The sequence below is a fragment of the Aquarana catesbeiana genome, linkage group LG06, assembly GCF_042186555.1.
Source record: "Aquarana catesbeiana isolate 2022-GZ linkage group LG06, ASM4218655v1, whole genome shotgun sequence".
Taxonomy (NCBI): Eukaryota; Metazoa; Chordata; class Amphibia; order Anura; family Ranidae; genus Aquarana; species Aquarana catesbeiana.
Window position 1 is genome coordinate 29,063,651 of NC_133329.1, and position 72,089 is coordinate 29,135,739.

The 72,089-nt window shown below is 41.7% G+C and overlaps 1 protein-coding gene across 1 annotated transcript; it reads left to right on the top strand.

The window, feature by feature from the left end:
• The first annotated feature begins 966 nt into the window (after positions 1 to 966).
• On the top strand, positions 967 to 33,808 carry LOC141147923 (uncharacterized). Its single transcript, XM_073635081.1, has 11 exons — positions 967 to 1,273; positions 4,673 to 4,864; positions 8,740 to 8,786; positions 13,643 to 13,913; positions 17,187 to 17,375; positions 19,113 to 19,162; positions 24,652 to 24,940; positions 27,632 to 27,820; positions 28,077 to 28,126; positions 28,216 to 28,495; positions 32,322 to 33,808. Exons 1-11 carry the CDS (start codon positions 967 to 969, stop codon positions 32,597 to 32,599), a joined length of 2,142 nt encoding a protein of 713 aa, XP_073491182.1. The 3' UTR covers positions 32,600 to 33,808.
• Positions 33,809 to 72,089: the final 38,281 nt, after the last annotated feature.

Genomic DNA, 72,089 nt, shown 5'->3' on the forward strand with positions numbered 1-72,089 from the left:
AGGGGGCGATCAAGGGGTTAATTGTGTTCCCTAGGTGTGTGTTCTAACTGTGCGGGGGATGGGACTGACTTGGGGAGGAGACAGATCGGTGTTCCTATACACAAGGAACACACGAGCTGTCTCCTCTTCCCTGACAGGACGTAGATCTGTGTGTTTACACACACAGATCCACGTTCCTGCTCTGTCATGAGCAATCACGGAGAGCTACCTTGTGGAGGTCGTTTGACTATGGGCGGGATGGGAAGTGGTTAATAGAAGTCTACAAATCAGTCATAAGCCAACATTGAATTGCTATCATCCTGCACATTTTTGTAATTAATTACAGCAGTGCTCAGAATGTTTGATTATACCAGTGGTCTCCAAACTGTAGCCTGGGGACTACAAGTGGCCCCTTGCTTGCTTTTACCTGGCCATTGGGGCACTATTCCACTGATACCAACAGTGGGGCACTATTCCCCCCCACTGACACCAATGAAGGGGACACAATTCCTCCCAATGACACAAACGTTGGGGCACAATACTTCGCAACGACACCAACGATTGGGCACGATTCCTCCTAACGACACCAACAATGAGGCCCAATGACATCAATGATGGGGTGCAATTCCTCTCAAAGATGCCAACAATGGGGCCAAATAACATCAACGATGGGGCTCAATTCCTCTTACACCAATAATGGGGCACAATTACTCTCACTGGAATAAACAACGGGACATTATTTTTTCCTACTGGACACAGTCCGGCCCTACTAAAGTCTGAAGGACAGTAAACTGGCCCTTTGTTTAGATAGTTCTGAGACCTCTGGATTAAACTATGAAAAGGGATATACCGTATAATATTCTAGGTAAGTCTAACTTCACTGGATGGTGGGAACAGCTGATAATGTTCATTTATGTTCACATACGCAATAATGAATATTTCATACAGTATGTATAAGACTTCCTCCAAAATAATCTTCCTTTTTTTATGTCCTATCTTATCATCTGTCCAATTAAGCCATCTCAGAGGCACATTGTTGGGATCTTCTCCAGATCTTCTAGTGATGATTACTCCTGGCTGGTGGAACTCTTGACATCAAACTATTTCACAAAGACGATCCGGGAAGTTAGACCTTGTTACATCTCCAACAGTGGATTCCAACAGTTTGTGAATGATTTGTCTCAGTGCACATTTGGAATTCTGTATCACACCAAGAACAGAGGAAGAATCAACATCACCAATGTCAATGACTCCCTGTATGATGAAGAGTTGAAGTGTCTCAAGAGCATGCTTGGTACAGAATACAGAACAGAGCAAAAGTGAACTGCTTGTTGGCTAGGAGTGAATATGGAAATATTTGGAATTAAATAGGTCGAACATGGTCAGAGTAATCGGACACTCCTCCTTCTTGGAGGAGAGCTGCTAATATTCAACAATACACACACAATATGCAACGAGCATCACTTCTATGACCACATAAGTAACAATATACCTAAGGCCAGAAATCATGGCATTTCCTACAGATGAGACATTTATCATTAGTGAAGGACTTTCTAGACCTGTAACTAGTTGAAGTATAGGGAGACTAAAAGAGACCCTACCACCAAAATAAAAAAAATTGCAGTTAAAAGCACAAAAAAGGGATTTAAAATTCTTACTTTTTTTTTTCTTTACCTAAACATTTTTTTTCATTTTTAATTAGCTTTTGAACTTGCTAGAGCATTTTACTAGTCAGTATTTAAGTACCTTCCTACTAACATATCATAGCCAAGCCATCTTCAATTTGACTTAAAATATTATATATTATATTATTATTTTAAGTTTAAACTTTTTTTTTTTTTAACCACCTGCCACAGTAAATATTTAACCACTCACAGTAAATATACTTGGACATACCACAAGTTTGGCAGCAGATTTCAGCCAATGATTTCTGCTGAAACCTGCTGTTTGGCTGTGTTCAATCACAGAGTTCTGTGTTTACAAACACACAGAGCTCTGGGTACATACAGTAAGAACAGCAATCTGGCGCTTTGATTTTTCTCCCTGCTTTTCAGGGAGAAGAAACAAACTGATTGCTCAGTAAAAGCAGCACATATTACACTTGTTAGGCACACAGTTAACCCCTTGATTGCCCCTAGATATTAACCCCTTCTCAGCCAGTGTCATTAGTACAGTGTCAATGTATATTATTATCACTAATCACTGTATTAGTGTCAATACAACAGTATCAACGTCAGTGTCAGTTAGTGACCCTCCCAGAATGTCTGTTAGTACCAGATTGACCACCACCCTATCACAGTTACACTATAATTCGCTGATCACCGCCATTACAGTATAGCCTCTATACAGTAGCTGCCTAAATTAAAGTAAATATTCTATAGTTTGTAGACACTTTAACTTTCACACAAACCAATTAATATACATGTATTGGGACACGTAGCAGAATACATTTTGGCCTAAATTTATTAAAAAAAAATAGATTTTTTTTTTTAATTACTGGATGTTTTGTAACAGAAAGTAGAAAATATTGGGGTCTTTTTTCCAAATTTTTTGTATTTTTTCATTTTATATAATTAAAAAAAAAAAAACAGTGGTGATCAAATATCATCAAAAGAAAGTGCTATTTGTGTGAAATAAAAATGATATGCATTTAATTTGGGTACAGTGTTGCATGACCGAGTAATTGCCAGTTAACATAGAGCAGTGCTGAATATCAAAAAATGCCTTGGTCATGAAGGGGGTAAAACCTTCCGGAGGTCGGGTGGTAAAAGTGGTTGTAAACCCCATTCGTGAAAGTGGAACTAAGCACATATATCTGTAGTGTTTGCTTATCTCTCGCCAAAGCTCGAAGCGTTCTTTCTTTCTGGTGCTTTGTTCCTCTGTTATCAGCATGAGTCACTTCTGACAAGTTCTCCGACGCATGAGATAACATGAGCTGAAAATTAGTGTTGGGGTGGGAGCTTAGAGGGAGATAAGCAGGGAGCTTGTCTATTCACAGCACAGCTCTACATGTTCCTTCATTTATCTGCCTATATAGAGGGGAGGTGTCCATTTCCTCCAATCAGCTCTCAAAGATTGTCCGATCTCCCCACCCACCCCTATGTACTGAAAGAGGAAGAAAGATTTCTAACACAATCTGCACATTCCAAAGAGTGTAGAAAGGGGAAGACAGAACATATACATGTAAAACTTATGTAGGAAGATTTGTTTAATCTCTGTGTTTTATCTGAGGCTGTTCACTTCACTGGGTATATGTGAGGCTTTACAACCACTTTAAGCATATTTTATACTGTTTATTAGACATGTGCACAGCCAAAAAATGTGTTCATTTTCGTTTTCATTTCATTAGTTTATTTTTTTTTTTGTTTTCCAGGTCATTCGTTATGATCGCAATTCGTAAATTCGTACATTCGTAAATTCGTACATTCGTAAATTTGTTAATTCGTACATTCGTACATTCGTGAATTCGTGAATTCGTACATTCGTACATTCGTACATTCTTACATTCGTAAATTCGTAAAATCGTACATTTGTAAATTAGATAATTCAGAAATTTGTAAATTCGTAATTTGAAAATCCAAAAACTCAAAAATTCGAAAATCTGAAATAGTAACTGTTAAATAATAGGTATTCTAATTTCCTTACAAATTTGACCGTCAGTGAACGTAACAAATATGAATTTATCCAAAGTTACGAATTATCCAAAACGAATGCTGCATCTAAACAAATGGAACGGAACAAATGAATAATAAATAATAATAATAATAATAAAACGTTTTTATTATTATTATTGTTATTTATTATTATTAATTCATTACGTTCAATCCGTTTGGATAGGGCATTCGTTATTTCGGATCATTCATAACTTCGGATAAATTTGTACGTGTTACGTTCACTAACAGCAAAATTTGAAAGAAAATTACAATACCTATAATTTAATAGTTACTAGTAATAGTTAAGTTATTATTAGTCAATTATTATTTCAGATTTCTGAATTTCCGAATTTACAAATTTACGCATTCACTAATTTACTAATGTACGAATGTACAAATTTTTCGAATTTACGAATATTTGGAAAAATTCGTTAAACGGGTTTTTGTTAATTTGGATATTTCCAAATTAACGAATTTTTCGAAATTCGTTAAAAAACTTATTTGGAACAAAACGAATTGCACATGCCTACTGTTTATAAAACTCTATGTTACAAATTAACACTTACAAATAATATCCATAACACTGGACTCATTATATTATTTTAAGTTTACAAATTGTAAATGTGATTTATAGCTAGTTTTGTACTGTTTATGTTTTTTTATTAATATTTAAACATAAAATCCATAAATCCATATATACTGTATATTTTTTTTTTGCAAAATATTCAAAATATAGATTTAAATCTATCAATTTTTTGAAAAAATATTTAAACATAATATTTTGTATTTACTTAACAAATACATTTTTATTTGCTTTTTAGGCCTCATCATAATAAAGAAAAAACATGTATGCCAAACTTCCATATATATTCCCTTTAGGATACATGACATTAGATTAGACTTTTGCATTCACATTATACCTCTTACATAAAGAGAGGGACATTGAAAGGACATCAACACTGACAGATATTTCTAACATTACAGGTAACAGACGATTAAAATGTATCTATATTGACAGATAACTTCCTCTATGTCCCCAGGGAAGGACAATGTAGTGGTTCTGGTCGATGATCTGCAAGACAGCGGGGATCAGAAGACTCGGATCCTGCAGAATCAGCCCAGTATTAGACAGTTGGCCAGTGACCTCCTCATTATAACATGCACAGAGAAAGCTGATAAAATGCAACTTGTAAGGAAACTGAAGAGTATAAAACAATTCAGTCACCCTTCAGGTAAGTTTCCTTTAATTCTGTAAACTTTCTGTCCACTGGTGATATAACTGGGACATTTCACAATGCTGGTGTGTTTAGTAACAAAACAAAGTTTTAGGGTTTTTTAAATGACAAAACACGTTATACTTACCCGCTCTGTGTAATGGTTTTGCACAGAGCAGCCCAGATCCTCCTCTTCCCAGGTTCCCTGTCGGAGCTCCAGGCCCCTCCCTCCTGCCTAATGCCCAGCTTGCTATGGGGGCACCTAAACAAGCTTGCTCCAGAGTCACTGCTCTGTGTGTCCCCACTCTCTCCTCATTGACTGTGATTGACCGTAGTGGGAGTCAATGGCTCCAGCTTCTGTCTAAGCCAATGAGGAGGGAGGGACCCATGAGAGTCGAGGCTCTCGTGCACATGGCTGGATCGGGATCAGGATCAGGCTCGGGTAAGTAGAATGCATGAAGGTAAAAAACCTTGAGCTTTTAGAACCACTTTAAGTACCATCAGTTTAGTAGTGTATTTTTTAAAGTTGCAATTGTACTTCCATTCATCCCCAGCAGCATACAATTAAAGTGGGCCTTGACGCATTCTGTCAAGGTCCTCTGTCCTGCTTCCTCCCCCTTCCATAGGTGTGCGCAGCCTATTACATTAGGGTGTGCTCCCCAAAGTTCAAACACACACACGCCTTTCTCTTCAGCCTTTAGCTGCACTGGACAGTGAATGGATGGGAAGTGCTCTGTGCTGAGCATCTTCCTGTTCATTCACAAACGGAAGCATAGTAAACACAGTTTACCATGTTTCAATTATGATTGAACACAGTGAGTGAGTGTGTGCTCTGTGTTTATCTAGAAAAGTCAGGGGCCAGTAAATGACACATTGATTAGCCCCTGTAACGACACCCCGAATATGAAAGGGGTTAAAGTCGTTTAGGACATTCCATACTCAAACACAAAGGCAGCTACCCAACACTTCCATCAGCCGAACCAGAAACCCATACAAATAATTCTCCCCCCAAGTACGAGACAAGATGCTCTGTCTTGAGGTTCAGGCAGGAATGATTCTTTATTCAAACACATGTTATACAGATCCCACTTCGAAACACTTACCCTCCACCCTTGAAAAACAGGGCGGGTTAAACTGTCCATTGACAACGGACACACAGGTCAGATGTGTTACACACAGTTACACAGTTACACACACGTAACTTCTGATCAGTAAACAGTCTTAGCAGGGGGGGCTGCTGGAGGAATCCCCCCTCCCTCCATAAAGATAAACATCCCATAATATCCAGAGCAGACAGACACAAAAGAACATTGGAATTCAGCCCCACCCCAAACTAGCACAGCAAATAGTACACAACATAATGAGACAACACACAATATATACACACAACATTGTGAAGCAGTCACTATTTATAATATGGCACATAAGGGGTTCCCAACGTTTTGTGTTTTGGGGGGACATGAACTTGAATCCAAAGTAACATTACTTCCAGGGTCCCAAGGCATACAACTCACAACGAGCACCGTTCCCCCAAATGCCAGGGCCCATACTCGGTAAGCAAGAGGCTGGCATTCAGTCCCCTCCAAAAGCCTCTGTCCCGGCTAGGTCTGTCACAGCCCCTTCTCCCACTCTCATTCCTGAAACATCCCCTTCAGCAGGCGGGGGGGAGCTATTAGAACTGCGGTGGGGGGCACACGGGGGAGAAAGCCCAGGCAGAGGGGGGAACTGGCACCACACAGAGTGATTATGGTTTGCTCAGGCATACCTGGCACACTCTTTGCGCATGCCTATGCCCCCTTCCCTCTTACACTTTTGCACAAAAACATTTTCTTTTTTGGAAAAATTTTAACTTATTTTCAAATTCTTTTGCTAAACTTTCACTTATGAAGGAATTATGTTGCGTGCCCCGGCCACTCTGATAGAGAGCTGGTAGGGAACCTAAGGCAAGACTGCACACATGTGGTAGATGCGGCGCATGCAAAGACATGCCATTGGAGTGTCTACCAAGTCCTGTAGATCTGACATAGACTTGCAGTATTCCTGCATGTGCACTGGATCTCCATTACAGATGGTGACAAGGGAGAACGTTGGCTTCATGCAAAAGAATGCAGAACTCCATGGTCTAGCAAATATACTTATTAAGTACAATGTTGCCAAACTGTTTCATGCCTGGAGAACAACCTTATGCACCCCTCTGTCTCCCAAGCCCTCCTTCCTTGTGATATGATGATGTTTTTAGATTACTGGACACCATTTTCCAACCTAGCCACCTCAGACCAGAACAGATCTGTGTATCCTCCTATCAATTAAGCGAAACACGATCCTTACAATTGATCTATAAACTGTAGTATAGTGTCTACTGTACAGTAGAATGTTACTGCCATGTATTTCCAGCGTCTCTCTTCTTCCTCAGTTTTTCTCCCTCATTCAGCTAATGTGACTCCAGTGCTGATGAAGAGGGGAAACAAGAATGTCCTCAGGTGCCCAATGTCCTCCTTATCATCCTACGACACCATTGGTTGTTAAAATACCAGCAGCTGGCCCGCACGGTGCCCAAGGTTGTAATGCTGCAATTAAAACCTGTGGCTATGAGTAAAAAAGAGGCAGACTTGATCCACCTGCTGGCTGACAGTTTGACAATTTTAGTTTAATTTGAGGAAATTGTTAGGCTATTTTCTAAGTGTTAGAACAGCGAATATGTATTCGCTGTTCTAACACACCTGGGAGAACTGTGAGAGCCAAACATGGCGCTCGCAGGTCACCTTTTTTTACACCTATTAGAGCCTATGGCCCTGAAAAGGGGCCGGGCGCCTGAATAGGGGGTGTCAAAGGCGACCATGGATAGATTCATGCCTATAATGGAGGCTGTCCAATGCTGTGCAGGCAGCTGGATCCTGTAGACATCTTCTGTGCAGGAATGCCCCGTCCTCTTCCTATCTCTTAACTTCTGGAGCTCTGGGGGTTAATAGCTTCAGTCTTCTGTGATGTTGCTGTGGAAAATTTACCAATGAGGGCCTGTCCCTCCTCTCTTCTCCTCCATTGAGAACAGTTCTTTCATAGCTTTCAAGCAATGAAAGAATGAAGTAGGAGGGAGGAGGAGGCAGTTCTCTTTCAGAAACCTTTTCACGGTAGCTTCATAGAAGACCTGATGCTATTAATCCCTGCAGTGCTGGAAGTTCAGAGACAGGAAGAGGAGGGGGCATCCTGGCATTGAAGATTTCTCTAAGATCCATCTATGCATACTACATACTTCATTACAGGTACATTAGATCAATAAACCTATAGAGAATATTTTATGGCTAAACTTCAGGTTTAATATTAAAGGTAAATGGAAACTTACTCCCGTAACTATTGTTATTAATCTAAATGATCCCAAATGCAAAAATAAAATTCTCTCCCATGCTGCATGCCACAAAGAAAGATCATTGTCCTCAGTGTAGAAGCAGTGGTCTCTCTGTGTTGGTCTGACAAGCCCCCTGCTAAATCAGAGTTAGAGCTCTCCAATCAACAGGGAGCATAAGCATTGCTGATTGGAGAGTTCAGACTCAGCAGGATGTGGGCTGGACTGCTGCAGAAATTTCTGCTTATATACACGCAGATCAGCAATTCCTTTTATATTTTAAAATGCTGTATATATTCAGCTGCCTATGTATCTGGATCTACCAACTGTGTCAAGCTACAATTTATACTTACAGCTGATAAAGAACAAATTTCACCATTAGCATAATTAGCCCCATTTTCTGACCATGTGTCTCCATTAATTCAGAGTAGAGGTGTCCAACTCTAGTCCTGGAGGGCCAGGATCTGCACATATATATTTTGTTTATTTGGGTACCAATGACTTCAATGATACAGACAGCTATTTATATTTCTGCAACTTTTGTATTTTTCAGAAAATGTTTCAAAACAGACGCTACAAAAACAAGAGTCATTACATGATGTGAGTGATAAAGTCAAATGATCTTCTGTTTAAATACATGTATATAGACAGACTTATTTGGGTCTATAATGACTAGTTTTATTTTGTTGCATTGTAAAGGTTATGGACTATACTATTGTGACCTTCTTGAAAAAAGTACAGAAAATAAATATATATTATATATAAAGATTATATATATTATCAGTTGCTAAACAAAAAAGGACTTCGGCCCTAAAATGTGGCTTCAGGTTTTATTGCCAAAGCTTAACCACATTCCGACCGGGCCATAGCCAAAAGACGGCTACAGCGCGGTTGGCTTATTCTGGGTGGGCGTCCATGGACGTCCTCACAGAATCGCGCTCCCGCGCGCCCCCTGGGGCACTCACCCAGGAACATCCATGACCGCCGGGTCCGCCGCATCCCGGATCACAGTGAACAGCTGCTGATAGCGGCCGTTTACCATTTGATCGCTCCGTCAAATGATAGAGTGATCACTTGTAAACAAACCGGCGTCATGTCATGACGCCCGTTCCTCCCTCCCCTCTCTGTACTGATCTGTACAGTGTGAGAGGGAGAGGGGGAGATATCGTTTGCAGCACTGTGGGCACTACAGATCCAGCCCACAGTGCTGCTCAGTGCCCATATGCCAGTACTGCCATACTATGCAATACTCTGCAATACTATGCAATACTCTGCCAATACTCTACCAATACTCGCCAATACTCTGCCAATACTCACCAATACTCTGCCAATACTCGCCAATACTCTGCAATAAATTTTAACAGGAACAAAGATTTTTTTTTTTTTACCAAAGTATTTTGATTTATAGCGCAAAAAATAGAAAAAACCCAGCGGTGATTAAATACCACCAAAAGAAAGCTCTATTTGTGTAAAAAAAAAGGACAAACATTTCACTGCATGACTGAGTAATTGTCATTTAACGTGCGAGAGCACCAAAAGCTGAAAATCGGTCTGGTTAGGAAGGGGGTTTAAGTACCCAGCGCGTAAGTGGTTAAAGGGGTTGTAAAGGTTCATTTTTATTTTTTAAAAATAACAAACATGTCATACTTACCTCCACTGTGCAGCTCATTTTGCACAGAGTGGCCCCGAACATCCTCTTCTGGGGTCCCACGGCGGCTCTCTCGGCTCCTCCCCACAATAGATAACCCCCTAGGGAAGCGCTCTCCCGAGGGGGTTACCTTGTGGGCATGCTCCTGTCTCATACACTCTGCATCCATAGACACAGAGTGTATGTCTCGGTCCCGCCCCCCGGCGGCTGCAGCCTTTGGATTTGATTGACAGCAGCGCGAGCCAATGGCTGCGCTGCTATCAATCTATCCAATGAAGAGCCGAGAAGACCGTGCCGAGAAGAGCCGAGAAGCCAGTGTGTTCTCGAAGCGGTTCTTTCGAGGGCTCAGGTAAGTAAACCGGGGGGGGTTGCTAGTAAATGTTTTTTCACCTTAATGCATAGGATGCATTAAGGTGAAAAAAACAGAAGGTTTACAACCCCTTTAATTGAGCTGAAGTTAGAAGTTGATTGGTTTCCATGCAAAGTGAGCCTGATTTTGCTCCCAGCTTTAGTAAATTAACCTCACTGTGTCCTTCACTGCACAGCTATACTATGCTGAGGAGTAGGAGTGACCATGCTTAGGTCTTAACATTTTAATTTCTTCCTTATGAGTGGTGCATGGGTACCTAAAAAAAAACGTTTTTTTTTTTCGTTACACTTCAGTCTAACTAGGTATGAGCCTAAATTAGTTTTAGGCAGGGTACCCATATGTGCAAATTGGATATGGATTTCCCCGCATCCAATTCGCATGACATGCGAGTGTGCCCAATGGAGACGGTTTACTCGGGTAAGGGACAACAGCGTTCCGCATTCCAAGAGGATCCTGTGCGTCTTTGGGTCAGTTCATGCTGGGAACTGCGGCCGAACATATGTGAACCCGGCCTTAAAGGATACTTATACTTTTGTGCTAAACTAAACTAACTACAGGCATACCCCACTTATAAGTACACAATGAGGTTTATTTACTATCGCTGGAGAGTGCAAAATCAGAGTCACTTCTGCATAGAAACCAATGCGCTTCTAACCCCAGCTTGTTTAACCACTTCAGCCCCGGACCATTTGGCTGGCCAAAGACCAGAACTGACAATTGCGCGGTCGTGCGACGTGGCTCCCAAACAAAATTGACGTCCTTATTTCCCCACAAATAGAGCTTTCTTTTGATGGTATTTGATCGCCTCTTCGTTTTTTATTTTTTGCGCTATAAACAAAAAAAATGCGTCAATTTTGAAAAAAACGTAATTTTTTTAACTTTTTGCTATAAAAAATATCCCCCAAAAACATATAAAAAAAACATTTTTTTTTCCTCAGTTTAGGCCGATATGTATTCTTCTACATATTTTTGGTAAAAAAAATCGCAATAACCGTATATTAATTTGTTTTTGCGCAAAAGTTATAGCATCTACCAAATAGGGGATACATTTATAGCATTTTTATTATTATTATTTTTTTTACTAGTAACGGCGGCGATCTGCGATTTTTATCGACATTATGGTGGACACGTCGGACAATTTTGACACATTTTTGGGACCATTGGCATTTTTACAGCGATCAGTGCTGTAAAATTGCATTGATTACTGCAAAAAATTTCACTGGCAGTGAAGGGGTTAACCACTAGGGGGCAGTGAAGGAATTAAGTGTGTCCTATTGTGGGTTCTAACTGCAGAGGGGAGGGGACTGTGCAGGGGAGATGACAACTGCTGTATGAACAGAGGATCTGTTCATTCTCCCCTCAGAGAACCGGAAACTGTGTGTTTACACACACAGATCCCGGTCCTCGGTGTGCCCTGAGCGATCGCGGGAGCCCTCCGTGGGATTGGCTCCGTGGGCGAGTAGGGGGCGCGCACGCGCCCCCTAGTGGCCGTCTATGTTACCGACGTAACATGACGCCGATTCACGCAGCTGAGCCATGTTGCCCCAGTACAACTGCGGCGGCTGGTCGGCATGCGGTTAATTAAGCCTGGTAATAAAACCTGGAAGCTCATTGGTTTCTATGCAGAAGTGAGCCTGATTTTGAACTCTCCAGCAATAGTAAATAAACCCCATTGTGTACTTAAAAGTGGGGTATGCCTGTAGTGCCCACCTCCCAGATGTATACTTCTCTGGATCTGGAAATAAAAAAATATAGTCATGTGATGTCAGGTGTCACTGGTTGGGTACAGTGTTTAGTTAAAACTAATATATCATTTATGGGTGGACTGAAACTTTAGCTATTGTTGTTTGATTGCAAGTGTTCTCCCCACCAACAGTGCAGTCTGCAGCAGAGTGGTGTCTGGTAGTACAGTGAATGTATTTATCATATGGATACAATCCTGAAATGTTTATTAATAATATTAGTAGTAGTAGTAGCATTTGGGATTGCCATAGTGCCAACAGTTTGCTCAGCATTTTACAAAATAGGGGTTAACAGTATAGTTACAACACAATTCAAGACACAAGGGTTAGGAGGACCCTGCTCATGAGAACTTACAATCTAAAATAGAGAGGTTGGGAAGGAGCATATTTTGGAAATGTTACGTAGGTTAAGGCAGCAGGATTTGGACAGTGACTGGATGTGGGGCCTTACACCTAGCACCCTGGCTTGAAGAGAAGGATGATAGTTTTATGTATTTAATAGGGCTCTGTTTACAGCATGAACACATATTGTCCGAGTTCAGGGCCTTGTACCTACACAAATGTAAAATCGGGAGCAGCATCTGTGTTTATCCCAATTGACATCAACGGGACTGCCTGCACGGAGATGCACGGAACACCTGTGCATCTCTGTGTAGGTAGACATGGACCTCATGCAAGCGTACGTTTTAGAACACCCTTTGTGAATGAGACCTTGTTCTTCTGTGTTCAGGTATTTACAGTATCTCACACAAGTGAGTACACCCCTCACAGTTTTGTAAATATTTTCTTCTATCTTTTCATGTGACAACACTGAAGAAATGACACTTTGCTACAATGTAAAGTAGTGAGTGTACAGCTTGTATAACAGTGTAAATTTTCTGTCCCCTCAAAATAACTCAACACACAGCCATTAATGTCTAACCCACTGGCAACAAAAGTGAGTACACCCCTAAGTGAAAATGTCTAAATTGGGCCCTAAGTGTCAATATTTTGTGTGGGGAGCTACAGTTCATTGAGGGAACCATGAATGCCAACATGTACTGTGACATACTGAAGCAGAGCATGATCCCCTCCCTTCAGAGACTGGACCGCAGGGCAGTATTCCAACATGATAAGGACCCCCAAACACATCTCCAAGACAACTACTGCCTTGCTAAAGAAGCTGAGGGTAAAGGGGATGGACTGGCCAAGCATGTCTCCAGACCTAAACCCTATTGAGCATCTGTGGGGCATCCTCAAATGGAAGGTGGAGGAGCGCAAGGTCTCTAACATCCACCAGCTCCTTGATGTCATCATTGAGGAGTGGAAGAGGACTCCAGTGGCAACCTATGAAGCTCTGGTGAACTCCATGCCCAAGAGGGTTAAGGCAGTGCATGAAAATAATGGTGGCCACACAAAATATTGACACTTTGGGCCCAATTTGGACATTTTCACTTAGGGGTGTACTCACTTTTTTACCAGTGGTTTAGACATTAATGGCTGTGTGTTGAGTTATTTTGAGGGGACAGCAAATTTACACTGTTATACAAGCTGTACACTCACTACTTTACATTGTAGCAAAGTGTCATTTCTTCAGTGTTGTCACATGAAAAGATAGAATAAAATATTTACAAAAATGTGAGGGGTGTACTCACTTCTGTGAGATACTGTATATCACACAGTATTTTTACATGCTGTTTAATCAACTTGTTTTTAGGTACCCTCTATGCCTCCTCCAGGATATGACATTGTCATTTTCTCTATACTGGAAGATTCCAACACTGACTGGCTACAGAAACTGCTGTCATCTGAGATATTTGGACACAGACAAGTCACACTGCAAAAAATTTCCTTTTATGAGAATGGAAGACTCAGAGAAAGAGCATTACAATGTAACTTTGGGATCATCTATCACAGTATGAAGAATGGGTGGCCCGTTACGAGTGAGGAGAGATTTCTATATGATGGAGTGCTACAGCAAATGTCTGGTAGGAGACTTGTTGGTGCAAACCAACCTGTGCCAAGCAAAGAGCACACAGATATGTAGATGTGCACTAATTAGACAAAATGGCATTTTTCTTCTTTCATAATATAAACTTCATCTTGACTTCCATGCCATACCACCAACACAGTACTGTCCACATCAGTCCTTGACGGAGCTCATACATCTTTTGTCCATACTACCATTAACTTTTTAGGATTTTTTTATTTGCTGACAGCGGGTGGCTCAAGCTTCCTGTACATACTTTTAGATAAAAAAAAAGTTTTGGAACCCATAGACATGAGAAAAGCTAGACATGGTGTAATCAGGCAATGATTTTATGTTTATGAGTGGATGTTGAAGACATCATCATTGTCAGGAGAAGAATGAATTAATTTAAATGTATTTTTATTGGAAAATTATCACAATTTAAAAAAAAAAAAGTATGGCATGGAACACTACATTCATAAAGAACATGACATTGCAAGTTCACCTTAAAAGAAATCGTGTCGTCTGTGATATTATCATTAAAAATAGAGTATAGGAAGTTAGAACCTTTTCTCCAGAAAAGTAATTTGGTCAAGTAAAGAGCATGTCCATAGAAGTTTCATTGTTAGTTTCAAGTTTAGTTCCTGGCAACGTATTAGAGGGGCAGTTACCATAATTTGGGGCCTACCTCTTGTTTTTTTTTATCACAATATCAGTAAATCACATTTTTCTGGATCTACTTTGGCCCTTTTCTGCATGTTCCAGTCAGTTACTCTATTTTGGGTAAAATTGTAGCTTGGATAAATTGCTCTCCAGAAATGTCTTCACAAGATCTCTCCTTCTTGTCCTTTGTGCTTGACTGACACTGACTATTCATCTCCCTGATGCTTATAAAAACTAGTCTGGTATCTGAACTAGTTGGAGATCTTAGGATCTTCCCTTTTTGATGGTCTCCAGGAGACCTTCACTTGCGAATCTTGTGGATTCAATCCTAAGTCCTCATGCAGTTATAACACACTGCCTTGATGTTGCCACGTTTTCTACCAGCTTCTGCTCATTTCTCAGTCCAGGTCTGCATCTTTGCCTAAAGCTTGCCATTGTTAAGTCCATTTTTTCTTTTCTTTTAGCCAGCACATTGAATGAAAAAAAAGAAACTGACCCGATTCGATGAAATATTTGATGTGGAAGCCAGAATCCTCCCTCTGTGTCATTGTATTCTGACATTGGGGAGACTTCCTTGCTTTTAGAATACACTGATGAGCACTGAAGGCTATAGCCTGCAGCGCTGATCAAGCAGAAATTTTCCAGCAAGAGGGTTGTACAGAAGTTGATCGGTAGACACCCAGTGTCCACGCATGGATTGAAATTTGGCTGGACCCTGCTGAACCAGATACATTTTGATCCATCTATGGGCAGCTTAACTATTATTTACTCCTTATAACCCACTCCTGCATTGTAGGGAAATATTCCCCTACAGGCATATTGTGGAAATTTGTATTAATGTGTGTTGTCAGATGCCCCCCAGTGTCAGTTTTGCTGTAATATGCTCATGCGAGGGTATTCGCACATACAGACATTGGTGGAAGACCATTGGATGCGGAAACCTTCCCGTGGACACGGCGGATCTGTTTGCTCTCTTAAGGATGTCTGTTTATGTCTCTCCAAGGAACTGGCCACTCCATGGTGACCGCATTTCAACTCCTAATAAGCAAGTCTGCGTACTTTGGGAACCATAGCATAACCATACAAAATTATGGCCCACTGGGCCATGGTATAGTATGGCTCGCATCACTGGTAACAGTGGGAGTGTGCACATGTTTGTGTTCAAAGCCATGTGCTTGCCGCTTGGTTTTACAAACCAACGTCTGCACACGTCACTACTGTATATCTATTTGAATGTATACATGTCTGTGATTGGTTCTGTATTTAACCCAGTTGGAAGGGTTTCTGTATTGTCATATCCTGTGTTAAATCCTTATCTGGTCATATCCTGTGAGGTCACTTCCCATGTAAGAAGTGATTGGCTGCTGGAACCATCACTTCCTGTTTGTGAAAGCTTTTGTGTGAATAAAAGGGCTTGCTGGCTAGTGTGAGGGGGCCATGCAGAGATGAGGACGTAAGAATGTGGTAATGTCTGTTTACTAGGGAATGGGGAACCAGGGGGGAGACATATGATCAAAAGGTACATTATATCATTAAGACGGAAATGGGTGCTTATTAGCACAAGAGATATGGCTGTGTGCATAGCATACAGTCATCTTTCTACCACAATATCTTGTTCAATATGTGAATGAGATAATTGAAAGAATAGACTGCTCATTTTGCAAGGGGATGAGAAATGTCCCCAAAGCTTAGTGAATGAGGTGAAGCTCTGCTGACTTCCATCATCCAATCATGTTCAAGCAAAAATTATGTTTATTCTATTCTCCTTGCACATGATTGGGTATTATTTGCAAACTGAAATTTCACCACTTTCACTAAGCCCTGGGGAATATTTCAATGACATTTTCGAAAAAAAGCTCTACCTGTGTTGTTGTCAACAACCAGTTCATTGTTTTTCTACTGATCTTGCAAATTGTGGAGAACATGAAGAAGTGGTATTTTGGAGGCTCTATCAGGATGGCTTGTGTTCTTAGGAATAAAAATGCAATAAATCCCCAAGAAACAGCATGTTATTCCTGCTAAATAGCTACAAAGATCATGAGAAGATCATGGTAAGTCTTGAACTGGCTTATTTGTGCAACCTGAATGCCATAAGGTGATTTAATAGCTTTACCAGCTATTGCTGGCAGTCAACCAAGAGCTTTATTGCTTTTGTAATCTCTGTGACTATCCCTAAAGAGAAAATCACCAACTGCAAAAAGGAAGTCAAACCTTCAAAGATCTGAAACAGGCATTTTCCTCTGACCCAGACCCAGTCTTGAAACATCTAGATGAAAACCACCCCTTTTCCCTGAAAATTGATGTTTCAGCCATTGGAGCATGTGGTGTCCTCTTTTTTGTTGAGTTTCTTTGGCAATTTTGTGGTGATCTAGATACTGGTGACCTAGATACAGAGGAATCTAACATGTTTTACAGAAATTTGAATTTCAGAAAGATATGAAAGGATCTATGGAATGCATTACAGAATGTTCCGTATTTGACTAACCTCATTTTAGTTGGTTGCGTGAGAAAGTATAAAACTTTTTGTGCCTTTGAAATGCAAATCTCGATAAATGCCATATATTCAAAACAAGGGCTGCAACCCATAGATTATTTATCCATCTAATTAGTATCTCCTGTTTGTATCCAGATAGGAACAATGTGGTGGTGATTATTGATGGCCTGAGGGATGACAGACAACAGAAGGCTATGAGGAACTTTTGTAATCAGCACCATATTCAAAGGTTGGCCAGTGAACTGTTCCTCATATTATATACAGAGAATGAAGAGCAAATTATAAAGAAACTGAAAACCATCAAGCAGCTCAGCAGCAGCTCAGGTAATCATTTTCATAAAAAAAAATATAATTAAAATATATAAAAAAATAGCAGTACTGTATATCCCGAAGAGTGCATCTGGTACTGCTGTAGGTGATTGTTAGAAGTGTAGGATTCTAGTGGAAGTTCTTTTTAGTTTGTAATCACTTGGATGTCATAATTTCTTGTATTTCATGTACACAGTATCTATATTCCATCACAAGTCCAAAAAAATTAAATGCCTCAAAGCTGACTGTGCATCCAGAATTGTTGGTCTACAGTACTGCACTAATTATGGCCAAGAAGCCTGTCATATGCATTTTGCAATACTGGTTCTATATTAGGTTCTCATATAGAACCAGTATTGCAAAATGCATATGACAGGCTTCTTGGCCATAATTAGTGCAGTGTATGGAAACAAGGAGTAGGATTTGAGTACCAAAGAGTAAACATAATCAGGCAGAAATTTTGGATGAGTAACAAATAAATGGCCCCTGCCCACACCTATCACTGGCCTTCAAAGCAAGGAGCACATGGAAGGGCAAACGCATGAAAGACAAAAACAGAACATTCCATAGCTCAACTCACCAACCAGTCTGCCAACTGACCAAATTAACCTGTCCAATAGCCTGCATTAAAAATAGGGGTTTAGTTAGCACGCATTTGAAAATGCATGCGTAAGCTGCAAGGCCTCTTCACGGCATGAAAAAAAAAATTTTGTATGCACATTCTACTCATCGGACAAATAACTTTTTTGAATGGCTCATCCCACTATCCTTATATATGAAGGAAATGGGACATGCAAATACTTTCTATTTCAAGAAGGAAGGCTGAACGCCAAAGAATTGATGCTTTTGAACTATAGTGTTGGAGAAGACTCTTGAAAGCCCCTTGGACAGCAAGAAGACCAAACCAGTCATTCCTGAATGAAATCAACCCTGGATATTCAATGGAAGGACAAATCCTGCAGCTGAAACTCATACACTTTGGCCGCCTAATGCGAAGAGAGGACTCACTGGAAAAGACCCTGATGCTGGGACACATGGAAGGAAAAAGGAGAAGAGGGTGACAGAAAACAAGATAGATAGATAGCATCATCGAAACAATGAACATGAAGTTAAGCAAGCTCTGGGAGGCAGTAAGGGACAGAACAGCCTGGCGTGCTATGGTCCAAGAGGTCACGAAGAGTCGGACACGACTAAAGGACTGAACAACAACAACAACACTGCGCTAGGGGCTTAGAGGGTGTTTTTTTGGGTTTTTTTAGTCCAACTAACCATAACCCTGTACTGACTTACTTTAAAGAAATGGTAAGCTCACGTGATTTCTTGTAAATGTTATAAACCACTGTGTGCAAATTCTTCAAATTTGTTAAAATGTACAATTTTTGTGGAATAAGTCACTAAATATTACTGTATTTAGTTTGAATGATATTGCAAATGAGAATATTCCTTAGATTTAGATGTATTAAAGCGGAAGTAAACCCAGCCCTAAAACAGTTTAATTTCCGGCATGTGCCGGAAATGCAGCACCAAACTGTCAAACCATCCAATGGCTGGTGTCATATTGATCACATGTGCAGCATCATGGCAGTTGTGGATTAAACAGAGGCAAAGATGGCAGCTTCCTTGGCTGAAAACAACAGGAGGGTTTACTTACACTTTAAGTGCATTGAATGGTTCATACAGTATTTACATTCAAAGGACCCAAGATTTCTAAAATACTACTAATACTACTAACTATTTTTTTGCAATGTACAGAACATTCTCCACAAGAAAACGTAATGATACCAAGATTGCACATAAAAAACGTAAGTCGTGAAATAGAAACACTTCACATCACTAATATCAACAATAAGAATATGTGAAATTGTGAATAGCATTTCTCACACTAAGCAAAGAGGTGTCTCATGTTGCAAGAGAATTTGCCCCAAAGCTTCCATCATTCAATGATATGGGAGCAAAAATGCATTTTTATATTTATCATATTTCCTAAGCTCTGGAGAAAAGTCCTTGCAAAGTGAGCAGCAAAGTGAGCAGCCTATTTGCCCTTACTAAGTGAATATCCATAAAGTATAGCTATCCCATCTCCCTATGTTTGTTTTTCTCAGGGACTTAATGACTGTTATGCCTATCTGGATAAATTTACTGAAGGAAAACAAGCTGTTCACTTTTTAAGGACATTTGCCATAGAAAATGTGGTGAAGTTTCACTTTGCAGAGAACGCCCAATCACGTGCAAGGATAATAAAAAAAAAAAATAGCATTTTTGCGTACACATGATTGGATAATGAAAGTCAGCAGAGCTTCACCTTACTCAGTAAGCTCTTGGGAAAATTCCCTTGCAAAGTGCAACTTCCCTTTCAAAGTTCCAAAAAGAAAAAGAGGGGAACTGCTCACTAGAAGTGGGTGGTTACCCTCTTCCTCTTTTTGGAACTTGTGCAGAGAGTTTATGAGTGGCTAGCAATTACTGAAGACCAGCTCCTTGGTTCTGAGGGGAAATGAGGACTCACGCCTGTAGTGGAACATTGCATCTTGTTTCTCTTGCAAAGTAAACAGCCTATTTGCCTTAACCACTTGCCGACCCCCACATGTACATTTACGTTGGCAGAATGGCACGGCTGGGCAAATGGGCGTACAGGTATGCCCCTTTAAATTTGCAGCCATGTGGTCGCGTGCACGCCGCCGACGGTGACCCTGCCACGAATTCCGTTAGTAGGATCACGGGTCCCACGGACTCGATGTCTGCGGGGATACCCGCGATCGTCTCACGGAGCTGAAGAATGGGGAGATGCTAATGTAAACAAGCATCTCCCCATTCTGCCTAGTGACATGGTCACTGATCATACCTCCCTGTGATCGGGAGCTATGATCAGTGATGTGTCACACACAGCCCCTCCCCTCCACAGTTATGCCCCGTACACACGGTCGGATTTTTGTTTATAGCGCAAAAAATAAAAAACGCAGAGGTGATCAAATACCACCAAAAGAAAGCTCTATTTGTGGGAAAGAAAGGACGCCAATTTTGTTTGGGAGCCACGTTGCAAGACCGCGCAATTGTCAGTTAAAGCGACACAGTGCCGAATCACAAAGTGTGCTCTGGTCTTTGGCCAGCCAAATGGTCCGGGGCTTAAGTGGTTAATAGATCAACCCCAATTGCCACTGTCATACAGGTGAATGCAGATCTAGAGTCATGGTCTGTAGGTGGCTGGGGCCAGGCTTAACAGAAGTTATAGGGACACAGTTTTGGAGAATCAGGTCTAACATGTTCATTTTTTTACATATTTATTGTTCTTCTTGAATGCATCAGGAACCTCTAAATTTGAAGAGTTTGATATACAGTACTCAAAGTTTCAACTTGCCAATTTGTACTCCAACACCCATTCATATCCTCCCTGCACCGTATTGAGATGTGCTCCACCTTTCTGAGCAATAAAGACACCCATTGCGAGGTGGTAGAACTGGGCTTTCAGTTGATGTTGGTGATTGGTTTTTACCCTTTTATTTATTTTATAGCAATTACAAATTCACAATAAGCCAGCTACTTGAGTGGTTTGTTACACAACTAAATAGCAGCCGCTGCTCAACCTGAAAGTCCATGTAGGTCCATTGCAAATATGCCATGCTCAGGAGGCTCCTGACAGCCAAAATAGCAATATGAAGTTTTAAAACAGCACATGCTAGTGAGATCACAATACTCCTTTATTTAATACAGAAAAAAAAAAAAAAAAAACAAGTGTCCTTTTCTTGCTTACATTTTGTCCTGTATGGGTCTTAATCATAGCAGGGGTAAACAATATATTAGCAGAGTACCTACTGTATATGTGGAGAATGCAATTAGACCTATATTCCAACACTTACCCAAGATACATAAATCTAGAGAAAGTCCTAAGGCAGTGCTGGTGAACCTTGGCACCCCAGATGTTTTGGAACTACATTTCCCATGATGCTCAACTACACACTGCAGCCTGCATGAGCATCATGGGAAATGTAGTTCCAAAACATCTGGGGTGCCAAGGTTCGCTATCACTGCCCTGCGGGGAGACTTACAGCCCATAAAGGTCCCACTGAGTGGTCCAAAGGTTCTTTTCCCAAAGTAGTGTATTAGAAGCCAAGCACACAGTCTCAGTCTCTCTCCTGGCTCAGTTCCCAGTCCAGGGGTATCTTTTCTTGATGCTTTATTAAACTTGAACTTGGACAGGGTGTAAAATAACTGTGGGATACTCCAGTGGCACAAAAATCAATAACACAAGGACACTTCTCAAGATTCTTAAAGCTTCTTAGCACAGTCTTTATTGAGTCAACATTAAGGCACAAGTCCAACGTAGAAATGAGCAACTAAAAAAGAAGGACGGTGCCCTCTAAGTGCAGCATGTATGTTAAAAATATTTATTACAATAGATAAAAACACTCACATTTGAGTTGCTAAAAACCAGCATGTAAAGTAGTTTCATCCGCGTGCTCTCGGGGGATGTGGGTGTCACGGGCCAGTGGAGGGGTTCCTGGGATGTGAGTCCAGTAACCTGGGTCCTGGTAGCTGTTCCAGTGGTGCCGAGGGTCCTCAGAGCCTCCGGGCGGCCAGGATGCTCCGAACGCGAAGCACTGCCCACCTCACCCCGCTCCCGGAAGTGAAGACGCAGGTCAGCACGGCGCTCCACGGAAGATTCATGACCGACATCCTGGCCGCCCGGAGGCTCTGAGGACCCTCGGCACCACTGGAGCAGCTACCAGGACCCAGGTTACTGGACTCACATCCCAGGAACCCCTCCACTGGCCCGTGACACCCACATCCCCCGAGAGCACGCGGATGAAACTACTTTACATGCTGGTTTTTAGCAACTCAAATGTGAGTGTTTTTATCTATTGTAATAAATATTTTTAACATACATGCTGCACTTAGAGGGCACCGTCCTTCTTTATTAGTTGCTCATTTCTACGTTGGACTTGTGCCTTAATGTTGACTCAATAAAGACTGTGCTAAGACTCACATCCCAGGAACCCCTCCACTGGCCCGTGACACCCACATCCCCCGAGAGCACACGCGGATGAAACTACTTTACATGCTGGTTTTTAGCAACTCAAATGTGAGTGTTTTTATCTATTGTAATAAATATTTTTAACATACATGCTGCACTTAGAGGGCGCCGTCCTTCTTTCTTTTTTATTTGTTCCAGAGCTTCTTCTAGCTTTTATAGACTGGCTGCCTTCCATTTATTCAGCATCATTTTATCCTTACATGGACTAATACCCGAACTTGTTGTGAAACATTAACTACCACCATCAAGTTCCCCCTCTCAGGATACCCCCAACCCACCCCCTTCCCCCCACCATTTTTAGTTATATGTACTCGGCTACCTCCATTGTGCGCCATATTAACCCCTTGATCGTAGAAATGAGCAACCACTTGCACAATCCACTTGTTGTAACCCATGGCCAAACTGGTTGTGCTGTTAACACTAAAACACTTTGGACACAGCTACTTGTTAGAGAACACCACTTCCCAGGTGTGCAGCATTTCCGAGCCGGTATCGCAGAGCCTGTACAAATCTCCTGCAACTCAGCAATTCCTTTTAACTCACCTCCAGTGACATGTCCAACTGTTACTACTGGATACGGTAAATGCATTTTATCACAACTGTACTACTCTATGCTTGTTCTCTCTACTCAGGGTCCTTTACATCTCTTTCTCCCTTGTGACTTTCGGCTAGATCCTTAGGTACTCTGTGATGCAAGAACAGTCCCAGTATGTGAGGAGCCTATTGCCAGTGGAAGGGGCAAGCATAACACCCCTTAACTACCAGAATACCAGTCACCCTTGCCTGTCACCCGTTCCCTATATGGTTGGCTGCATTTAGCAAATTATACATACATGGTTGTCCCTAGCAACAGCAATATAGCATACAGTAGACAGTATCCTACATGCTGGACTCTCTGTACTGTATCTTCTCTAACTTTTTAGTCCCTAGTTGTAAGCCCTGTTCTTTTGATATGCCAGACATGCACCCCTTGGGAGACTTCAGGCCAGGAGTTTAAAGGAACAACAAAGGTCTTTACTGAAGTAGTTCAGTATAATACAGGAAAAGTTCAACAACTCCATCTTCAAACACATTCCCATGACATAATCATACCTGATTTATCAGCAAATAAAAGCAATCCTTCCAAGACAAGTGTGCATTTAGGCAGTAAATCCACAGAAGTCGCAAGTAATCCCTTAAAGTCTATGATTTGGCAGTAAGTCCATATTTGTTATCTAAAAGTCCATGTAGGTCCTCAGGTTCCCAACTCCATGTGGAACCCTGTAAAAATAGTAAAATAAAGTCAGCGCTCTTTCAGAAAAATGTAAACAGCCGCATGCAATAAGTGTAGATATATAGTTCACCAACAACCAATTATAACAAAAATGCAGAGCAAAAATAATAATAAAGTATCCACAAACATGTGACCATAAACTGAAGTTTGTCAAAAAACAACAAAAAAAAAAACAAAACCCCAGTTCATATTGTTATGGGTGTAAAACATATAAAAGTGCTCCAATTCAGCCGTCACCCAAGGGGCTTGGAAGCACCCGCAGTGCCAATCCTTCACCAATGGTAGAAATACACACTCACCAGAGGGATGTGCTGTCTATTACTACAACAGCAATAAGCACTTTGTGTAAATGGCATCCAGCATCACCACTCTTGTTCCACAGCTGGCAGGACCAGACTGCTCTATTCCACTTGACCAGGGGATAGTACCAGAGGTATCAGCATGGAGTCACCAAACAAAAACAATATTTTTTCTCATAGTGTAGTTGTTTAATATTTCCAAATATATAATCAAAACATCCAGTATATAAAAAAAAGTATAAAAACAAATTACAGTTTCAAACCTACATAAGGGGCCACCAAACTTGCAGAGAATGGCGGCACAACCTCTAGCCCTTCACAGTGTAGCTCTTTGTATGGTTCATGCAAATGCGCATCATCAGGAGATGTCTGTTCTTTTGTTTGTCTACAGTGACTATTATTATGTAGCCTTTTCCCGGAGCTCCAATACCACGTGGAACCCTGACTGGGCCCCCCAGGTGGGGGCACAGACCAAGTGACAGCTAAATCTTGGCATTCTTTTTAGCAGACCCCTATTGGAGCACAATCCTAGACAGGCTGCTAGTTAGGCTTGTAAGCAGGTGCTTCCAAATGGCTAGATTTTTTCCACTGTGCTGACTCATGCCTGGGGTTTACATAATAATTATTACAAGATGCTATGTAATTACTTTACATCTTTTATTAAGAAAACTGGTTTACTTGTTGTTTGCTTAGACCAATTCTCAGAAGACACCAACATCTGCAAGATCCGTCATCGGTGTCTTCACTGTGTCAGAAGAGGGTAATATCAGTTGGCTAAGGAGATTGCTGTCATCAGACATCTTTGGACAAAGAGAAGTCACCTATCATAAAATGCCATCATATGATAATGTGGGACTTCAAGAAGGAAAACTTCAATGTGTAGTAGCAATCCTATATCACACTATGAAGACTGGACCAGCTCACACTCCACAGGGGGAATTTCTGTATCACAAAGTAACAGATCAGCTGGTACAAAAACTAGGTAAGAGTCTTCCTAACTGAAACATTGTATTGGCATTCTTAAATGTGTCAACAGTTATAATACTTTTACTTTATATTATTTGTATAGATATATATAAATCAATGCATCTTCATTATCAGGCCCTACATTTATGACCAGAAAAATTATTGATAATTTGTTCTAAAAGAGTAAATGGCAGGGCATAAACTGTTCCTATAAATGTTAGGAAAACCTTAGATAGGCCTCATATCCACTTGTGGCTGGGGGATGGTAACAAAGACCACAGTTCATTGAAGAAGGACAAATTCAATGTGTAGCAGCAATCCTATATCACACTATGAAGAATGGATCCACTGTCACTCCACAGGGGGAATTTCTGTACCGCAGAGTAACAGAACAGCTGGTACATACATTAAGTAAAAGTCTTTCTGATGAAAATATTATATCTACTTTTTTAAAAATGTCAAAAGTTATAATACTTCTACTTTGTATTATAGGTATAGATAGGTACAAAGTAACACTTAATTTTCAGTACTTAAAGTGTTACTAAACCCACAATGGTAAAATCAGTCTGTATATGCAGTAAAGCATGTTTGTTATACTCACTATGAAACCTAATGCCGTGTACACACAACCAGACTTTTCGGCATCAAATGTCCGACGGAACAATTCGATCGTGTGTGGGCTTCATCGGACCTTTTCTGTCTAAAAATCTGATGGACCTTAGAAATAGAACAAGTTTCAAATATTTCCGACGGACTCGATTCCTATAGAAAAATCCATTCGTCTGTATGCTAGTCCGATGGACCAAAAATCACGCAAGGGCAGCTATTGGCTACTGGCTATGAACTTCCTTAATCTAGTTCGGTCATACGTCATCACGTTCGAAAGGATCAAACTTTGGTGTGATCGTGTGTAGGCAAGTCAGTTTCGTCAGAACTTCGTCGGAACTCCGTCGAAATGTCCTTTGGAGTTCAGTCCGACAAAAAGTCAGTTCGTGTGTACGCGGCATAAGGGTTTATTCCTCCGCATTGTGTGAAAAGGCTGTTTGATCCTCAGTTCTCTAATCCTCCCCATTTTCTTCAGTCCCCAATCCATCTCCTGATAGAGCAGAGCCTTGGGGGCACTCTACACATGCCTAATTGGTGTGTATTGCTAGAGAGTTTTTGAGGGAGGTGGTGGAAAACTTTTGACTCAGCGAAATAGGGGTGCAATGCCAGACTCCTGCAGACAAACCTTGCAGGTTTTAGCCCGTACCTTCATGGGCTGACTGTTTACAAGATGCAGGGCTTCACCAGCGACATTGCAGTCCATTCAAAACTACAAGCCATAGAGCAATGGTTGATGATAGTTGTAGTTCATGCTTTCACAGGAAACTGTGAATGAATGACTCGCCCATGTGGGCAGAGCCCCGCACAGCCACATCCTTTTCAAACAGTGACAGTGGGTGCTGGGAGAAGCTCCCCAGCTCCCTGTAACAGAGAGGGGGGAGAGGGAGAGCCTGTAGCTGCTGGAACATTTTCCATGTTCCACCCTAAATACTGGTGGAACATGATGATTTTTGTTAAAGTGAAAATAAACTTCATGGGTGGTGAGGAGGTGAGCTTTTGCCCATCTTCAACTCCATCATCTCTGCTGCTTATTTTTCTGAGTTCCGTGGCAATCCTGTTTGGCCATTGGGTGGCCACTGATAATGTATCTCCTGCACACACACAGGAGTTACATTGTTCCTGGCACCTGGAATGAGACAAAAAAGGTGCAGTGCAGGACACTTGTGCCACACACTGTATACAGATCATAACAAATTACTAGGGTAAATAGGAAGACATTTTTTTTTTTTATAGAAGTGACTTGGAGATGTTTCTTCTGCTAAAAATCTCTACCACCTATCATTTTTTTTTATATTTACAGTTTAATTCTGCTTTCAAACTTACTTGAATGGTTGCATTGTTATGCCCCGTACACACGGTCGGATTTTCAGACGGAAAATGTGTGATAGGACCTTGTTCTCGGAAATTCCGGCCGTGTGTAGGCTCCATCACACATTTTCCATCGGATTTTCCGACACACAAAGTTTGAGAGCAGGATATAAAATTTTCCGACAACAAAATCCGTTGTCGGAAATTCCGATCGTGTGTACACAAATCCGATGCACAAAATGCCACGCATGCTCAGAATAAATAAAGAGATGAAAGCTATTGGCCACTGCCCCGTTTATAGTCCCAACGTACATGTTTTACGTCACCGCGTTCAGAATGATCGGATTTTCCGACAACTTTGTGTGACCGTGTGTATGCAAGACAAGTTTGAGCCAACATCCGTCGGAAAAAATCCTAGGATTTTGTTGTCGGAATGTCCGAACAAAGTCCGACCGTGTGTACGGGGCATTAGTGTACAGAACCACCCTAGCAAGGTAGTTTCCTGCTCATGTGATTGGATCATTGCTGTTCTCAGCAGTTTTTCATTTAAAAGCTGAGGCTGATTATGTGACTATAACAGGAAGCTCCTCCCATTTAGCGCACGGGATGCAGGAATTGGCTGCAGGTGGTAGTAATTCTGTGGGATCTACACGGCACGTTAGCGGAGTGAGGTTTACTAACATATTCGTTGGCATGTACCAATAGATGTCACTGATCAGAGGAAGACTGTTCCTCAACGATCCTTTGATGAAATCTGCACATTATTAGTTATTGATCTCTTCCTTGTACACAGGAAAGGACAACGTGATTGTGCTGATTGATGATCTGCAAAGTGTTGCAGATAGAAAATGGGTGATGTGGATTAAGTCCAAGATCGAAAAATTGGCTGGTGATCTCCTCTACATAACTCAAGAAGAAAAATACAGCCAAGAGCGACTGGTTCAAGGACTAAAGAGCCTAAAGCTCTTCCGCCAACCTCCAGGTAATTTTCCTCAACTCTCTTTACCCATAGCTATAGGAATAAACTGGTTTATTTTATCATTGTGGAGTTTAGAGTCAGAAGTTGACTATTACGTTCTGGGAAATAATGTCAGCGGAGATGAAAACAGGAGAGCCAAAGCTAAAGAATTCTGTTTAAAATTAGTGGTTTTGGTTTATATAAGTTAACCGTTGATGTAGAATATTATATAAGAATTGTATTGTGGTCAGAACTATGAATGTATTTCTATATTTTCCAGAATATCGTACAAGAACAGACCCCGTTCAACATAAATTGGGAAAATTAAATGTGAGTAAATGAACAGCAATACCTCAGTGTACTAACATTCTACATTTTGTTGTTTTGTATTTTATAAATTTATATTTTCTTCTTCTCAGACAAAATCAGCTCCAGCTAGTTCTGTCATTGGCATCTTCTCCCGTTCAGAAAAGTCCAAGTGTAACTGGTTGGAGAGACTGCTGTCATCTAAAGAGTTTGGAAACCACCAAGTCATATTTCATCAGATTTCTCCTAGCAACTTGAAGGAATTTCAATCGATGGTATCACTTTGTAAATTTGGGATCTTGTATCACTGCATTGATCGGGGGTACAAATATCTCACAGATCATGAGAATTCTCTGTATGACGAAGAGCTGCTATACTTGTCGACTAGAATTGGTAAGAATCCAGGTTAAGATGTAATTACCCTATGGTTCAATAACACTCGCTTATTTTCTTAGTAAGAAGGAAGGGTCTACTGCAAGATAAGTCTGCTCCCAATGTATTGATTGCTATATATACTGTATGTTTCCTAGCAGGAAGATAATTTAGAGTTAGGGCTTCACATGTACAGTGCCTTGAAAAAGTATTCATACCCCTTGAAATTTTCCCCATTTTGTCATGTTACAACCAAAAACTTAAATGTATTTAATTGGGATTGTATGTGAAGTGAAAGGAAAATGATAAATGGTTTTCAAAATGTTTACAAATAAATATGTGAAAAGTGTGGCGTGCATTTGTATTCAGCCCCCTTTACTCTGATACCCCTAACTAAAATCTAGGAGAACCAATTGCCTTCAGAAGTCACCTAATTAGTAAATATAGTCCACCTGTGTGTAATTTAATCTCAGTATAAATACAGCTGTTCTGTAAAGCCCTCAGAGGTTTGATAGAGAACCTTAGAGAACAAACAGCATCATGAAGGCCAAGGAACACACCAGACAGGTCAGGGATAAAACTGTGGAGAAGTATAAAGCAGGGTTAGGGTATAAAATACTATTCCAAGCTTTGAACATCTCATAGAGCACTGTTCAATCCATCACCCGAAAATGGAAAGAGTATGGCACAACTGCAAACCTACCAGGACATGGCCGGTTTGCCACCTAAACTGACAGGCCGGGTACGGAGAGCATTAATCAGAGAAGAGCCAAGAGGTCCATGGTAACTCTGGAGGAGCTGCAGAGATCCACAGCTCAGGTGGGAGAATCTGTCCACAGGACAACTATTAGTCGTGCTCTCCACAAATCTGCCCTTTATGGAAGAGTGGCAAGAAGAAAGACATTGTTAAAAGAAAGCCATAAGAAGTCTTGTTTGCAGTTGGCGAGAAGCCATGTGGGGGACACAGCAAACATGTGGAAGAAAGTGCTCTGGTCAGATGAGACCAAAATTTAACTTTTTGGCTTAAAAGCAAAACGCTATGTGTGACAGAAAACTAAAACTGCACATCACCCTGAACATACCATCCCCACCGTGAAAGATGGTGGTGGCAGCATCATGTGGTGGGGATGCTTTTCTTCAGCAGGGTCAGGGAAGCTGAAGTTGATGGGAAGATGGATGGAGCCAAATACAGGTCAATCTTAGAAGAAAACCTTTTAGAGTCTGCAAAAGACTTGAGACTGGGGCGGAGGTTCACCTTCCAGCAGGACAACAACCCTAAACATACAGCCAGAGCTACAATGGAATGGTTTAGATCAAAGCATTTTCATGGATTAGAATAGCCCAGTCACAGCCCCGACCTAAATTCAATTGAGAATCTGTGGCAAGACTTGAAAATTGCTGTTCACAGACGCTCTCCATTAGGGATGAGCTTCGAGTTCGAGTCAAACTCATGTTCGGCATCGAAAGTGAACAATTTGGGGTGTTCGCGGCAAATTCGAATGCCGCGGAACACCCTTTAAAAGTCTATGGGAGAAATCAAAAGTGGTAATTTTAAAGGCTTATATGCTATATTCTTCTTCTTCTTCTGGTTCTTCTGGCTCTTCTGGTTCTTCCTCCGGTGTTCTCGTCCAGCATCTCCTCCGCAGCGTTTTCAATCTTCTTCTCCTCAGGCCGCTCTGCACCCATTGCATGGGGGGAGGCTCCCGCTCTTTTCTTCATCTTCTTCTCTTCTTCATCTTCTTCTCTTCTTCTCTTCTTCATCTTCTTCTCTTCTTCTCTTCTTCATCTTCTTCTCTGGGCCGCTGGCATGGTGGGAGGCTCCCGCTGTGTGACGCATCTCTTCTTCTGACGGTTCTTAAATAACGCACGGGACATGACGGGACTTCCCTGTGGCATTCCCCGTGATGTCACAGGGAAGTCCCGTCAAGTCACCGTGCGTCAGAGGGGGGCAGGGTCACTGGGTGGCCCCGCCCCCCCGTTATTTAAGAACTGTCAGAAGAGGAGACGCGTCACACAGCGGGAGCCTCCCACCATGCCAGCATGGATGCGGAGCGGCCCGGAGAAGAAGATGAAGAAGAGAAGAAGATGAAGAAGAGAAGACGATGAAGAGAAGAGCGGGAGAAGAAGATAGAAGACGCCGCGGAGGAGATGCTGGACGAGAACACCAGAGGAAGAACCAGAAGAGCCAGAAGAACCAGAAGAAGAAGAAGATGAAGGAAGATAGAAGAAAGAAGAAGCATTTAAATAAAGGAATTGTCAAAACTGTCTCTTGTCATTTTTAACATTTTTGACAGTTTTTTAGTGAAATGGTACCATTTCACACAGGAGGGGGGCCGGGATCTGGGGGTCCCCTTGTTAAAGCCCCCCGCCTGCAGACCCCCACAACCACCGGCCAGGGTTGTGGGGATGAGGCCCTTGTCCTCATCAACATGGGGACAAGGTGTTTTGGGGGGCTACCCCAAAGCACCCTCCAAATGTTGAGGGCATGTGGCCTGGTACGGTTCAGGAGGGGGGGGCGCTCTCTCACCCCCCCTAATTTCCTGCAGCCTGCCAGGTTGCGTGCTCGGATAAGGGTCTGGTATGGATTTTTGGGGGGACCCCACGCCGTTTTTTTTTTTTTATTTTGGCGCGGGGTTCCCCTTAAAATCCATACCAGACCTGAAGGGTCTGGTATGAAATTTAGGGGGACCCCCATGTCATTTTTTTTTAATTTTGGCTGCGGTTCCCCTTAATATCCATACCAGACTGAAGGGCCTGGTATGGAATTTAGGGGGACCCCACGTCATTTTTTTTTTTAATTATGGTTCGGGGTTCCCCTGTGGGGAATTCCTATGCCGTTTTTATCAATGAACTTTTATGTGTATTGTCGGACCGGCAATGCAATAGCCGCGAGTAGTTTTAAATGACTTTTTTCTTTGAAATGTCATTTTGCTGTCAGACTGTTCTAAACATGGGAAACATGCGCCCCTTTACAAGCATACTATAGACACCCCCCAGGTACAAAATTTAAAGGGATATTACACTTTTATTGTTTGACTTTAAGCATTATTAAAATCACTGCTCCTGAAAAAAATGGACGTTTTTAAAACTTTTTTTGCATTGATCCATGTCCCCTGGGGCAGGACCCAGGTCCCCAAACACTTTTTATGACAATAACTTGCATATAAGCCTTTAAAATTAGCACTTTTGATTATTCATGTTCGTGTCCCATAGACTTTAACGGTGTTCGCGTGTTCGAATGAACTTTTTTCCTGTTCGCAAGTTCTGGTGCGAACCGAACAGGGGGGTGTTCGGCTCATCCCTGCTCTTCATCCAATCCCCAATATCTCATTACTGCTACTGCTGTTTTGCAAAGAATAATGGGCAAAAATGTCCCTCTCTAGATGTGCAAAGCTGGTAGAGACATCCCCAAAAAGACTTGCAGATGTAATTGCAGAGAAAGGAGGTTCTACAAAGTATTGACGCCATGCAAATGCCCCCCACACTTTTCACATATTTATTTGTAAAAAATTTTGAAAACCATTTATCATTTTCCTTCCACTTCACAATTATGTGCCACTTTGTGTTGGTCTATCACATAAAATCCCAATAAAATACATTTACCTTTTTTGACTGTAACATGACAACATTTGGAAAATTTCAAGAGGTATAAATACCTTTTCAAGGCACTGTATTAGCTAGGTAATCAATAACCCCTTTTTGTCTTCTAATACTTTAGAAAAATGTAATTAGGTTTTCTGTGCTGACTTTATTTAGAGACCATGATTCTACATTGACAGGATTAATTGAATTTATAAACCTTCCAATTATTTCCTGAGACTAATGTCAGCACTTGTGATTGTTACAGGTAAAAGTAGAGTGATTGTGGTGATGGATGAAGTGGGCAACAGCGATAAGGAGGCAAAATCCTGGACTCTGGAGTATCAGCCCAGTCTGGGGATGTTGGCCAGAGATGTTCTACTCTTCACTAAATCAGAAAATATACTTCACCAGAAGCGCAACAGAAGTATGCATGTAGATAAGAGACTGACCACAGTTTACGAGAAACTTAACACACTTAAGGAAATTCTAAAGGAAGGAATGACTTCTACTTCATTTTCAAATTCAAAAGAAGATTTTGTGTAACTCCACCTCAGTATTAATTATAATATCAAGTTGGTTGTTTTTAATAATTTCTCTGCTGATATCACTCTATGTGGCAGCAGGCTTTTGGTTTGGAGAACGTGAGCTCCTTGGACAGCTACCATCACCCCAGGAGACAAATGCGTTCATACACAGTCCAGATGTCTGTGCCAGCAACCCAATGGGATTAGTTACACCTCTTTCAAGAGACAGTAGAGCTGAAAAATAAGTCTACAGCCTTGTAAAAAACTTTTTTTCGTGGAACTTACCTAGTATTACTTTTCTCAAGGAACAATTTGTCTTTTGCTCAATATTCTTAAAAATGTATCTCAGCCCAAAGTCAGTTCTTTCAGTAGGTTTCATGTCATGCCTCACTAAATACAGGTTGAGCAAACCATTTTTGTGTATCTGTTGCAAAGTTTCTTACCTGGAGATTCTGCCAGTAGCAGCATTTCTTATTGCTGGCTGACAACACTGAGCCACTGCCTCATAATTAGCAGCAGTGTTGTCAGGCTGACCTGTGCATTCCTCCAATTGGTTGTTGGGCTGCGTGTCTGAAAGACCTGATAGGCAGTCCAACAGCCAACTGAAGGAGCTTGCAGGGTATGCCAGCAATGTTTAAATAGTCCATAGATATCCAATAAAATCTAGAAGACATCTCCCCAACATGTGCACACTGACAACTAGCAGCTTCTCCAGTGTTTTAAGTCTAATGAATAAATTAACCTTCCTTGTTATATAATGGGCTTAACATATGATAAACACGACTGACCGAATAAAATACACAAAAGAGTCAATTTATCTTGGTCTACTTTTCTTTCTAATAGAAAAGACTATGAAGCTACCCCTGCTTGTAGGAGAGGATAGCAGTCTATGGGCACATTGATGCCATCATATTTAGAAGTCTAACTATGGGTATTTAGTTTAACAGATGCCTGTTAACTAGCGATGGGGTAATGAGATATTGGGGATTTTGAGTTGTACTATTTCAATTTTCTCAGCACATTGCAACACATTGGGGTTTTTGTTTTTTTTCATGCCTTTGTCCAGCCTGGGTGGTAATAGGGAAACAAAATTCCAGCCTACATACCCTTATGATTTTTCTTTAGTTTCAACTAACTTTATTGACACCGTTGCATTTCCACTCTTACATCATTATTCCCAACAGACATGGTTCCTCCACTGACACATTTTGCCCTCAAGGGCTTAATCAAAGAAGTTTGGGTGGCAAAAGAAGTCATGATTTAATAAAGTTACTGTATGTGGAAGTGTTGGCCTTAGGGAGAGAAGAGAAAAACGGTTGTTTGCATTATAGTATTTAGGGGGATGTTACATAGTTACATAGTATATAGGTTGAAAAAAGACACAAATCCATCCAGTTCAACCAAAAAAAAAAAATACAATCCCATATACACAATCCTATACCCATAGTTGATCCAGAGGAAGGCGAAAAACCCCAGCAAAGCATTCTCCAATTTGCTACAGTAGGGGAAAAAATTCCATCCTGATCCCCCAAAAGGCAATCAGATTTTCTCTGGATTAACTTTACCTATAAATGTTAGTACCCAGTTATATTATGTGCATTTAGGAAAGAATACAGGCCTTTTTTAAAGCAATCTACCGAGCTGGCCAGAACCACCTTTGAAGGGAGCCTATTCCACATTTTTACAGCTCTTACTGTGAAGAAACCTTTCTGTATTTGGAGATGAAATCTTTTTTCCTCTAGACGTAAAGAGTGCCCCCGTGTCCTCTGTGTTGACTGTAAAGTGAATAACTCAACACCAAGTTTACTATATGGACCACTTATGTAATTGTACATGGTGATCATATCCTCCCTTAATCTCCTCTTCTCAAGAGAGAATAAAGTCAGTTCCTCTAATCTTTCCTCATAGCTGAGCTCCTCCATGCCTCTTATCAGTTTGGTTGCCCTTCTCTGCACTTTCTCTAGTTCCCCGATATCCTTTTTGAGAACTGGTGCCCAAAACTGAACTGCATATGATCATCTCTACTCTCTATATAAACATGCAAAGATTACCTTTTTTTTAGATTCTGAGCCAGCCTATATGTCAGCTAGAGTATAAGGTGACAGTTCCCTTCACTGGAACTAAGGGGCCAAGCCCAACCCCTGAAAAACAACACCACACCTTAATCCCCCCCTCCACCAAATGATTTGGACAGGTGCACAAATCAAGGTCCATAAAAACATGGGTGAGTAAGTTTGGGGTGGAGGAACTTTACTGGCCTGCACAGTGTCCTGACCTGGACCCGATAGAACACTTTTGTAATGAATTTGAGCTGAGACTGCGAGCCAGGCATTCTCGTCCAACAGCAGTGCCTGATCTCACAAACAAATTCATTTCTGGAAGAATGATAAAACATTCCCATAGACACACTCCTAAACCTCGTGGACAGCCATCCCAGAAGAGTTGCAGCTGCAAAGGGTGGGCCAACTCAATATTGAACCCTACGGACTAAGACTGGGAGGCCATTAAAGTTCATGTGTGTGTAAAGGCAGGCGTCCCAATGCTTTTGAAAATCTAGCGTATCAACAACATTATATATATTGTGACAGAGTCTGGGCTAACGGCAGACAAGGTGGTGAATGGGAGATACATTAAGTGTCATCCGGAATAAGGATTGGGCAATAATGGAAACCTGGTGAGGTAAACTGGTAAGTCTCCATTTAAGGGGCAGATCGCAAACTTTTTTCTGCTGAGCCTGGAGTTTGGGCTGTGGAAAAGATTGGGTGTGGGCCTAGCTGACCTGGTCCACATGTCCACCTGCCAGGATACCAGGCTCCTTATGGAATGGCTCGGAGGCTTCACATGAAGAGACGGGGCTAAGGACTTTTAAAAAGTCTGTGGATAGTTAACTGGCAGACCTTGTTTTTATGCACTTGGAGGATTCACCTATTTGATTGAAAGTTGTATAGAGTGAACAATCATGGACTTTGACGCAATTTCTGAAGCAATCAGGACTTTTATTTTGTATTGTTTGTTCTTATGCTGAAATGAAGTATCTTTTCTGCTGATCTGCTACCAAAAAATAAACATGGGACAAGTCATCAGAGATTGCATGATATGTTGCCTTTCTGCCGCAGAGCTTCCATCAAACTGCACCTATACCTATCTAATTAACCACTGCACCTCTGGAAGATTTTACTCCCTTTATGTCAAGGCCATTTTTTGCGATACGGCACTGCGTTACTTTAACTGGCAATTGCGCGGTCGTGCCACACTGTACCCAAATAAAATTTGTGTCCTTTTTTCCCACAAATAGAGCTTTCTTTTGGTGGTATTTGATCACCTATATATTTGATCACCTATATGGTTGATATTTTTTTGCGCTATAAAAGAAAAAAAGAACAATCATTTTGAAAAAAAAAACAAGATTTTTTACTTTCTGCTAAAAAACATATTCAATAAAAAAAAAAAATGAAAAAAATCGAATTTCTTCATCAATTTAGGCCACTATGTATTCTGTTAAAATTTTTGGTAAAAAATCCCAATAAGTGTATATTGATTGGTTTTGCAAAAGTTATCGCGTCTACAAACTGTATGATATTTTTATGGAATTTTTATTTAGTTTTATTTTTTTACTAGTAATGACGGCGATCAGCAATTTTTAGCAGGGCTGCGATGTTGCAGGGGACGAGGCTTTTCACTCTGCAAAGGGAATTTTTTCTTCTCTTGGTGAATGTGGTGAAATTTCACTTCGCAAAGAATACTCAATCACGGAGAAGGAAAAAAAAATTTGAATTTTTGCTTGCATATGATTGAAAGCCAGCAGAGATTTGCATCTTTCATTAAGCTAAGGGTAAATTTCCTTGCAAAGAGAAGTTCACAGTGTGCACTGAAATTAGAGTAAGCAATTTCAGTATGGCAGAGGAATCATTGCATGTAGAAAGGAAGAGGCTGATAGACATGTGCACTGCCGAAAAATGTGTTCATTTTCCTTTTCGTTACATTTGTTTTTTGTTTTTTTTTGTTTTTCGGGTCATTCGTTATGATCAAAATTTTGTAAATTCATAAATTCAAAAATTCAAAAATTCGAAAATTCGTAAATTTGAAAATTCTAAATTCGAGAATTCTTATTTTTTAAATTCTTAGTTCGTAAATTCTTAAATCATAAATTCGAAAATCCCTAAATTGGAAAATTTGTAAATTCATAAATTCGTAAATTTGAAAATTTTAAAATTCAGAAATTTGAAAATCCAAAAATAGGAAAGAAAATAGAGAATGAGAATATTGATACATTAGTTGAATTTTATTGCAGTTTAACTCCAGATTCTTTTAGGTTATTACATGATTGAAGTGAGCAAAGTACACATGTAGACCGGGAAATCTTCCACTATACAAACCTAAGGGACTTTGAGTGTGCTTCCAGGAAAACATATAGGGATACTATGAAAAACAAAAACAATTATAAAAAAAAGAGACATTTTGATGCTGCACATATGTCACAAAAAAAATCTTCATATTACAGATTACACAGCCATAAATATACATTGTTATTATATATGGATTTTGTATATGAATTCCACATATAAAATAGTGCCCCTCTTTGTCGACGCGTTTCACAATTCAACCACTTCTTCGGAACTGGGCCGTACATAAGATACTTTAAGTCTCAAAAGAATAGTCTATCTCTGAAAAGAACAATTAATATAAAAAGGTCTACACTAGTATAAATACATACATAATCACATAAATATAATACTTACAAAATGTGTATTATGCATCACCCCAGCACATATACTACTGTGCAAAAGTTTTAGGCAGCTGTGAAAAATTCTGTAAATTAAGAGTGCTTTCAGAAATAGAAGTGTTAATATTTTATTTTTAACAATTAACATAATGGAAAGTAAATGAACAGAAGGGAAAACCAAATCAAATCAATATTTGGTGTGACCGCCCTTCGCCTTCAAACTAGCATTAGTTCTTCTACGTACATATTTTTTAAGAAATTTGGCAGGTAGGTTGTTCCAAACATCTTGGAGAACTAAGCAGAGATCTTCTGTGGATGTCGGCTGCCTCAAATCCTTCTGTCTCTTCATGTCATCTCAGACAGATTCCATGATGGTGAGATCAGGGCTCTGTGGGGGCCACACCATCACTTCCAGGACTCCTTGTTCTTCTTTACACTGAAGATAGTTCTTAATGACATTGGCTGTGTGTTCGGGGTGGTTGTCCTGCTGCAGAATACATTTGGGGTCAATCACACCCCTCCCTGATATTATGGCATGATGGATAAGTATCTGCCTGTATTTCTTAGCATTGAGGACACCACTGATTCTGACCAAATCTCCAACTTAATTTGCAGAAATGTGGCCCCAAGTTTGCAAGGAACCTCCACCACACTTCACTGTTGTCTGCAGACACTCATTATTGTTCCGTTCTACAGCCTCAGGGGAACAAACTGCCTCCTGCTACAGCTAAATATTTAAATTTTTGACTCATTAGTCTAGGGCACCTGCTGCCATTTTTCTGGAACCTCAGTTCCTATGTTTTCCTGCATAGTTGAGTTTCTTAGCCTTTCCACGTCAGAGGGATGACTTTTTGGCCACAATTCTTCCGTGAAGACCATTCCTGGCCAGGCTTCTCCAGACAGTAGATGGGTGTACCTGGGTCCCACTGGTTTCCATCAGTTCTGTGCTGATGACACTGCTGGACATCTTCTGATTAAAAAATCCATACCAGACCCTTATCTGAGCAGGCAACCTGGCAGGCCACAGGAGAAGAGGGGGGACGAGAGAGCCCCCCTCCTGAACCGTACCAGGCCACATGCCCTCAACATGGGGAGGGTGCATTAGGGTAGCCCCCCAAAGCACCTTGCCCGGTGATTGTGGTCTGCGGGCGGGAATCTTATCGGAATCTGTAAGCCCCCTTTAACAAGGGGACCCCCAGATCCCCCCTGCGTGAAATGGTAACGGGGTACAAATGTACCCGTACCATTTCACAAAAAAGTGTCAAAATGGTACAAAAAACAAGACACAACTTGGGACAAGTCCTTTATTAAAAAATAAAAAATTAAAAATGTCCCACGAAGTCCATTCATCTTCTTCTCTCGCTCCGCTGACAGACCGAAAAAAAAAAACCAAAGCGGCGTCTACATAACCGGGTGGCCCCGCCCCCCTCTGACACCCCGGGAAAGCCATAGGGAAGTCCCTGTGAGTCAGAGGGGGACGGGGTCACCCAGGAATGTCACCGCGTGGCCCCACCCTCCGTTATAAAAGAACTGTCACCTGCGAGGAAGCATCATACAGTGGAAGGCGGGTCTATCGCAGCTTTGTTGTCTTTTTTCTTTTTCGGTCCGTTGGCGGAGCGAGAGAAGATGAATGACTGTGTGGGACATTTTTTGGTTTTTTATTTTTTAATAAAGGACTTGTCCCAAGTTGTGTCTTGTCTTTTGTACCATTTTGATGCTTTTTTTGTGAAATGGTAGGGGTACATTGGTACCCCGTTACCATTTCACACAGGGGGGAAGGCCGGGATCTGGGGGCCCCCTTGTTAAAGGGGGCTTCCAGATTCTGATAAGCACTCCGCCCGCAGACCCCCACAACCACTGGCCAAAGGTTGTGGGTATGAGGCCCTTGTCCCCATCAACATGGGGACAAGGTGCTTTGGGGGCTACCCCAAAGCACCCTCCCCATGTTGAGGGCATGTGGCCTAGTATGGTTCGGGGGGGCGCTTTCTCATCCCCCCTCCTTTCCTGTGGCCTGCCAGGTTGTGTGCTCGGATAACGGTCTGGTATGGATTTTTGGGGGGACTCGGGGTTCTGCTTAATATCCATACCAGACCTGAAGGGCCTGGCAATGGACTGTGGGAATCCCATGCCTAGTTTTTTTTAATTAATTTCATCTGTATTGCTGGGACCGACAATTCATTATAGCCGCGAGTACTTTTAAACGACTTTTTTCCTTTAGAAATGTCATTTTGTGCAGGGACCGTTCTAAACACGGGAAAAATGCGCCACTTTACAGGCATACTATAGACACCCACCAGGTACGAAATTTAAAGGAATATTTCACTTTTATGGTTTCACTTTAAGCATTATTAAAATTATTGCTCCTGAAAAAAATGACCGTTTTTAAAACTTTTTTTTGCATTGATACATGTCTCTTGGGGCAGGACCCAGGTCCCCAAACATTTTTTATGACAATAACTTGCATATAAGTCTTTTTTTTTTTTTTTTAATTCTTTATTTATCACTTTTTATGAATAACAATACAAAACCCCACGGGGATAAATCTTCATACATAACCATTTTAAATTCTTATGACCAGTTATCCCCTCCCTCCCTCCCCCCTCTCCCCTTCCTCCTCCCCTCAGGCCCACGCTCAGCGAGAAGATAATATATACACAGTTGTGTAGATTATGCTATTTATTTATACTGGGCCAACAATCTCCTTCAGATAATCCCAGGTCCCTTTAAACTTAGTCCAGGCTGCCCATTTCCCTAAGTGCTCCTCCTCTTCGGATTCAACTCCTCCCTTATCTAAACGCTCAACGTTATATACTTCATTGAGGCTGTACAACCAATCTCGAGTGCAGGGACTCGAGATGTTCAGCCAATTCGTTGATATCTGCCTTTTAGCTTCGTCTAGCATAATAGGGATCAGGGAGGTTTTGTAGTTCTTCACCGGGTCCGGGGTCCCATGGAAGAGGCAGACCCATGGGTCCTCTGCTATTACTTTCCCTGTGATAGCTTTTATCAAACTTAATATTTTTTTCCAGAAGACTTTTATAATAGGACACTCCCACCAAATGTGGGCCATAGTTCCTGGGGTAGCACAACCCCTCCAGCAAGTATTTGATTTAGTCCTATCCATTTTACTAACCCTGTCTGGGGTGGCATACCATCTCGCGAGACATTTAAAGTGGCTTTCTGATCTTCTAGAGTTGGCTGCTACATAGTGAGCCATCCTCAGGATCTTATCTGCTGCAGTTTCACTACATTGAGAACCCAGTTCCAGTTCCCACCTTTTGATATATGGGGGCACCTCCAGCTCCTCCGAGGCTCCCAGGATCTTGTATATTTGCGTTATTACTTTCCCTGCTTGTTCCTTTACACAGAGCTGTTCAAAAGGTCTGAGCTCCTCCATGCTCCTGAGAGGTTTCGGGAGACTTTCCACAAAGTGGGAGAGCTGGAGGTACCTCCATTCATTCATTACCCACAGGCGGGGTTCTATACATAATTCAGAGAAAGTGCGTATTTGCCCCTTATTTAGAAAATGTTTCAGTTGTACAGTGTCACCCTTCAACCAATTCCCTTCCACCTCCCTCCTCCCTGGTGCAAAAAATACGTTATCTTTCATGTGTATAAGTGGTGAGTTATATGACCATTTATTCTTATAGTGTATCCTATCCCAAAGTTTGAGCGTGTTAAGCGTTAATAAAGATGTGTGGGTGCTCAGTGTTCTAAATTTTGGAGGGTTCCAGAGTGCCTGTCCTAAATTCATGTTGCTCAGAAAGTGTTCAATGTGAACCCAACGTTTGTCCGTGTCTTTTTTATTCCATTCTGTGATCCTGGACAACACCACTGCGCTATAATATCTATTAAAGTCTGGTAAGGCAATACCACCCTTTCTCTTCCCCCTGCTTAATACTGTATAGGCGATGCATGGTTTTTTGCCCCCCCAAACAGCCTCGCTTATAAGCTTCCTAAGAGCTTTTAAATAATATCCTGGTAAAGGAATGGGCAGCATCTGGAATTTGAACAGGATCCTGGGCATTAAACTCATTTTTATCGCGTTGACTCGCCCGAACCACGATAAGGGTCTGACCTGAAGTCTTCTTGTTTCTCGCCTGATGTCATCTAACATGGGAATGAAATTTTTTGTGAATAGTCTATTAAAGGTATTGGTTAATTTAATCCCCAGATATTCCATCTCCTCCTTCCAAGGGAAGGGGAAGACAGCGGCCAAATGTTTTTTTTCCTGCTTACTTATATTAATATTCAGGCATTCAGATTTGCTGGAGTTAATTTTAAAATTCGAAACTTCTCCATATTTTTTGATAATCTGCAGTATATTGGGGAGAGTTATTCTAGGGTTTGTTATAAAGAACACCACGTCGTCGGCATAAGCCGCTAGTTTATGCTCCTCCGTTCCGACCCTTATGCCGCTGCAGTCCGAATTATTCCGAATGGCGGACAACAGTGGCTCGAGGGTCAGAACAAACAGGAGGGGGGAGAGAGGGCAACCCTGCCTTGTTCCGTTGAACATCCTGAAGGGCGTTGATGTCACCCCATTAACTCTCACCATCCCTGCCGGGTTGCTATATAGAACCCTGACCCAGGAGACAAACCTCTGCCCGAAGCCCATGGCCTCCAGAGTGTTAATCATGAACCCCCAGTCTACCCTGTCAAAAGCTTTTTCAGCATCAATTGACAGGAATAGAGCTGGGGGTCCACCTTGTTTGCATACTTCCGATAATAACACCGCTCGAACCCCATTGTCCCTACACTGTCTCCCGTTGACAAAACCGACCTGGTCTGGGTGTACCAAATTAGTCATTTTCTCTCTAAGCCTATTCGCTAAAACTTTTGCGTATAGTTTAACATCAGCGTTCAGAAGGGAGATTGGTCTATAGCTAGAACACAACCTAGAGTCTTTCCCCTCCTTCTGAATTAGGGTAATTGTGGCGGTTAAAGCTTCCCTGGACATTTCAGATCCTGGACCGAGGTCATTCCAAAATCGGCATAGCCTCGGGACCAGGATATGTTTCATTTTCTTTAAGTAGAGGGAGGTGAAGCCGTCCGGGCCTGGACTTTTCCCTTTCGGAGAATCCCTTAACGCTACCAGAATTTCTTCTTCTTCCAAGGGTCTGTCCAGTAGATCCCTCTCCTCAACTGACAGGCCCTCTAGTCCCGCCTCCTTCAGAAATTCCTTGCTCCTATCTAATCGAGCAGTGTCGCTTGACCCCCGTTGCCCGATCGAATACAGGTCCCCATAAAACTTTTTGAATTCTTCTGCTATGGCGTTACTGGTCACACTCACTACTCCTCCTTTACTGAGTATTTTCTCTACATAGTTTCTACTTTTCTTCTTCCTGATAATCCTGGCCAAATGTTTACCGGACTTATTAGCCCAGAAGTAGTTGTTCCTAGTTATAGCCTTTATAGCTTTCTTGGCTTCTAGGTCCATCAAGTCTCTTAACTGCTCCCTTTTGGCGACCAGAAGGTGGTAACCGTCCAGGTCCTGGCCCTTTGTTTTTTTATGTGCTTGTTCCAAGGAATAAATTTCCCCTAATAATTTTTCTCTTTCTTCTCTTTTCTTTTTTTTCAGACCTGTGCCTATTGATATCAATATACCCCTGATGTAGGCTTTGTGTGTATCCCATAGTATAGCTGATGGTACATCCCCCGTATCGTTTGTTTTAAAAAGAAATTCTACCTCGTCTTGTAATCTCTCTACGATTTCAGGGTCCCTCAATAGATCCTCATTTAGTTTCCATGAGCCAGAACGCCCTTGCACATCCGGTATTTTAATCCGCATCGTGATCGGGGAGTGATCGGACAGAGTTGTTACTTCTATTTTTGTTTCTATAACCCAATCCAGCAAACCATGGTCTACTAGAAAATAGTCCAGTCTGGAGTAGGTCCCGTGCACAGGGGAGAAGAAGGTGTAATCTCTCTCGTTAGGATGTTGTAGTCTCCAGACATCTATCAAATGACTTTGATATAGCTTGCGCCTAATAGCCCTAAGAAACACCTTCCCTGTCCCCTGGGCACGGGACGTACCGTCCAGCTCTGGGTCTAGGTAAAAATTTAAGTCCCCCCCCCAAGATCACTTCCCCCTCTCCAAACCCTGACAGTATATTCAGTATCTGACCCAAAAAAACAGTGGGCTTCTTGTTGGGGCAGTATACATTTGCTAGGGTAATCGGTTTGGGTCCCAGTTTGCCTTTTAAAAAAATGAAACGGCCTTCAGGATCTACCATTCTTTCTCTTAGGGAAAAGTTTGTGGCCTTTGACAGTCCAATAGCGACTCCCTTCGACCCCCTGTCGGGAGTGTCTCCATAAAACCACTGGGGGAACCTAGCGGAGAAAAGCCTCACTCTAGTGTCAAGAGTCAAGTGTGTCTCTTGAAGAAAGATTAAGTCTCCCCTCAGCTGCTCCAGTTCTGTTAAGATTTTATGCCTTTTGCTAGGTGAATTTAGCCCTTTCACGTTGTACAAAATAAGTCTTAGCTCCAGAATTTCGATAGGCCCGATCTACAGTCATGTCTCCAACTCCTCCGAGCACGTCCTGAGGTACCCCTCCCACTCCCCTTACTACCACCCCCCCTTACTACCGCCCACCCCCCCATCCCACCCACTTTCCCCCCCCCCACCAGTGGTGAAATTTCCATCCTGAGTCCCCCGACTTGGAACTGCTCCCATTCCAATCTACAGAACTCCCTCCCAAGGATGGGCTCCAGCGAGGACTCTGGCTTCTGCACTCCCCCCCACCGGGAGAGAGTGTATGAGGTGTGGCTTATCCCTAAAGTCTAAATACCCCAGTGGACCCGCCTCTAGTTTTCCGCCCCCCCCCCAACAACATTATTACTCAGCGACAGTGTACATCATCATCCCCCCCCGCCCCACTACCTTTGGCCCACAACCGCTCATCACCACAGAAGAAAAAAAAAAAAGTCATAACATTCTACCCTCAAGGTCTCTCAATCAATCTGGCCTGCGACAAATCTGGGATGGGGATACCCAGGCTGTCGCAGAAGTCCTGAGCTTCTTCCAAATATCTCATCCTGCTTGATCTGCCGTCCTTTAAGACAATCAGGGATGTTGGAAACCCCCAACTGTATTTGTAATTATATTTCCTTAGCTGGTCCAGAATTGGCCTCATCTGTCTTCTGCGAGCGAGGGTTCCTGCGGATAAATCCGAAAATATCTGGAGCTCCTGGCCTTCGAACGTTATAGGGGGGGCCCCCTTTAATTTCTTCCATATTCTTTCCTTGTCTTCGTATTGATGAAATTTAACAATCACGTCCCTTGGAGTATCCAGCTTTATATGGGGGGGCCTTCTTATTCTGTGCACCCTGTCTATCAATATGGGCTCTTCTTCTCGCTTTCCCATAATTGGGTTGAAGATCTTCCTCATCTTTTCCCATAGGTCTTCCTTTTGTTGCTCCGGGATGGACCTAATACGCAGGTTTTGTCGGCGGCTTTGGTTTTCCTGTTCCTCCAGCTGGAACACTATGTCGCGGTTTTCCTTCCGCAATTTGCAGACTTGATCCTTTAAATCAGAAATTTCTTTAGTTTGAAGCGCTGAGGCTACCTCTACCTCTTCCACCCGCCGAAGGAGGTGCCCCATATCCGCTCGAACGTTTGAGATTTCAGATTTTATCACGTTTTCTAGTTTGGTAAACATTTCTGCGAATTCTGTTTTACTTGGTACTAACGCCAATATCCTATGTTCTTCCGCGGAGCTCCAGGCTGATGCCCCTTCGAAATCCAGTTCTTCACAGGCCTTGTCCCCCTGACCCCCTTTTTGCTTCTGTTGGTCTTTCTTTCTGTCCTTAGCCCCTGGTTGTTTCGCCTCCATGCCTGGGCTTTTGACGCTTACTTCTTTTAGGTATTTTTGAATGGTGCTGGTATTTAGGCTCTCTCTAGCGCTCTGGGATTCAGTTGTTCGTGTTGTGCGGCCTCTCATGCTTTCTCCTTAGCCTGATGTTTTCAGCTACCATTTGTTGGGGGCTAATTGCTTTGGGCCGAGTCTCCGCCCCAGGGATTTGGCTTATCCTACTGTTATAACTTCCCTGTAGAGCCAGGCGGCAGGGTAGTCTGGGCGTGGGGGGGGGGGGGGGGGGCGGACGGGGATGTCTCCCTTCACCTTCCCTTCTTCCTCCCACCTCCTCCTCCTGTCCTGCCCACTCCTCCCCTTTCCCCCTCCAGATGATGTAGTTCAGTGGGACCTTATTCTCAGCAAAATTCACAGCAGTATAACAAGGGGGGGAAGAACTGTATGAAGAGTTTGGCTTTGGCCGACTTTTTACTGCCCTGGAAAAGAAATTGTCAGTGCACGCCTAAATTAAAAAAGGACATGTATCTTCATCCTTTACTCGCTTCCCATCAAGTAGCCCTCACTCTTTTGTTCACAGAAAACACATTTCAGAGTTCAAACAACTTCAACTTCAATTTTCAAACTTTATGCTACTGGTTTGAGATATGGGAAACTGTGCTGTATTGTGCTGTGTTACCTCTTCTCATCTCTTTCCTCTTTTGTTAGTATACATTCAGTTTGGGATAGGTGCAACATGGATTTAGGCAGAGGGATAGCTCCTTTTCAGACCGGTCACAGAGAGAGAGGAGGAAAAAATAAGCATAGAGAAAAAAAAAAAAAAAAAAAACCTGCTGCTGACGTCGGGCTGGAGCTCCACACCAAATCCCTTTGCAGTAATGCTTCAGCCGCCGACGGTGCGGTTTAGAGGCTCCGATCCCGGCCGCTGCTCCTCCGCTCAGGGGGGTCCCGCCAGGCAAGGCTTCCTGCTACCACGTCCGCGGTGGGGGGGGGGGGGGAGGCGAAGTGGTCTAGTCCAGGGGGCGGTTGTACCGCCGGTCCGCGTCCCTGTGGTCTCTCACCCCACGAGACATCCGGACGCTCTATCTCTGCACCTCCGCCAGAGCTGACGCTGGGCTCCTCCCCTGTGCAGACGCCACACGCCCATCACCGTCGCTGCATATAAGTCTTAAACTTAAAATGAACACTTTTGATTTTTCATGTTAATGTCCCATAGACTTTAACGGTGTTCCGGCGGCTTTCGAATTTGCCCTGAACACCGCATATTGTTCGATGTTCCGTAGAACACCCAAACAACCAAAGTTCGGCCCGAACTTATGCTCGGACTGAACCGTTCGCCCATCTCTACTTCTGCTGTCAAAGTGAAGTAAGCAAGGTGTGTCTTTCATCAGCTGCATTCAGTTTCCTTGGCCGACCACTGCGTCTACAGACCTTAATGTTGAACTTTTTTTGTGCTTCTTCAATAGAGCTTGCACAGCACATCTTGAAACTCCAGTCTTCTTTGAAATATTTGCCTGGTAGAGACCTTGCTGATGCAGTATAACTACTTTGTGTCTTGTTGCTGTGCTCAGTCATGCCATGGTGTATGACCTGTGACATGAAACTGTCTTCCACAACCTCACCTTAGTAGCAGAGTTGTTGGCTGTTCCTCACCCAGTTTGGATTAAGATAAAAAAAAACCTTTAAAACCACTTTAAAGAAAACAGTTTTTTTTTCAAAATTCTTGAACTTTTTCTGTTTTTCTAGAATGGTGGCTATTAAAGTGATTATAAAGGCTTGAGGTTTTTTACCTTCATACATTCAATGCATGACAGGTAAAAACCTTCTGTGTGCAGCAGCCCCCTAGCCCCCCCAGCCCCCACAATACCTACCTGAACTTCCCTCAATCCAGCAATGTCCACGGGAGCCTTAGCTCTTCGGGGACTCACACTCCTGATTGGCTTTTGGCAGTAGCAGGAGCCATTGGCTCCCACTGCTGTCAATCACAGCCAGTGAGCCAATCATGAGATGGAGGGGGTAGGGCCTAGCCATGGCTCCGTGTGTGAATGGACACACAGAGCTGTGGATCGGAAGTGTGCCTTGTTGGGTGCCCCCAGAGCAAGCTGTTTGCTATGGGGGCACCAGGCAGGAGGGAGGGGCCAGGAGCGCTGGCGTGGGACCCAAGAAGAGAAGGATCCAGGCTGCTTTGTGCAAAATCATTGCACAGAGCAGGTAAGTATAACATCTTTGTTATTTCAGAAAAAAAGACCCTGAACCTTTAGTGTCACTTTAAATACAACCAAACAAAAACTCTATCTATCTCAAAAAATGATATAAAATTAATTTGGGTACATGGTGGCATGACAGAGTAATTCTCAGTCAAACGACCACAGCAGTGAAAACTGAAAAATGGCCTGACAATTAGGAGGGATTGCAGGGTGGTACTCAAGTGGTTAATGGCTGTACTGTTCACTTTTTATTACACAATGCTTTTATTTTCATCTATAAAAAAGTATCTTTGTCAATTTTTTATATTGTTTACACAGTCCTTATTTATTCAAAACATGTATTCTAATATCTACAGTCCTAAAGAGTCTTCATAAACCCTGAAATGCAATGTACTTTTTTATTACTTCTTTTTATAACTTCAATAATTTATACATCGTTTTTCTTTTTACATGTACACATTGTTAAAAACATGTAGGTTTAATAATACAACATATTCAAGTTATTAAAAAATAAAACAGCACCAAAGGTCACACAATTCATCCCAGGGAAGAAGAAGGAAGAACATTTCAAGAAAATGAGCTGAGTTTGTAAAAAGGACAATAAAATATTACAAAGTACAGCAATACTTGCAGTGCAAACTTTACAAGGGAATGCATGTATGTTAATACCTGCAGAAAAGCCTGGACACAAGTGTGCAAAGGTTGGGTACAAGGAACAGTTACTTATCCCATATAGACTGTACACATGTGACTAAGATTGAAAAGCTGTGGTCACAAATGTGATCTGGAGAGATGTCACCTTTTTCCATATTCTGGAAGGTTTGAAGAGCGGTGTCATGTCAGGAAGAGAGGTATGCTTGCTCTGTATTTATCACTGACACTGAATGACATGACAATAATGCTACTTATATGATTTTGAAACTATCATTTAACTATTATTTAATTATTTATTGATTGCTCTGTGCATAGGCAGGGCTGATTCATGACACATGTTTTAAAACGGACATGGAATAGTATAGAGAACTAGGCAATGGCTAGTACGGAATGTTAGTATGCATCGTGATAAAGAGTAAACACTTAACTCCAAACTAAAGTTGTGCTGTGAACTGAGCTGACAGACTTGAGAAAGGGGGACCTGCCCCCAAAATGCATTGCTTTAAAACCCACCACCACCTGTCAGAGGGAGTGCGTGCATGGAGTATGGAAGAGTGCCTGCATGGAGTATGGAACAAGTCATTTTCTTTTCCCCGGCCTGTAAGCATGCTCAGAGATTAGGGATGAGCCGAACACCCCCCGGGGGTCTGCCGGCGGGAGGCTTATCGGAATCTGGAAGCCCACATTAACAAGTGGACCCTCAGAGCCCCCTCATGTGAAAGGGTATCGGGTACATTGTACCCCAACACATTCACCAAAAGAAGTGTCAAAATGGTAAAAATGACAGTAGACAGTTTGGAACAAGTCCTTTATTAAAAAAAAAGTATCCCACGATATAACTCCATCTTCAATCACAATGCCTGACGGACCAAGAAAAAAAAAAGAAACCGGAAAAAACTCTGCCTTGATAGGAGGCTCCCACTTAATGCAGGCTTTTTCCAATGACAGCTGTTATATAGCTGAGGGGCCACCCGGTGATATAAACGGGTGACCCCGCCCCCTCTGATGTTATGTGATGTTACAGGCCCTTCAGGTCTAGTATGGATTTTGGGGGGATCCCCACGCATTTTTTTATTTTGGTGCAGAGTTACCCTTAATATCCATACCAGACCCAAAGGGCCTGGTAATGGACTGGGGGGGACCCATGCCGTTTTTTTTTTATGATTTCTATCTATATTGCCGAGATCTGACAATACATTACAGCCGCGATCAGTTTTAAATTACATTTTTTCCTTTAGAAATGTAATTTTGCTGTGGTACTGTTATAAACACAGGAAGGATGTGCTACTGTACACGCAGACTAAGGACACCCCCCAGACACAATATTTAAAGGAATATTTCATTTTTATGGTTTCACTTTAAGCATTATTAAAATCACTGCTCCTGAAAAAATTGACATTTTTAAAACTTTTTTTTGCATTGATACATGTCCCCTGGGGCAGGACCCAGGTCCCCAAACACTTTTTTATGACAATAACTTGCATATAAGCCTTTAAAATGAGCACTTATGTTTTTTTTTTTACATGTTTGTGTCCCATAGACTTTAACGGTGTTCGCATTAATTTTTTGCCTGTTCGCAAGTTCTGGTGAGAAACGAACCTGGGGGGGGGGGGTTTCAGCTCATCCCTACTCCTGTGGCTATGATGCTATGTATAAGGTTTCTCCCCCATCTGACACATGTGATTGCAATCTTTGGCTGTATTCATTAATTTTTAATAAAATCTTTAACTGTGCAATATGTTAGTTTGTATTCCAACTTACTAGTAATTATTTTGCAAGTGGACTCCACTAGCAGTTCTTCTAGGCAAGTTGATTTAAACACTCACCAGTCCTATCATGACAGTGATGATGTGGTGGGCAGAGGGGAAATCACTGACGTCAGTGAACCGTGTCCTGGCACAGATACTAACTGGCTGGTTTTTGACTGCTCTGGGTCAAGTATCTGTCCCACTGTTGACATGGACTGGTCTTTTTAAGCTTTTCTGTATTTGGCACATTGGATGCCAATGATTACTACTGCAACTGGGACTCTAAGAGGCTTGGCATTACCCAAAAATATGATCTTAAGCCAACAGCTTCATTACCTGTGCCCACATTGGTCAGATCATCAATATAAATGGTACAATAAATAGGTATTGAGCTGACCCAACTGCCAGAAAGTACGAACAAGTATAGTTCTTAGAGGAGGTCTAGAAGTTGTAGAGGAGAAGCAATGAACAAACTATTAACAGCGCTCTATATGAATAGCATAACGTATTCAAACATATGATGACTCATATACTGCAGTGGGAAAAACCTCTCATGTAGCATCTAAACATACATAAACCATGAGCAGTAATATTCATTAGAATGTCCATCAATCAGGGGCGGACTGACCATTTGGCCACTCGGGCACTGCCCAAGGGCCCCAGGCCACTAGGGGGCCCATCAGGGTTGCCAGCCTCAGTAAAATCAGGGACAGTATGTAAAAATCTGTGTTTTTTTTACATCTGTCTCTGAAATGTCCCTTACCGACATTCTTTTTGTCAAAAAATCCTGAGATTATAGCTGCTCCACCTCTCCAGGACCTTCTCAGCCAATAGAACATGTCTGTGTACATGTATGTGTATACTGTGTAATTGTATACTGTGTGTGTGTGTATACTGTGTGGCCCCATAATCTCTGATTGCCTGGGGGCCCCATAATCTCCTATTGCCCGGGGGCCCCATGAGTTATCAGTCCGCCCCTGCCGTCAATCTATTATCACTAAACATGAAGAGATGTGTAAGAACCACTCCTCCTAAGACATTTCAATGCAGTGAAATATCAAGACGTGGTGATATGCTTCTGATCCAAGTTCTTTATACTGTGAAACATCAGCTGTTACACCTTCACCATTCCACCTTGTGCACACCCCTTTGTGTATATGCTTACCAGAGGTAAGTGTTAACTGGACCTGTAGAATCCTTCCAACAGTGAGGCTGCAGCGTTCTTACTGGGGGATCTGCTCTCCTTACCAGGTGCAATGAGGTGGATGTGTCATGTAAGAATACAAGGGGATACCTTCCATAGTGTCAAGCTGTTTACTGAAAAGTAGCCAATCCCCCCTCTTACAAAATGAGCTTACAAGAAATTAAAAGATAACCAGCATATGTCAGTAATATCGTCAAGCTCACTGCCGATCGAGATTTCAAATAAACAGCCCACCGTAATGAGTCCCTGGAAGACGTTTACTGTATGAAGCTGGTGAGTCGCGTGGTCACGCCCAGACGTGTTTCGTCATTCCTATGCCTATGGCTCCTGCTGCTGCATCTCAGCCAATCAGGAGGGAGAGACTCGGGAGAGCCTCGGGTCTTGTGCACATCGCTGGATCAAGACCGGGCTTGGGTAAGTATTGGGGGGGCTGAGGGGGGAGCTGCGCACTGAATGTTTTTTACTTTCATGTATAGAATGCATGCAGGTAAAAAACCTTCAGCCTTTACAAGCACTTTAACTTCATTGGAAGGTGGGCACAGCAGATAATGTTAATTTATGTTTATTCTCACATGCTCAATAATGAATGTATAAGACTTCCTCCAAAATCATACAAATAAACTTTGTTTTTTGTTTTTTTATTATTTTGTCTTATCATCTGTTCTATTTAACCATCTTAGAGCAACATTGTTGGGATCTTCTCCAGATCTTCTAAGGAGGATTACTCCTGGCTGGTGGAACTCCTGACATCAGAATATTTCAGAAAGACGATCCGGGAAGTTAGACCTTGTTACATCTCCAACAGTGGATTCCAACAGTTCATGAATAATTTGTCTCAGTGCACATTTGGGATTCTGTATCACACCAAGAACAGAGGAAGAATCAACATCACCAATGTCAATGGCTCCCTGTATGATGAAGAGTTGGAGTATCTCAATAAAACACTTGGTACGGAATACAGAACAGAGCAAAAGTGAATTGTTTGTTGGCTAGGAGTGAACAGGAAAATGTTTGCAATTAAAGCTGTTTGAACATGGTCAGACTCAGTAAGCAGACACTCTTACTTCTTGGCAGAGAGCTACTAAGGTCCTTCTATGGACCACATAAGTAAAAATATATCTAAGGCTCGGAAATCATGGTATTTCCTACATGAGCCAGTTATCATTAGTAAAGGCCTTCCTGGGCCTATAACTGGCTTAGAGTATAGGGTGCCTAAAGGAGACCCTGCCACCAACCTAAAACAATTGCATATAAAGTACAGGCCGGCAACTCGACAGCTTCTCCATAGAAAATATTTATTTAAGCATTACAGCAGTAACATCATCCAAAAATGTTGACGCATTTCGGCCTTAGGCCTTTATCAAACGCAAGTTGCTTTTGATGAAGGGCTAAGGCCGAAACGCGTCAGTATTTTTGGATGATGTTACTGCTGTAATGCTTAAATAAATATTTTTTATGGAGAAACTGTCGAGTTGCCGGTCTGTACTTTCTATGGATCTTTTGTGAGCTTAATTAGCCAGAGCACAGACTACTCTACACATCAACTATACTATATAGTGGTAGAGCTTGGGTGAGTTTTTCTCTTGCTAAAACAATTGCAGTTAATAGCACAGAAAGATCAAGTATTTTAAAAGAGAAGTTTAAGATTTGTTAAAAACTACTATACTCACCCAGGTGGATGCAACATCTGTCTGATTCTGCATCTGTCCATGCCGGCTCTTAGACTGAGAACTGAGCAATTAAACACCACACTGTCAGTCACCGGCTCTCTCTCTCTCTGCCCCTCCAGTGCTCACTGGAGTTCTGGGCTGTGGAGGGAGCAGGAGCAGATGGTTCAGTCTCTTAGCGGCTTGCTGAGAGGCTGAGCCAGCTGTCGGTCCAGGCCTCTGGGTGGATCCCGCCTTTAACCTAGATTCACATCTCTTTGGGTTTGTGGGTCACGTTTGTGGGGGCACAGCAGCCCATTCATTTGAAAAAAGCAGGAAAAAGGTTAAAGCACTATTTTGGAAATGCAGCGGCTGGGAAATCATATGGTGCTTTTCCACCATGAGATTCCCACACCTACAAACGTACTGCAGTTTGAGATGAGTAAAGAGCAGCGAGTTTTGTCTGCCATTGCAGGAACAACTGCGATTCCTGCACCCTCAACCACCCCGCATAGTGTGATTCTAGCCTTAAAGTCGGGATCTTTCCCCAGTCTAGACCGGCTCTGTGACGTCAACCGACGGGTCACAGGAATGCAGAACAAACTGAATCCCTGTTATCCATAAGAGAAATACAGTCAAACAAACTTTGGCTATACTTCTCCTTTAAACGCTTACTTCTTATCCATATACCATTTTAGATTGTAATGTGCTTTTAAACTTGATAGCAAATGTTTCTATTAAAATTCTCTAGCACAGCCCCTCCTTACTACCTATGACTACTGTCATAGCCTACTCTTCTTCAGTTTAACTTAAAACATTATATGAATTATTATTATAATATTGCATAACTTATATACTACATTTATGAATATTATTTATAGCTAATTTTCTACTGTTTATATATATTTTTTTTTTTTACAAACATTTATAGGTATATTATATACATGTATGATTTTAAGTTTATACATTTTGAAACATGATTTATAGCCAAAACTTAAAGATAATATCCATATCACTGGATTCATTAACAATATACTATGGGGTTGATTTACTAAAGCTGGAGTGCTAAAATATCTGGTGCAGCTCTGCATAGTAACCAATCAGCTTCCAGTTTTATTGTCATACTGTAGCTTAATTGAACAAGCTGAAGTTAGAAGCTGATTGGCTACCATGCACAACTGCACCAGATTTTGCACTCTCCAGTTTTAGTACATAAACCCCTAAATGCAGGGTGCTTTTTTTCAGCAGAAATGGGAAGGAACACAGTTCTAGCACCTCCAGTGCTGAATGGGGCGCTGGGGTGTGGTGGAGGGTCTACTGATGCTGGCTACTTGGGAATCTATTGTCACAGGGGGTTCTAATGTTGCAGGATGGTTTATTTTTTCTGGTGGAGATCTATTGTTGTTGGCGAGGTCTTATGTTGCTAGGGTGTTAATTGTAGCAGGGGTCTATCATTGCTGGGGTGCTCTATTGTTGCAGGGGGTCTATCATTGCTGGGGTAGTCTATTGTTGCAGGGGTCTATCATTGCTGGGGGGGTCTATTGTTGCTGGAGGGTCTATCATTGCTGGGGGGGTCTATTGTTGCTGGAGGGTCTATCATTGCTGGGGGGGATCTATTGTTGCTGGGGGTCTATCATTGCTGGGTGGGTCTATTGTTGCTGGGGGGTCTATTGTTATTGGTGAGGTTTTATGTTGCTAGGGGGTTAATTGTTGCAGGGGTCTTCTCATTGCTGGGGGGTCTATTGTTGCTGGGGGTCTATTGTTGCTGGGGGGTCTATTGTTGCTGGCTGGCATCTAATTCACTGTTTTCTTGCTACCATTAAATTATTCCATACAAATTACTTAGCCTCACAAAATGATACTTGATTCTGTATTCTCTAAAAGGGGTGGCAGTGGGAGGTGTGTAGAGGATGGAACTAAGAGACAGTACTCTGAGGTGGTGGGGGAGAGAAGGGTTGACAATGAAAGGGGGGGTACCTATTATCTGAGGAAAAAAGCCCTGCCTGTGTGTATAAAATATGTAATATACAGTATATACAGTATCTCACAAAAGTGAGTACACCCCCCTCACATCTTTGTAAATATTTTATTCTATCTTTTCATGTGACAACACTGAAGAAATGACACTTTGATACAATGTAAAGTAGTGAGTGTACAGCTTGTATAACAGTGTAAATTTGCTGCCCCCTCAAAATAACTCAACACACAGCCATTAATGTCTAAACTTCTGGCAACAAAAGTGAGTACACCCCTGAGTGAAAATGTCCAAACTGGGCCTAATTAGCCATTTTCCCTCCACGGTGTCATGTGACTCATTAGTGTTACAAGGTCTCAGGTGTGAATGGGGAGCAGGTGTGTTAAATTTGGTGTTATCGCTCTCACTCTCTCATACTGGTCACTGGACGTTCAACATAGTTACATAAGTAGGTGAGGTTGAAAAAAGACACAAGTCCATCAATTCCAACCTATGTGTATGATTATAAGTCAGTATTACATTGTATATCCCTGTATGTTGTGGTTGTTCAGGTGCTTATCTAACGTAACTGAGTGACCCCGCCTCCTCTGATGCCATGGGGAAGCCATAGGGATGTCCCCATGTGTCAGAGGGGGGCGGGGTCACCCGGTGACAACACCGTGTGGCCCCCGCCCTCAGTTATAAAAGAACTGTAACCTGAGAGGCTGGTCATTACGGCGGGTGCCGCCCATGGAGGCAGGTCGGTGGAGACGTGCAGCTTTTTTCTTTTCTTTTTTGAGAAGAAGATGAATGGACTTCATGGGACACTTTTATTTTTTTTATTTTTTAATAAAGGTCCCAAGGTGCGTATTTTTGTTTTTGCCATTTTCACACTTTTTTTGTGAAATGGTAGGGGTGCAAAGGGGGGAGGCCAGGATTTGGGGTCCCCTTGTTAAAGGAGGCTTCCAGATTCCGATAAGCCCCCCGCCCGCAGGCCCCCACAACCACTGGGCAAGGGTTGTAGGGATGAGGCCCTTGTCTCCATCAACATGGGGACAAGGTGCTTTGGGGGGGCCGCTACCCCAAAGCACCCTCCCCATGTTGAAGGCATGTGGCCTGGTATGGTTCTCTCGCCCCCCCCCCCCTCTTTTCCTGCAGCCTGCCAGGTTGCGTGCTCATATAAGAGTCTGGAATGGATTTTTGGGGGGACCCCCACGCCATTTTTTAAAAAAAGGGGGACATCCACGCAATTTTTTTTTACATTTTGGAGCGATGTTCCCCTTAATATCCATACCAGACCTAAAGGGCCTGGTATGGAATTTGGGGGACCCCCACACAATTTTTTTTTTAAATTTTGGTTCGGGGTTCCCCTTAATATTCATATCAGACCCAAAGGGCCTGGTAATGGACTGTGGGGGAATCCTATGCCGTTTTTTTCAATTACTTTTATGTGTATTGCCGGGACCGACAATTCATTATAGCTGCAAGTACTTTTAAATGACTTTTTTTCCTTTAGAAAATGTCATTTTGCTCTCAGACTGTTCTAAACACGGGAAACAAGCATACTATAGACACCCCCCAGGTACGAAATTTAAAGGAATATTTCACTTTTATTGTTTGACTTTAAGCATTATTAAAATTACTGCTCCTGAAAAAAGGCCGTTTTTAAAACTTCTTTTTGCATTGATACAGGTCCCCTGGGGCAGGACCCGGGTCCCCAAACACTTTTTATGACAATACCATGCATATAAGCCTTTAAAATTAGCACTTTTGATTTCTCCCATAGACTTTCAAAGGGTGTTCCGCCGCTTTCGAATTGAGTATCTGAAAAAAAGAATTGTTGCTGTACATACTGTAAAGATGGCCTAGGCTATAAGAAGATTGCCAAAAACCTGAAACTGAGCTGCAGCCATCTGAAATGATTCCGGACGGCTGCACTTCCAAAAATCCTTTTATTGAAGCTTCATACAAGTAGTTGACAGAATGAGCAGGGGACAAAAAGGTAGACTCGTTTCGCGCAAATGTTAGCGCTTATTTATTACCCTCCAAGATGACCACTGCCATGCTAAAGAAGCTGAGGGTAAAGGTGATGGACTGGCCAAGCATGTCTCCAGACCTAAACCCTATTGAGCATCTGTGGGGCATCCTCAAACGGAAGGTGGAGGAGCGCAAGGTCTCTAACATCCACCAGCTCTGTGATGTCATCATGGAGGAGTGGAAGAGAACTCCAGTGACAACCTGTGAAGCTCTGGTGACCTCCATGCCCAAGAGGGTTAAGGCAGTGCTGGAAAATAATGGTGGCCACACAAAATACTGACACTTTGGGCCCAATTTGGACATTTTCTCTTAGGGGTGTACTCACTTTTGTTGCCAGCGGTTTAGACATTACTGGCTGTGTGTTGAGTTATTTTGAGGGGACAGCAAATTTACACTGTTATACAATATGTACACTCAATACTTTACACTGTAGCAAAGTGTCATTTCTTCAGTGTTGTCACACAAAAAGTGATGGGTGTACTCACTTTGGTGAGATACTGTATATTTTTGTTAAAATAGTATATATGTAGATATATTTTTTTATTTATTTATTTAATTTTTATAAACATAATATTTCATATTCACATAACAAACAAACAAAACAAAAAACGTTTTTTGTAATTTTTCTTCTTTTAGGCATTTTGCAATTTGCATTCACATTACAGATACTCCTCGTTTAACGACCACTCGGACTTATGACCAACTCTCCCCACCCGAACGCTGCGTATATACATCGTTGTATTGTATGGTACAGTACAGAATTTTCGTTGGTGTTCTGTACTTATGCAAATTAAAACAACGCTATTCAGCTGGGGTTTTGTGTTTAGACCTTTTTTCACAATACATTACAGTAGTTAAGAATGCTTAAAATATTGATTACTTGTGATTCCTTGTTTAACAACCAATTTGTTTAGATGTGGTCATTGGAACGGAACCTGGTCGTTAAGTGAGGAGTACCTGTATACTTACATAAACAGAGGGACTCGGAAAGTGCATTGCTACTGATTGACATTTCAAACCATACAGGAAATAAAATTGATAATTACAAATGTCTCTATATTGACTGATAACCTCCTATGTGTGCCCAGGGAAGGACGGAGTCATTGTGCTGATTGATGATCTAAAGGACAGCAGTGATTGTATGAAGATTCAGATCCTGGAGAATCAGCCCAGTGTTGGAAAGTGGGCCAGCGACCTCCTCCTGATATCACACACAGAGAAAGCTGATAGAATACAACTTGTAAGGAAACTGAAAAGTATAAAACAACTTTGTCATCCTTCAGGTAATTTCCCATTAATTCTGAGATCTCTGTCCATTCTGAGATAAGGTAAAGTAGGGGCATTTCCAGGGTCCTCAAAGACACCCCTGGACACCTAACCTGAAGAGCTGTGGTTCGTAAAGCTTACCATGAAAAAAGTGAATGCATTGATGACCATAGCACTGTAGTCATGACAAGTGAAGGGGGAATGGGTTGTTGAGAGCACAGTGCAAATAAAAAGACCACACGGCTCTTTAGCTGCAGGACAGATCTTTCATTATGGGCTGGAGATCTATATAAAAAAATATATATATATATATATATATATATATATATATATATATATATATATATATATATATAATTTGGATCAGTTGTATCAAGCTCCAAACATTTAATCATGGGTCACATCAGAAATGGTTACCCTCAAAGGGCTGGTTGCATCTGTAAAACTAGATGTGCAGAGCACCCCACCCCCCCTTACTTTAGATGTCAAGAGCCCCCTACCATCAGAAATCAAGTGTCCCCCACCCTCCCTTACATCACAGTGCACCCCCTTACCTTGTGCTGCTGTCAGGAAGAAACTGGGGGTGTAGCTGGGAAGCAGAAAGTGCAGGGTCTGTAGGAAGACTGGAGGAGGGATGGAGTCAGCTCAGGGGAGGTGGAGACCAGGGGGTGTTGTGGCTGCACAGAGAGGTACAGGATCTGTAGGAGGAGACCCATCCCCATCTATGCTACCGACTGCTGAGACGGGGGCAGAGATGAGCCTCTCTGAAGCTGCACAGAGAAGCACAGCAGTTCTCCTCTCAGCTGCCAACTGCTGAGACAAGATGGGGCGGAGACAATGGGGGATACCGCAGCTGCAGGAGAAGTACAAAGGCCACATGAAATGGCCTGGGGGGCTGGAATCAGCTCACAAACCTTATTTTTGACACATGTGATTTAGATGTTTTAACCCATAAAGCTGCGCTTGTGAAATAAATTAATAATATTGTGTAAACAGTATAAATTTAAAAAAAAATGTTGAACAGAGAGATCCGTGAAGAAATCAAATCCATCCACTATTGAGTGCACCTCCCATCACCGAAAATAGCGGGAGCCAGAGAGCAATCCACCACCGTATAAAGTGCCTGCTTACCGGAACAAATTGACCTCCTATTACGAAGGTCAATCTCGCCTGTGGCATATAGCCCAGCCAGGGCCTTGATCCCTCCAGGAACTGGCGGGATTCCACCTCTTTGTAAATACTTGATGTTAAAAGCTCCACATGCAAGAATGATAAAAGCTCTCCATGACATAAAATCCTTTTATAAGTTTATTGTAATATCTAAGAATGCACTTACCGGTACATCAAATTCTAGGACACTCGCTTGTAAAATAAAAAGTTGGCCGCTTGTACAATCAGCTTGTCTTTTTGGGACTTCCGCACGCAGTGACGTCAGTACGTCGCTTCCACCGACGCGTTTTGTCACAAGATGACGTCGTCCTAAATTAGATGTACTGCTTTTAGGTGCCATCAGTTTATTGACGATAATTCCTCCATCTCCGGCAGCACATGCCTTACTTTTCTTCACTTAAGTTAAAAGCATACTCAGTACTTCCAATTATGGAGGAACGTGTGATCCACTCCATGTAACCATTCTGGGCCAGTCAGCACTGATTAATGGAGGTGTCAACAGCCCAAATTTAAAACACTTCAGGTTTGCAATTGCAATTTAGAAATGCACAACCTTCATGTTCTTCCAAGAAATGCCAGATGCTATGTCTATGAATTATTAAAAATGTTTGCACAATCAGGAGATTTTAAAATGTTGACATTTTGGTGAAATTATTTGGAAACAATTAGAAAGACAAAATTCAGGTGGTCATTTTTAAGGCCTTACTAGGCCTTAAAGTATTACTAAACCTGCAACAGTAAAATTAGTAATCTGTACATGCAGTGAAGCATGCTTGTTATACTCACTATGGAACCTAAGTGGTTAATCCTCTGCATTGTGTAAAAAGGCTGTGTGATCCTGTCTTCTCTGATCCTCCCCTTCTTCCACAGTCCCCAATCCTTCTCTTGATAGAACAGAGCCTTGGAGACAAGCTGCACAAGCTTAGTTTGGTGTGTATTGCTGGAGAGATTTTTTTTCTCCTTGGGAAGGTGCATGTGATCAGCACAGAGCCAAACAGCACTGTTCAGACAGAGGGTCAGGGGTCCTGCAGCCTCATAGGACAATCAGAGGAGAATGAAAACTCCTCCTGCAAACTGTAACTAGACACTGATGGAAGTCACAGGACTGCTATATACGCTGATGAGAAAGGGTATTTAGCAGTTTATATTTACTAAAATAATTGCATTTCCACATTCTGTGTACTGTGGGAGAGCAGATATAGTGAATCCAGAGTCCTGGGTTTAGCAACACTTTAAATGGCTCCTGAGGGCTACAGTACAAAAGGACCTTTTATCTATCCTGGGTGGCCCCTCATTAGCATCATCATTAATTTACCCAAATAATTAAATACACACAAAAAAGGGAAACAAACACAAATACAAGGAACCATTTAGGGTATATTAACAAGGCAGTTAATATAACATTTACTAGACTTTCACTAAAGATAAATCTTCTTGGTACACTCGGTTTAAAGCAATTGATGCACCTGCAGTCTCTCTCGCTCCCTCTCCCCTTACATGTATGGTCAACTTGAATGGTGCCGTCATCATTACATTGCTAACACGTTGTCATAGGAGGCAGGACAAGTTTTTTGCATACATTTCCCAGAAGGCATTGCTTGAAATCTCCAACAAATAATGTGTACCCCAAAACTTGCTATAAATCACAGGAAGGAAAGAGAAATATTTACTGAGTATAATGTTATCAAACTTCATTTGTTCATTTGTAACAATGGACATCTTCTTCTGTCTCCTAAACGCTCCTCCCATGGGATTTCATGCTGATTCAGATTACAGGACACCATTTTCCAACATAGACACCCCAGACCAAGACAGACCGGTGTATCCTCCTACTTCCTACCCAGAACACACAAAAGAAAAGCCTTATGATAAAGGTGAGAATTTATTTATAGACTAGAATGTTGTATCTTCTGTTACAGTAGAAAATAACTGGCACAGACTTTCCATTTGGAGATGAAACATTCTCCGTATTTCCAAGTATAGTGTAGGATGGCCACCTTTTCTTCAAGACAAACCCAAACTCTTTAGCAGCCTAGGACACCTTTGGGTGCCATAAGGAGAATAGTAATGCAGTGCGCTTAGCTTGCCGCAGTGAACAGTGGGTGTGGCCACATTGCTTATGCTGACATCATCACCCTGCCCTCATGTTGATGCCAAACATGCCTCAAGACAGCTGCCCGCAGCTCCCGGATGGCAACAGATTTGTGTGTGACTATCTTGGTTACTTGGAGAGCCACAGCCCAGTCTGAATAATGTGTCCGGGTTTCAGTCCGCCTGAAACCCGGACATATAATTCAAATCCTGGAGAGGTGGCAACCCTAGTATGGAGGAGTATGGGGCTAATTTCTGGCAACAGTGCTGGGTAGCCAATTAGGCTCCCCTAAATCACTCCACATTTCCCTATTCTTCTGGTATAATATATATAAGGAACACTTCTTTAAATCCCAACTAAAGTGTCTTATGGCATTAAAGTGGTTGTTCAGTTCCCCCTTTAAAAAAAAAAAGAAAAGACAACAGATACAAATACTTCTCCCCCAACACACATTTTTTTTTTTTTTTTTGTCGGGATACGCTCAACATGCTGATTTACCCCTTATTGGGAGGGTTTCATTGGCAACAGTTTCCTAAAACCCTGTTTTTAGCACATGTTTTGTTCTCTCACTACATCCTCCTTCTTCTATCAGCTGTGCTCTTTTCCTTTGACCTCCCCTTTTTTTTTCTATCAGTTTGTTGGATCCTTCAAATACTCCTCCTGTTCTACCACTAGGGTACACATAGTTGATAGGTAATAGAATACAGTAGACCACCGATCGTTATCACTGTGTCTCTGACAGCAGCATTATTGACTCATGTTTCATTACATTATGTGATATCTTCCACACTGATTTTTATACCATACTCATCAAAAGACTTTTGTTTTTGCACTGTTTGTAAATATTTCACCTTTCAATAAAATTATTTTAGTATACAAAAAAATACGGTAGCTGCTGACTTTTAATAAAAGGACATTTACCTTTCCAGGGATATAGTGCTGTCTTCACCCAGGCCAGTTCTTCTCTGGTCCTAAGTAGACATGTGCAATTCATTTAGTTCTGAATACGCTTTATAATGAATTTCAACAAATTTGTTCATTTGGAAACTACCGAACTAACGAAAATCCATTTAACAAATTTTTCTGGAAATTCCAAAATTCGAAACTCAAAATTTGAAATTCGCGAATCCGAAAACCCGAAAATTTGAAAATCTGAAATAATATCTAACTATTAAATTATAGGTATTGAAACTTCCTTTCAAATTTGGCTGTTATGCCACGTACACACGAGCGGACTCTTTCGACCGGACTGGTCCGACGGTCTATCCGATGGACTTTTAGCGGACTTCCGACAGACTTTCCAAACGAACGGACTCGCGCACATACGATCAGACTTTCTGGCAGAATAGGTCCGACGGTCTTCCCGACTGACTTATGGCGGACTTCCGGACTTGCCCCGGATTTGCTTCCGGACTTGCGAGTCCTGTGGCAGAGCATACCAGGCTCTCAGGTCTGGTATGGATTTTAAGGGGAATCCCCTATGCCAAAAAAAACGGTGTGTGGGTCCCCCCAAAATCCATATCAGGCCCTTATCCAAGCACGCAGCCCGGCCGGTCAGGAAAGGGGGTGGGGACGAGCGAGCGCCCCCCCTCCTGAACCGTAGCAGGCCGTATGCCCTAAATATGGGGGGTGGGTGCTTTGGGGAAGGGGGGCGCCCTGCGCCCCCCCACCCCAAAGCACCTTGTCCCCATGTTGATGAGGACAAGGGCCTCTTCCCGACAACCCTGGCCGTTGGTTGTCGGGGTCTGCGGGCGGGGGGCTTATCGGAATCCGGGAGCCCCCTTTCATATGGGGGCCCCCAGATCCCGGCCCCCTGCCCTATGTGAATGAGGATGGGGTACATCGTACCCCTACCCATTCACCTGGGGAAAAAAGTGTCAATAAAAAAACACACTACACAGGTTTTTAAAGTAATTTATTAGGCAGCTCCGGGGGTCTTCTTCCGACTTCCGGGGTCTCTTCCGACTTCTCCGTTCTCTCCGGCCTCTTCTCCCAGTGTCCGGTTCTTCTCCCACTCTCCAGCCTCTTCTCCGCTCTCCAGTTCTTCTCCCGCTCTCTGGTTCTTCTGCCAGGCTCCTCCGCTATCTTCTGCTCTTTTGCCGCTCTCTTGCTAGCGGTGCCCCGGTCTTCTCCATCGGCTTCTTCCCTCTTCTCTTCTTCTGATGTTGACATGATGCTCTCTCCCGCTGTAATGCTTTGTTCACGGTGCGCAACAACTTATATAGGCATGGGGCGTGGTCACCGGATGATGTCACCCCGTGACCCCGCCCCTTATGACGTCACAGTCCCGGGGCATGCTGGGACAGTTTTTTTCGACGTAGGGGGTTCCCCTTAAAATCCATACCAGACCTAAGGGACATTGTCGCCTCTTTCTCGCGCTCGCTGCAATAGGAAAATGTGTTTTTCCTATTGCAGCGAGCGCGAGATGCATAGTAGCCTGTCGCCGAGAACCAGCGCGATAGGATCGCACTGGAAACATTCTCACGGGCAGGTGCTATAGCTGCCCTTGCATCATATTTGGTCTGTCAGACCAGCATACAGACGAACGGGCTTCCCGATAGGAACTGGGTCCGGCGGAGTTCGGGCGGAAAGATTTGAAACATGTTTCAAATCTAAAGTCCGTCAGATTTTTGAATGAAAAGTTCCGTCAGAAGTCCGATGAAGCCCACACATGGTCGTATTGTCCGACGGATTCGTCGGACCAGTCCGGTCGAAAAGTCCGCTCATGTGTACAGGGCATTAGTAAACATAACAAATACGAATTTATCCGAAGTTACAAATTATCCGAAATAACAAATGCTGTATCTAAACTAATGGAATGTAACAAATTAATAATAATACATAACAGTAATAATAATAATAAAAACTTTTTTTTTTAATTGTGCTGTCCCCCCCTCTACATTGTAAAGCTCCGCGTAAACTGTTGGCACTATATAAATCCTGTATAATAATAATAATAATAATAATTGTGTGCTTGATCTTGTATGCACAGATCCTCCCCTACCTGCACTGTCCCCCTGGACATGTCCAGATAAGACAGAGCCTATGGAGTCAGGCTGCACATGCTCAGTTTGGTGTATCCTGCTAGAGAGTTTTTTCTTTTCTTGGGAGGGTGCATGTGATCAGCACAGTGACAATCTGCACACTGTTCAGACAGAGGGTCAGGGGTCCTGCATCCTGATAGGACAGCCAGTGCAGTATGAGAACTCTTCCTACAAGCTTTAACCAGACACTGATAGAAGTTACAAGACTGCTATAAACTGCTGATGAGAAAAGGTATTTAGCAGTTTATATTTACTAAAATAATTGCATTTCCATGTTCTGTGTACTGTGGGAGAGCAGATATAGTGAATGCAGGCTCCTGGGTTTAGTAACACTTTAAATAAAGGGGAGGGTTAGCTGCAGGTAGGTAGGCTTGTTAAAGAAGCATATCTTACACTTATGCTCTACTATTTTCAGATCAAAACCCCAAAAACAATTGGGCCATCAATAAATGGGAACAAGATCTATCCATAGATCTCTCGATAACTGAATGGGAAACCATCTACAAGCATATCCATAAGGGAACAGTGAATGTTTATGCACAAGAAAATGAATTCAAACTTTTATCATGCTGGTATAGAGCGCCCCTCAAACTTCACCACATATACCCAGCAATCTCTCCACAATGTTGGAGATGTGAAACAGAGACTGGGACACTATTACACATCTGGTGGACATGTCCTAAACTCCAACCCTTTTGGAAGGAAGTCCACAGACTCATCCACCAGATAACCACCTACGCAATCGAATTCACACCAGCGCAATTTCTGTTGCACCACCCATCAATACCAAAACGTACATATTTTTCCTCTTTAGCCATGCGCATGGTAAATGCAGCAAAAATGTGTATCCCAAACAAATGGCGCTCCCCAGACCCACCATCTATAGCGGACTGGTTCCGCCGTATTCGCAAAACCGCAGAAATGGAAGAACTAATTCATCAGGCGAAAGGTTCACTTTCTACATTCACCCAAATATGGTCCTGTTGGCTGCACTTCACTACAATGGAAAAATACAAATGGATCCATATTTAAAACAATATTGAGAGCTGTGGCAAATCAAAGGATACACACTCACCCTCAATCCTTCCTCATACCCCCCCCCCCTCTCCTCTATCTATGTTCAGACCTCCCCTCTTATCTTTACATGGAGCACAATGCTGATGCATGTCTGAAGTCCCTAATAACACCAACCGCTATGTATATTCCCCATGTCCCTCAACTCCTAATCGAAGGCTACTCAACCCTTAACATGATACCTTTAGATCCAAATCATATGGACTGTCCATAAAGGAATGGATACTATATTGTTATAGATATACCTAGAACTTTCACATGACAATGGGTACATCTTTACCTGCCGGTTATTCAGGATTCTTGCTCCCTTTGGACAAAGTATACTAAGATATATTCAATATTATATGCTATATACGATTCACTTACCTATTGTACTGCCATTTGTCTTTGATACTAGTAGCGGCTGCGTCCGCATTTGTTCATTTCTTGTTATACTGTTTATGCTATCGATAAAGAGGCATTACCTTCTTGAAACGCGTAGCCATGCTCCCTTCATGCCTCCCGGCATCTGATCTGATCAGTCCACACTTTCAGATAAGCTCCTGAGCTTGCATACTCTCCGGTACTGGCGGTTATGCTCCACTCTACTCCAGATTACCACTACATGCCCAGGTTCCCATGGATGATGGATGTTGTTTGAACGTATAGTGCGCACTTTTATCCAACTACATGTGAGAGATTCATTTTATTTTTTATTATTAAATGATATAATTTGCTGCATTTAGATGTACCTTCTTGTGTCTCTTTAGTTGAATAGCTACTATGTCCAGAAGACATTTCTTCAATCTTACAGCGTAACACAAGAAACCGCTCCATTATATTCAATGTTATAAATGTACTTTTATATTTTCCAGAACATCCTCACAAAGTGGATCTTGTGCCACAAACCTCAAAAACATTAAATGTGAGTAATAAAAGAAGAATATATTATTGATGTGTGGCTAAACCTGCAATGCTGAAGTGTTTTGGTATTTGCTCAGCTATATTAACCACTTCAGCCCTGGGAAGGTTTCCCCCCTTAATGACCAGGCCATTTTTTGCGATAGGGCACTGCGTCGCTTTAACTGACAATTGTGCGGTCATGCGAAACTTGTAAACTTCAGACATGAAATAAGAACAAAGCATATCCCTCTATAGTGTGTACTTGTTTCAGTCCAGAGCACAAAGTGCCATTTCTGTCTGCTGCCTCCTTCCTCTGCTATCAGCATGAGTTACTGCTGACAAGTTTTCCTGACACCAAAAGAAAAATGGTGACAGGTGAGGGACCTCCAGCAGATTAACAGCCTCAGCACTGTGTGCTGCATGGAAGGAGTGTCTTCCTTCCTTCCAATCAGCCCTCAGAGCTCTCCTCACTGAGCTCTGTGGTGTGTAACTTCCGCTCTCCACCCCCTTTTTTATGACAGCTCAGACAAGCTTTATAAATTCAACACTTTGAACAGATGTAGAGATGGAAAGACTGCCAGATAAACAGCTACAACTTATGTAGGAGGATTTGTTTTATCTCTGTGTATCACCTGAAAAGAGTTACTTAACTGGGTATATGTAAGGGTTTACAACCACTTTAATGAATGGAGCAGTTATATACCTTTTCTTACTTATACATCTTTAAATATTTTCCACATTCAGACCTGTTCTCAGAAGACATCAGCATCTTGGAAATCCATCATTGGTATCTTCTCTGTATCAGAGGAGGATCATATCAGTTGGCTGGGGAGATTGCTATCATTAAACACCTTTGGACAAAGAGAAGTCACCTATCATAAAATGCCATCATATGATAATGTGGGACTTGAAGAAGGAAATCTTCAATGTGGAGTAGCCATCCTATATCACACTATGAAGACTGGAAAAGTTGTCACTTCACAGATGGAATTTCTGTATCACAAAGTAACAGATCAGCTGGTACAAAAACTAGGTAAGAGTCTTCCTAATTGAAACATTTTATTCATATTCTTAAATGTATCAACAGTTATAATACTTGTGCTTTTTATTATTTGTATAGATATATATAAAGCAATGCATCTTCATTATCAGGCCTTACATTTATGGCCAGAAAAACAATTGATAATTTGTTCTAAAAAAGCAGATGGCAGGGCATAAACTGTTCCTATAAATGTTAGGAAGACCTTAGTTAGGCCTCATATCCACTTGTGGTTGGGGGGATGGCGTGGCGTGTAAATTGCCACCATCCCTATGTATATGAAAAAGTAAGTACCATATATACTCGAGTATAAGCACATTTTTTTGTGCTGAAAGTGCCCCCCTCCACTTATACTCGAGTCAAGCACTTTTCTGCAGCAAAAAATTTCATTTTCCGAACCAATTTTGGGACCCTGTATCTCAGGGCCACTTGGTGCTAGGAACACCAAATTTGGTGTGCAAACCCAGTGGTACTGGTACCATAACATATCCAAAGCTGAAGTCCCTAGCACTACGTGGCCCCGAGATACGGGGCCCCAAAATCAGTTCGGAAAATGTCATTCTCTGCTGCAGAAAAGTGCTTGACATTTTCTGAACTTATATTTGGGGCCGTGTATCTCAGGGCCACTTAGTGCTAGAAACCCAAGCTTTGTAAATTTTATGGTGCTAGTTCCACTGGGTTTGCACACCAAATTTGAGGTTCTTAGCACTAAGTGGCCCCGAGATACGGGGCCCCAAATTCGGTCAACTGTGTCCATCTGCAGCAATGTCATTTCGGGACCCTTTGGGTTCAGAGCTGCAGCTAGGGGGCATCTAGGAACCCTTAACTACCGAGTTTGAAGTTCAGGGGACCTATGGCTGCAAATGGGCACAGTGATGCTGCAAATGGGCATTGTTGACCCTCTTTTCCACTTACAGTAGCTGTGCATTTCTCACCCTCGTCTTATACTCGGGTCAATAAGTTTTTCCCATTTTTTTGTGGTAAAATTAGGGCCTCGACTTATACTCGGAACGACTTATACTCGAGTATATACGGTACCTCAGATATGGGATTTTTAAGGCAATTTTGAAATACAAAAGTTGTTTATATTCAAAAAAGTTTTATTATTACAAAAAACAGTTATAGGGGGTGTGCGCATGCCCGCCACGTCACTGAGGAGCGATGCGCGTGCCCGGTGGCTGCGATCGTTCCTGAAAGAGCAGGAGTGTGGATCTGTGTGTTTCTTTGTAGAATAATTATATTAATTCGGCTTTATAATCAAGATCTGTAAGTATGCAGTCTGGCTCCCTTTTAAGCTTTGACTTTGAAAAAGCTCACTCAGCTCAGCATAAGACAAATCTTGAAATAGCTAGGTTGTGTGCATGTCATTTTTGTAACAGTTGTTCTACATGTGCTGAGTTAATGACTAAAGGTCAGTAGGTCAGTGGTGTCACAGATAAGAATATACTGTGTCTGTCATAGACTTTATTGCAAAGATCTTTTTAAAAGTAAAAACATATATTATCCATAATATAGTTAGTTATTTGATATAGTTATTTAATTAGTTAGCTAGATTGAGTTTGTGTGAAGTAATATATGTTTATATGTTTCCAATTATAGTTTAATATGCATTTGTAAGGTTTGGTACAGAATTGCATTTCTGTAGCTTAAAGAATATCCATTACAAGAATTCGGCCATTTGGAAAGGTCATTCACCTTTAGTTTTTTATAAGAATCTGTTGTGTGTTACTGACAATCAAAGAAGTTTAAGAGACGTGTCAGCTGTTGGCAAAGAGAATATTTAGAAGAATCACAAATATGATCATTTCATTTTTAGTTCTAGCCGTATATGGCTATGGCTTTAGTCTGCTGACTAGTTGATTTGAAATAGTATAAAAACAGAGTGACACTTCACTTCAGGACGCACCACACACTTCACTACACTTCACTACACGACACAACACAACACATGTCCTTTACTCACACACAGAAGGACTTCGCTACTTTTTCACACACATAAAGAAGAAGGACACACGCATCCTTACATTGAAGACGACATATTGTTTACATTAGGCCTAAATACAGCCTACCTCACAAACAGCTGCTAGAGTGGACATCTCTCTGACATAGAAAAGCACAAACGGAGCTGAGACATCTCTTGAACATTCTTGATACAAGTTTTTGTTCTTATTATTTTTGTTTTACTACATCAAGCTGTAAGAAGAATTTAACTTTGTATATTTTCAAGTTGTTGCCAAGTGTGACCAAATAAACTCACACTTTGTTTTAAGACAGCCTGGCTACTAAACTTTTGAACAAAACGCCTAAGACACTGTTGACATAACACGTGTCTGAGAGGAGAAGGTTTTTACACCCTCTCTACATTTTTACATTGGCGATTGCCAGCCAGTCCAGTTTTTTTCCCTGCTCCTTGACAAAGGGGGGAGACTCACACATTTTCATGATTGATCAAGTCTCGGGAAAAAACGATCAAAGAACCTAGAAAGCGGCGTTTGTGTTCCATCAGACAAGGATGAAAGGTCCAAGGAACTGAGCCAGCTAAAGACGAGAAATTCTTCTAAATAAGATATGGCATCTGATAATCAAATATGGAGGAACAACAAGCTCCAAGAAGAAACTAAGTAAAGAACCTAGAAGGAGGCGTTTGCGTCAGATGTGGACAACAGTTCAATAAAAGTCGCGGGTGAGTTTTTCTATGTCTGTTTTCTCACCTCTAGCCAAAGTTTGTAACTTTGAAGAAAAAAAAAAAAAAAAAGGAAGACCCAGCCTATGAAGTTGATTGACAAGGCCATTTGGACGATATCCTTCAAGCTATTGTTGGAAATCCAAGACTTTGTTTGTGAAAACGTAACGTTACGTACGTGAAGATTTCTGCCAAGGTTAGTTCCTAAGAACTGAGACTTCAAGTTATTTGAAAAGCTACCATTGAGGTACAACAGGCAGATGTATGTACTATTTGGTAAGCTAAGATGAAAGTCGGATTTTGATGTTTGAAGATGGAAAGTCCAAGAATCAGGCAAAGAAAAATCAACAGGCAAGAACACTAAAGCACACTGAAGCACACTACAGCACACAATACAAGGAACAAGGCAAAAAGCTACAAGAAAATGATTCTTCCAAGAAAAAGCAACAAACTAAAGAAGAAGCAACGAACGAAAGAAGAAGCAACGAACGAAAGAAAAAAAGCAACAAACTAAAGAAAAGGCAACGAACAACAAATTTAAAGGACATTATTCATCTCTTGTTTTTTTTAAGTACACAAGGACTATCATACTAACAAGGGGTGAGTGTGTTTGTTTATATAAAAAGGGTAACATGGGATGGTTAACATCTCAAGGCTCAGAAGTATTTTCCTGTACCATCAGGAATACATGCAGTAGTAAGGTAATTAATTAATTCCAGAGTGTAAAGAAGTTATTTAATAAGGAAACTAAGTTTAATGCTGCATGTAAATGTTTATGAATATTTTAGCCCTGAAAAACAGAAATGTGTGTTATTACACGTGGTCATTTTAAAACACATATACAGGGGGCAGAAAAAAGTTTTCAGAGAAAAAGTATTGATTAAGATTGTGGAAAGAACTGTATGAAATTGAGATAATGGAAAATAACATGGTGTTTAGAGTCTTACAAAAATCCTATAGATTTGGTTGTAGGAAATAATAAGTTAAGGATTGAACAATTTTTACAAAAATTCCAAACTTGGATTTGGTTATTAAATTAAAAGTAGTAGATTGTTCTAATTTATTTAAAACTACCCAGAGAAAATATAAAAATATGAAAGTTTTGTTCAATCTAAAAAATTGTAAAAATAGCAATTGTTAAAAGTCTTTGTAAATTAGTATTTCTGGTAAAAGTAAGGACTTTGATTGAGGGAGGAGTTTTCTCGGGGATATGGCCAATCGCAGTTTTTTGGGTAGGACCCAATCTGTGAGTTTCACGAGATTGTCCTCTAAACAATTTTTTTGTCACTACTATAATCAGGAAAGTCATAAGGTAGTGTACATGATTTTTGGCAGATGTACAAACAAAATATGTTTAAAAAGTGGTAAAAAGGTTAAACATTTTAAAAACGAAAAACTAGATTGTTACCGAATTGTACAGTGTATTGTATACAAAGCATGATAGCTAAACTGATTGTAACAGATCATTCTCTGAGGAGTTTGTGACATGCGAGGAGTGTATTGCCAACAGAGAAATGCAGATCAAGTTACACAGACTAGTCATCATGTCATGACAGTTTTCACTTCTGTGGATCAAAGTCTTCCAAATATCTGGAAGAGGGTTCATGGATGAGAAAAAATACATTTTTAAAAGGTATTATTACTTATTAAAGTAATTGTTTTTAAAAAAATAAGATTTTTTGGGTCTTAATAACTTTTCTCAAGAGTTCATTGAGATTTTTCTAGACAAAGTATTTGTCTGAGTAAATTTTAATGAATTATATAGGCTTACTGTAGGGCAAATATTTTTAATTACAAGAGAGAACTTGTATACAATAATTTGAAGATCTAAAGAAAGCCCTTATTAATTTAGTATTTTTGATTAATATAGAGATCTCTCTCAGCCATTTTATATTCAAGTGTATGTGGATGATGAGACAATTTCATTGGTATTTATAAAAAAAAATGTGTTAGGAGAGCATTGTCCAATGCTACAGATCAGAGACATTGTGGGTTTTGCACCATTTGTTTTGAAAACATCTTATGTTACACTAAAGGTGTTATTACTAGGAAAACAGGAGGTGTCAATACACACAGCTTTGTCTAGCGGCAACTGAATGTTAAAAAAGATCAGTTGTAGTGGTATTTAAAAATACATGGGGATTAAATAGATGCAATGTGAGGGATAGAACCACAGTTGTGTAAATTAAGGAAAAAGTCACTTATTCAATTTTTAGTGGACATTTATTGGAAAAGGATTTCCTGTGTTTATATAGATAGCGCTAAATATATTGG

What these genes read in the sequence shown, in the direction of transcription:
- LOC141147923 (XM_073635081.1), top strand. Translation starts at nt 967, where the DNA reads ATGTCCTATCTTATCATCTGTCCAATTAAGCCATCTCAGAGGCACATT. An exon ending in AGTGCTACAGCAAATGTCTG is followed by an intron (nt 13,914 to 17,186) that starts GTAGGAGACTTG and finishes GTTTGTATCCAG; the next exon opens with ATAGGAACAATGTGGTGGTG. An exon ending in GCTCTTCCGCCAACCTCCAG is followed by an intron (nt 27,821 to 28,076) that starts GTAATTTTCCTC and finishes TATATTTTCCAG; the next exon opens with AATATCGTACAAGAACAGAC.